This window comes from Leucopleurus acutus (assembly GCF_964270905.1).
Source record: "Leucopleurus acutus genome assembly, chromosome: 6".
Lineage (NCBI taxonomy): Eukaryota > Metazoa > Chordata > Mammalia > Artiodactyla > Delphinidae > Leucopleurus > Leucopleurus acutus.
In genome coordinates this window covers 27,701,908-27,773,996 of record NC_139149.1, presented here as the reverse complement: position 1 = coordinate 27,773,996, position 72,089 = coordinate 27,701,908, and the positions used below count along the sequence as shown (strand labels likewise).

General features: G+C 37.2%; 1 long non-coding RNA gene across 1 annotated transcript; it reads left to right on the top strand.

Moving 5' to 3' along the window:
• The first annotated feature begins 49,646 nt into the window (after positions 1 to 49,646).
• Positions 49,647 to 69,664, top strand: LOC309963493. Its single transcript, XR_014326293.1, has 3 exons — positions 49,647 to 49,711; positions 50,177 to 50,268; positions 69,611 to 69,664. It is a non-coding gene; the product is annotated as an uncharacterized lncRNA (long non-coding RNA).
• The last annotated feature ends 2,425 nt before the right edge of the window (positions 69,665 to 72,089 follow it).

The following is a 72,089-nucleotide window of genomic DNA, read 5'->3' as shown; positions in this document are numbered from 1 at the left end:
TTTCAGTGTTCACCATCCTGTTTGCTTGGCTCTGAGAACACAGCCTAATGATGACTGCTGGCTGGAATATGCCAGACCTATGGGCAGGGTAATCATTTCCAATTTACATGTGGTTATACAAGGACAAAGCTCACGGCTTTGGAGGACAGGGCCTGATTTTGTCATCATTACTGAATGATGATGATGTGTCAGAGAATGTGGATCCCTTAATAGACTACTTCTGCCAAGGGAATTCTGCCCCTCTCCGTCCCCTAACCCTTGATTCGGAATTAGAATACGGGTTTATAATTTTGGTAGAAACCTAATAAAAGGTTTACCATATGAGTGAATTAAAAAAAAACTGTCCTGACTCAGGGACTGGGAACTTGAGGATGTATCCTAACCTGCAGCTTAGTTCCTCTTGGTTTTCTGTTCTCTGAGGGAAAGGCCCCAAGGGGAGTTTTGGGTTCCCTACTGTAGCAGGACCCACGCCGGGCCGATCTTTCCTTGTGGGCCGAACGCAAGAAACGAAACGAAAACAAACAGCACCAACAGCAACAGAAAAGAAGAGAAATGGAATAGAACGTGGGCCAAATTGTTTTCTCGTGATGGAATATTATGATAAAATAAAAGTTAAAGTCACTCTTAGAAATCAAAATTAAGGCAAAAAGGAAAAAAAAACCAACCAACCTTGTAAAGTGCCCTATCTTTTCCTCATAAGAGGTACTAAAGACTAAAGGTAAACTAATCTGTAAGCACCTCTCTTTAGACTTTCTAGGAGAAACAACATTTTAATTTGCTCTCTTAATTTCTTTCTGTGTGATTTATCCTTTCTGGTGTGCAGAGTGATCTATAACCACCGTAAATGGCTCTCAACTCTGTCACTGTCCGTTTTGAGCAACTTTTGCACTGGTAAGTGACAACACTACCAGCTCTTCCTAACTCTTGCCAGGGCCCTTGATCTTTCTGCATGTGAATGACACACACAGCAGCTTACATCTTTAATCCTTTGGGCTCACAGACCGTGTCACAGCAAAACTGAAGACGGTTGAACATCAAATAAGAATTTGTATAAAGAGAAAATTGATTTCTTAGAGCTAGCTACATAAGTACCAGATTTAATCAGATTAGGTGCTGAGATTTTATGAACCTATTAGGGAACTTCATAGGAAGAAGGGGTGAAGAATCAGAGTGAGGAGTCCTTGGGCCCATTAAGCACCTCCCTTCACCATGCCCCATACATGAGTTTTTATTTACATATTTTTAATACATCTCACAACTGTCCTGGAGACCCTGGCCACTCACTTGCATACCCATTAGATGCAGATAACTAGTAACATCTAAGGATATTCTTAGCTTTGAAAGTGTGAATTCTTCATACAGAGGTTAGTAGCAAGGGAAAGTGATAAAATCTAGTTCTCTAAACATTTCAAAAGAGGATAAATTCCAGTGGACCTAAGATGATTAAGGAGGGATACATACAAAATCTTCTTTCACTTTCAGTGGAAAAAAATAAATAAAAGTGGATTTCATTCAGTGAAATAATCGTTGAGATAAGCATTTGGCCATTATCTAATGATAAAAAAAGGTTAAGTGAATTTTAATTTTTTACTTGCTTAGTGTTGTAAAAAAGGTGTAAGTCATTTAAGCTAAATATAAGAAAACCAAAATGGTCTCTCAAGATACTGAATGGCCCAACAATGACATAATATCTCAAATATATTAGCTGAGTTTATTTGCTTATGCAGGTCAACATGGGGAATTGGTGACACTTTCACCATGTCATCTAAAATTTAAATTAGTTCATTAAATCCTTTTTTGTCAGGTGTGAAAACATGTAGATATGCTTTAAGTGGAAAAAAAGTAACCTTCACAAATGATATGTCAAAAATTCTGAAAGAGTTTGGTTTATATTATTGTATTATGTATGTGGGATATTGAAGTCATTTAATTCCTTTAAGTTCACTAAGAAAAAAAATCCCCCAGATTATATTTTCAAGTGTTTAACTTCAGACATGTAAATTCCCTACACATGCAAACCTTTTAGAAAATAAGCAACTGAATTCTGACAAAAATTACCATTTTTAGGGTAACTACAAAATATTAATAGCTGATAAGCATTACAGGCATAAAATGTGGAAAGTGCTAGAACCTGGGAGGGATGGAATTCAGCCACACTGAGACGACATGTAAATTCATGCCCTTCTGACACCAAACCATCTGTACCTCCTAAAGTAGACTGGAAACTTGTAAATGCATTAACCTATCTTAATGAAATGATTAGAAACTAAGAAAAAGAGTTATATGCCCAGATACTTGGAACATGTCCTTGTACTTACAGTCTAATCATACTGAACTATTTGTCCCAAAATACGGGAATAGTGAAATACTCTATAGTTCATTATGAGATCAAATGTGATATATTCATTAGACATCATGTGTTTTGAAGAATTCTTAATAATATGAGAGATATTTCCTTGACATTATATTAAGTGAGAAAAGCAAGACACAATATTTTTTAAATTGATGTGATTTCAAGTGTTAGAAGCACCTACAGGTGTACTAACGTGTTACCAATAGTTTATCTCTAGGAAGTGGGATTCTGAGTGACTTCTGTTTTAATTGTTGTCCTTTTTCACTTACTCCAACTTCTCTACCAAAATTATTCTTGTTCCTTTAATAAAAAGTGCTATTGAAATATTTTCAACTGCATGTAATAATACTTCAGTAGCTCTGTTCCCACTTGTAAACTTCAGGTTGGCTGTTTCTAAAATCCCTTTCTTCTTTGCCCTCGATTCATTATGTACCTGCTCCCAGGGCCATGCTGGAATGTATGCCTCTTCTTTGCCCCCCTTACCCACACAGCTGAGTTAGTTGATGTTCAGTGTCTCAGGAATTTACCCTTCTACCTCCTTTGCCTCCACCTTAGTTCATGTCTTAATCACTTTTTTCTGCTCACAGATCTTTCTGGATCCCGTCTCATCATGCTCCAATACCTCCTCCACTCAACATACACAGTGATCTGTCCAAAATGCACAACTACCTAAAAGCTCCAACACTTTCATCATCGGACGGGACTCCTTAGCATGACACACAAAGCCATTTATAACCCAGCCTCTGTCTGTCTGGCCAGCCTCAGCTCCTGCCTCTTATCTCCCATGGCCTTGCACTTCACAGTAGAGCCATTCTGTACCACTGGTGATCTTCCTCTCACTGTAGCTCTTTTTCTGCTCTGTCTCTTTGCAAGTTCTGTTTCCTCTGCCTAATCCCTTCTTCATCTCCATTTCCCACTTCTCCATCTTTTCTGCCTCACCCAATCCTGTGCTTATCCTCAGCCTGTGTGAAGCCTTTTCCAGCTACCCCCAGAGAGGAGTATGTTTTTTCCATAATACTTCTCAATCTCTCTATGTAAGTGTATCACTACAAAGAGGAAAATATATTTCATCTATGTATTTACAGGTCTTTTGCTTCTAATAAGATGTAAGATCCCAGGGGGCAGTGACCATGTGATCCATCATTACATTCCTAGAATGTAAATTCATTGTAAACTCTAGTAATCAGCATAGAGTATTACATATGTCAATATCTATGATTTTTGTGGACCTTAAAAATAATTCCAGCTAATTTGACATGGACATATTGTGTGCCATTTGGTTAAAATGTGAACCCTTAAGTATAACAACTTTTTTTCCTTCCAAAAGATTCTTTTTTTACAGAATTTTCCCCCGAATCAAATATTTGTTTGACTAAAGATGTTAATTTCAACTGCTGGACTTAGTTAATTCAATGAAAGAAAAAAAATCAATGAACTAGTTGTTTCTAATGAATGGCTCATCAGTCCATGTCAGATACATGTACTTGCAGATTTCTACAAGCCAACCAAACCTACCTTGCAAGCCCAGTCCTGAATAGCTCAGCCCTCTTACTTCTGCCTTACTTATTTTCCTACAACTACAGTAAAAATATCCAGTCCCGATGTTGCGCACACTCAAGAAGTAGCATAAACCAAGTGCAACAGCCTCATCCCTGAAATCTCAGCTCACCTTTTCTACCACTCAGTTGTACCACTCTTTGACTCCCTAACTGTGCCAGGACTGGGAGGACTTTCAGCACTTCCCTGTTTTATTTGACTTTCCTGGACTCAAGTTTTGCCAATTTTTTTTTCTCTTTTTCTTAGGCATCTCCTCAGTCATCTGGGCTCTGGTCTTGGTCCCATTTTGCAAGCCTACTCTGTCTACACATGCTTGCCTACATAAGAGAGGGATGCAGAATGGTGTAGAACAGGGATAGAACTCTGGTCTTACCTCTTAAGTATTCCCTGACCGATTGGTAGTGGATCCCTATAATATGCTGAGAAGGATTCTGAAACCCTGTACAGTGGAAAGGAGATCTGTGACTGATTAGTCATGTCTGAAATGGGCACAGGGAGAAAGAAGACAGGGAGTGGCTCTCCTTGGTATAATGGCACTAGAGCCAGAAGGTATGAGTCTGTGTTTACAACTAAGACAAGTATGACCTAGGGCAAGTTACTTAACTCTATGAAATATAGTTTCCTCATCAATAAAATGAGGACAAAGAGGCCACTCTACAGGCTTGTTATTAAGATTAAATTACATACACGGCATAAAGTGTTTTTCATAGAACATGTAGTAGGTGCTCAATAGCTGAAAGATGAAGATAATGATGCTGGCAGACTCTCTTCAGAATTAGATTGTGACCTTTGCTCTCTTCCCAGAATTGTCTACTCAGTCAAATTAAATAAAACTTTCCATGGAGTTTCAAAGTGGTGACAGTGTAAAAGGTGCTAATTTTCCCTGCTAGGTAACAACCCTCACTGGATGTCTCTCTATGCCTGTCAGAGCCATCACACCCTCTGAAAAATATGCCATGGCTGTGTTTGGGTCTCATGGACGTTTTCCAGAATGTAAGCACCGTCTTCCATTTTGAACCCTCCCATTCTCTCCTGTTTTCTCCCCAGTTATCTTGCACTTGGACTTTTGCTCCATTCCTAGTGCCCTTTGGGGATGCCTCCTTCTTTTGATGCTCTGACTTGCCTTTGGTGTGGATTTCTCTCCAGGAAGTTGCTTCTCAGATTACCGACGTCACTTTCACGCACTGATGCCCAGTAGTTCTCCTGTCTCCTGTATGCTTACCCCCAAATTCTGTTTTTCTGAACTACAGTATAAATTTCAAGAGGTAACTAGACAATGATGACCCAGATCTTAGATTAAAAAATAAATCCACAGAACAAAACTTAATTTCCCAGCTCAAAGTATCATCTTCCACTTGGCACAGAGATATATCCTCAGAAGTAAAGATTGCAGTTGGTGCAGGGGATGTAGCAGTGGGGAGTCAAGGCAAGACACAGATGAGCCAGAGGCTACTTTATAACACAGAGAGAAGGATAAGATATTTCTGTGAGCTTGACCCCTATCTGAGAAGTTTTTTCCCAGTATCTGGAGATTGTGCTAAATGAGTATCACCTGGGTCTTTATCTTCCTTCGCTTCTAAATCTATTTCTCACCCTTCTCATTCGAAAATGAAAGCCCTGAGGGCCTGTCATGATAACAGATGTTTCATTCCTTTACATTTTAAAATTAACATAGCACTTGAGTCATAGCCTCTGAGGGCTTTGGGAAAGAAACATGAGCTTGGTACACATGAAAACAATGAAACTGGATGAAAGGTTTTTTTTAAAAACAAACAAACAAATTTGTTTAGTGCTGTAAAAACCCAACAGTTAGCACCCCCAGCCAGACTGTGTCTGAGAAAAGTAGAAAAATAGTGTTTTGTGGGAGAAAATGGCCACTCTCCATAGTCTTATATCCATAAAATAATCATAATAATTTGGGAAAAAGAGCAACTGAACTGAGTGTCAGAAGACCTGGATTCTAAGTGAAATCTGCTTATGTCTGAGATGAGCCTTATTTGGCCATCACCACGTCTCCTGAAGTGTAGGCACAGAGGCTAACCTTTTTGAAATTCCCTAAGAAAAATAAAGGCACAGTGTTTGGGAAATGGTATATTGTATAGCTCCCAACTTGGAGAGTCATGATTCCTGATAGCATACTAAAGGCACTGAGAAAACCTGGAATAGAGAGACCTGACTGATTTGTTTAACTCAGTGTCATTTCCAAAACATTTTTGACAATCTGATATTTGTATTTAGTAGCGATTGGTTGATTGATTGATTGATTGATTGCCAGGCCATGTCACTTGTTTCCACAGGGTATTCCAAGAGTCCCCATGATCTGTGGCAGTGTCTGGGGGCCGGGTGGAGAGGGGAAGAATCTGAAGCAAGCCCAGGCCAAAAGGCTGCTTTAATCTGTCTTTCAAGTTAGGTTTCTGGGTAGCGTTTTATTTAGAATTAAAGGAAAGTTTCAAAAAATAAGTCGAACAGACTAGACCAAGCATTGCATTCCCTGCCTTTCTTGCCTTTATGGAAAACTGCTCCTTCCTCTTCCTGGCCTTTAAGATACAGCTCAAATGTAACCTACTTGGAGAAGCCTTCCTTAGTTCTCTCAGGATCAATTTTCTGTGTTCTCAGAGCTCTTTATTACTGTTCCTGAAATAGCTCTTGTCACATAATAAGTTATATGGCTCTGTCTCCCCCAGTAGGAAAAAAAACATGCTTTCTTTATCTTGCTATCCCCAGAGCCTAGCACCGTCCTGGTTACACAGTAGGTGCTCAACAAATATTTGCATGAAGAATGCATGACTCATCCAATATGTAAAGTTGAGAGGATTTCCCTTAAATCTAACATACGACCTTACATGTTCTGAAAGTGAAGCTCAGTCACTGTTTTTCAGCTTACTGCCTTAGTCTGCTCAGACTGCTGTAAGAAAATACCATAGACTGGGTGGCGTAAACAACAGACATTTGTTTCTCACAAATCTGGAAGCTAGAAAGTCCAAGATCAAGGAGCCTGCCAAATCTGTTCCCCATGCGGGTTCTTTTTCTGTCTTGCAGACAGCTGCCTTCTCCCTGTGTCCTCTCATCGCCGAGAGAGGGAGTGAGCTCTTGTCTCTCTTCCACTTTTAAGAATACTAATCCCATCTTGAGGGTCCCAACCTCATGACCTCATCTAAATCTAATCACCTCCCTAAAGCCCCACCTCCAGATACCATCACATTAGAGGTTAGGGCTTCAACATTGAATGAGGGTGCGGAGGGACAAAAACATTCAGTCCATAACATTATGGTTGTTTGCATGGAGAATAAATGAGTCATTCAATAATAAAGTTTAGAGTAATTTCCCCACATCTAGCACACTTCCCTACACTTTCTGAAACTGAAGCTCAGTTACTACTTTTTGGCTTACTCCTCCAGTCTCTCAAGATATCCCTGCAATTTATTCGTTTCACCCTGGCATTTCACTATCAGGAAGAGCTGGTGTCATCAGCAAATTTGGAGATGTCACTGTGCACTCCATCTCCCAGATTACATCTAAAAATGTTCTCCGAGACGAGTCCTTAAAGGATTTCTCAGTTTGCACTTCCTCTATCTAGACCTGCTTATTCTCTTTCATTTTTTCATGGATGGAAACTCAGTCCACAGGGATACGTGATGACGTTATTTTCAAATCTGACTTAATTTTTAAAAACGACTGTTGGAGCTGGTCAAAGGCTTTTAAAAAATTTATTTATTTTTTTGGCTGTGTTGGGCCTTAGCTGCAGCATGCAGGCTTAGTAGTTGCGGCATGCAGGCCCTAGAGCATGCGGGCTTCAGTAGCTGCGGTGCACGGGCTCAGTAGTTGTGGCTCGCAGGCTCTAGGGCGCAGGCTTAGTAGTTGTGGCGCATGGGCTTAGTGGCTCTGTGGCATGTGGGATCTTCCTGGACCAGGGATTGAACCCATGTCCCCTGCATTGACAGGCAGATTCTTAACCACTGTGCCACCAGGGAAGTCCCTCAAAGTCTTTTTGAAGGTCAAGTAATTTGCATTCTTTCTGCTCCAAAACATGGAGAGTACTAGAGGAATTTAGAACTTGAATGTTTTGTATTCACCTAGTGCTTCTGTATAGAGTCACAAACACCAGGGTACTTTGGGAGGCAATGAAGTGGTCAGTAATCTCATGACTAATCTCTGGAGGTGTTATCTGACTGTTTGATCACATGCCAGACTAACTGTTCTCCACTTGAATATGTGTTGAAAATGGTAATGTCAAATTGTATATAGTTCTTTGGAAGCCTGCAGGATCTTAGTTCCCCCACCAGAGATTGAACCCATGCCCCGTGCTGTGGAAGTACAGAGTCTTAACCACTGGACCACCAGGGAAGCCCCTCTTTGGATACTTTCTAATAAGTACTTTAATCTCTTGGTTTAATAATAACTTTCAATTACAATTTTCCTGTGCAACCTAAGGTATCAACTAGAATTCGAGTTTAGTATGTTTTTCAACTATCTCCAAACACACACACACTCAAAGCATATAATGATAATTTGATCTTTAGTCATCATATTTGTTTTCTATTAAGAAAAAAATTAACCCTGTTTCACATTCATCTCACCAGAGTTTATACCTGTAATTTGATTTTTAAAATATCGGTACAAAGCAATTTTATTATTCAAGTAACCTATGACTGGTATAGATTGTCAACTATCAAACTACAGAATGAGAGTTTTTTTTTAATTAATTAATTTATTTTGGCTGCGTTGGGTCTTCGTTGCTGCACGTGGGCTTTCTCTAGTTGCAGTAAGCAGGGGCTACTCTTCGTTGCAGTGCGTGGGCTTCTCATTATGGTGGCTTCTCGTTGCGGAGATGGGCTCTAGGCGTGCGGGCTTCAGTAGTTGTGGCATACAGGCTCAGTAGCTGTGGCTCACGGGCTCTAGAGCGCAGGCTCAGTAGTTGTGGCACACGGGCTTAGTTGCTCCACGGCATGTGGGATCTTCCCAGACCAGGGCTCAAACCCTTGTCCCTGGCATTGACAGGCAGATTCTTAACCACTGCGCCACCAGGGAAGTCCCCAGAATGAGTTTGATAATACTTCTCATCTGGAACTATAGACTATAGTTTCCTGCCTAAGATTTTTGATTTTTTTTAATTGCCATTATGCAATGAGTAAAGATTCCAGACTTTTCAAAACTTAATAATTCTCAAATTGCATTGATTATCTCTGGGTTATCTTTCTTTTTCCATTTATCCTTTTTTTTTAATTTTATTTTATTCTTTATATAGCAGGTTCTTATCAGTTATCTATTTTATATATATTAGTGTATATATAATGTCAATCACAGTCTCTCAGTTCATCCCACCACCACCCCACCCCCTGCTTTCCCCCCTTGGTGTCCATATGTTTGTTCTTTACATCTGTGTCTCTATTTCTGCCTTGCAAACTGGTTCATCTGTACTATTTTTCTAGATTCCATATATATGCGTTAATATATTTGTTTTTCTCTTTCTGACTTACTTCACTCTGTATGACAGTCTCTAGGTCCATCCACATCTCTACAAATGACCCAATTTCGTTCCTTTTTATGGCTGAGTAATATTCCATTGTATGTATATGTACCACATCTTCCTTATCTATTCATCTGTCGATGGGCATTTAGGTTGCTTCCATGACCTGGCTATTGTAAATAGTGCTGCAGTGAACATTGGGGTGCATGTGTCTTTTTGAATTATGGTTTTCTCTGGGTATATGCCCAGTAGTGGGATTGCTGGGTCATATGGTAATTCTATTTTTAGTTTTTTAAGGAACCTCCATACTGTTCTCCGTAGTCGTTCATTTATCTTTTATTTCAGTTATTTATTCTAGTGTTCACTATTGTTGACTTACTGGTGAATTTGAATTTACTTTTGATAACCTCAATTTAAATTTACTTTTTCCCCTCTCTCTATAACAAGTTCATTGTTTATTTGGGGAAACGTACATAATATTGCACACATATCTATTTCTCCTTACATGTTTTCGAAACTACCATGAAGACAAGTTACTGGTAAAATTTTAATATGCTTTTCAGGGACACAGCTTGCTAACGACAAGAGAAAACATTTCAAATAATTTTCAGGAGTATCAATTTAAATTATTTTTGCACTGTCAACTCGATTAATTCAATAGTTCTATATTTTGAGAACCTTAGTCTGTGTCTGCACAATTTCTACTTCCCTATAAAAATTAGCACACTATATACATCACACTGGAGTCTCTATTACAGAAATATTTCTAGGGGAAGTCGTAAAAACTCCTGTCCCTAGTGCACTTATTCCAGAAAATGTCAATATAAAATTTTTGAGCAATAACAAAATGTAAACACACCTTAGAGTTTTTTGATAGAAGAATTGGTTATGTGTACATATTCATTTCATACTCTGTAATAATTCACAAATGCCTGGCTTTTATAATACAAAACTGGAGATAATGCATAACCACCTTTACAATAATCATAAGCCCTGAGCTTCTCCACAATGAAACCATGTGGATCATCTTGATTTCTCATGAATTTGAGTTTCATATCTGAAAAAACGATTGCATGGGGAATGTGTAATTTATAAATTGCAAGACCTCCTAATTAAACTGTTTCAGCCTTGATTATAGTCCTTACTCTACAAATAACTAGAAATGTGGATAAGTCCTTTAACTTTCCTGTCCTCAGTTTCTCTATCTAGAGCAGTAATCTTTGCGTATTGGGGTACGTGAAAACTTTCCAAGAGTCATGTGAATGTGGATGGTTTTAAGCAAAGCAATGTCTCATCCTCAGTTTCCATATGCATCTGTTCCTAAGGTTAACAGGCCCAGGAAAGTGACTGCTTTCAAAGCATCATGCAAGTTCTCTTTCCATCTTCCCTCTCACACTGCTGTTTTCCAGTTTTTCTGAGAGAAGAATCAGATTTCACCAACCCCCAATCTTGGTATGCTGCATTGCCCTGAAAGTAGAAAACCTCCCGAGGAACCAAATTTCAATATAAAATCCCAGTTTTAGGAAAGCAAACCCAGAGGGAGGTTTCCCATCTCCCATCCTTCCTCATTTAAAGTATTTCCTTCAGAGGCAACATAGCTTTAGAAATATTAGTCCGTGTTGGTGTATTTTGAAGTCAGGTATATGTAGAGTGGGAGAGAGGGAAGGGTTTGGGGAATGATGATACTATTCTTTTAACAACCTTACCTTTTCCTCACCCAACTATTGTCAAGTAATGCATCACACCTGAAGGTGGATCTAGGGGAACAAAGCACAGATGCGCGGATAAAGGTACTAAGGGCAGCAGCACCTTGTTTCATCCAAGCAAGACTCCATGGCTCATTCATCATCTGTCTGTCTGTCTGTCTATCTATCTATCTATATCTTTAGAATTCAAGATATAGAAATAGCATAATAAAAAACATCAATCTTCTATGAAATGAGAAATGAGTCCTCTATACATTTTTAGCATTCTTAATAATGAGAATGGCTTGGTGAACAATTTCCCCCCATGTATCAGTCTATGATTTCATTTGGCATCATTTCAAAGAGAAGAGGTGAAAAGTTTGTTTACCTACACTAGATCAACATTACATCTTTGAATGAAAGGGACAATGTCGAAGTAAATGATTGATATTTTCCAGGACAGATATTCAGCCTTGGAGGAGAAATATGTTAGTTTTCCCAAAATAATCATTGAACATTACAAATACATGTTTGTATTTTATCTTGGGATGAGTGTCCTGCCTTCTGTCACTCATCATCCACTTTTCTGCTCATGTATTCATCCCCACCTTGCAGTTATTTGGTTTATATTAAATTAATGGGGTCATATTATGGATTGAATGCTAAATAATGCATTTAACAATTGTCATTAATACATTATCAATGAGCTTGTGCTTACTAGTGGCCCAGTCACATTCTTTTCTTTTTTTAAATTGAAGTATAGTTAATTTACAATGTTGTGCTAATTTCTGCTGTACAGCAAAGTGATTCAGTTATACATGTATATACATTTTAAAAATATTCTTTTCCATTATGGTTTATCTCAGGATATTGAATATAGTTCCCTGTGCTACACAGTAAAACCTTGTTGTTATCCATTACATATGTAATAGATTGCATCTGCTAACCCCAAACTCCCAGGCCATCCCTCCCCCACGGCAACCACAAGTCTGTCCTCTGTGTGAGTCTATTTCTGTTTCGTAGATAGGTTCATTTGTGTCATACTTTAGATTCCACATATAAGTAATATCATATGGTATTTGTCTTTCTCTTTCTGACTGACTTCACTTAGTATGATCATCTCTAGTTCCATCCATGTTGCTGCAAATGGCATTATATCATTCTTTTTTTATGGCTGAGTAGTATTCCATTGTATATACATACCACATCTTCTTTATCCATTCAACTGTCAATGGACATTTAGGTTGTTTCCATATTTTGGCTGTTGTCAATAGTGCTGCTATGAATATAGGGTTGCATGTATCTTTTCTAATTATAGTTTTGTCTGGACATATGCCCAGGAGTGGGATTGCTAGATCATATGGTAATTCTGTTTTTAGTTTTTTGAGGAACTGTTTTCCATAGTGGCTGCACCAACTTGCATTCTCACAAAGAGTGTAAGAGGCCTCCCTTTTCTCCACACCCTCTCCAGCATTTGTTATTTGTAGACATTTTTAATGATGGCCATTCTGACCATTGTGAGGTGATACCTCATTGTAGTTTTGATTTGCATTTCTCTAATAATTAGCAATGTTGAGCATCTTTTCATGTGCCTGTTGGCCATCTGTGTGTCTTCTTTAGAGAAATGTCTCTTTAGATCTTCTGTGCATTTTTTGATTGGGTTCTTTTTTTTAATTGGGTGAGCTGTTTGTATATTTTGGAAATTAAGCCCTTGCTGGTCACATCAGTTGCAAATATTTTCTCCCATTCTGTAGGTTGTCTTTTCATTTTGTTTATGGTTTCCTTTGCTGTGCAAAAGCATGTAAGTTTGATTAGGTCCCATGTATTTATTTTTGTTTTTATTTCTTTTGCCTTGGGAGACTGACCTAAGAAAACATTGGTACGATTTATGTCAGAGAATGTTTTGCCTATGATCTCTTCTAGGAGTTTTAAGGTATCATGTCTTATGTTTAAGTCTTTAAGCCATTTTGAGTTTACTTTTGTGTATGGTGAGAGAGTGTGTTCTAACTTCATTGATTTACCTGGAGCTGTCCAGCTTTCCCAGCACCACTTGCTGAAGAGACTTTTTCCCATCATATATCTTGCCTCCTTTGTCGAAAATTAATTGATCATAGGTGTGTGGGTTTATTTCTGGGCTCTCTATTCTGTTCCAGTGATCTATACATCTGTCTTTATGCCAATACCAGGATGTTTTGATTACTGTAGCCTTGTAGTATTGTCTGAAGTCTGGCAGGTTATGCTTTGTGCTTTGTTCTTTTTCCTCAGGATTACTTCGGCAATTCTGGGTCTTTTATGGTTCCATATAAATTTTAGTATTATTTGTTCTAGTTCTATGAAAAATGTCATGGGGAATTTGACGGGGATCGCAGTAAATCTGTAGATTGCTTTGGGTAGTATGGCCATTTTAACAATATTAGTTCTTTACATTCTTTTCTTTTGACTTATAATTTCTCCAAAGAAAATTAACTGTAGTCTTTAAAACAGTATCTTCTGTCTAGTTTAAGAACAAAACACTCTCAAAATGCAATTGGGGACATAATATCTTGAACTTTAAGTTTAATTAAGATTGCTCAGATGTTAATATATTGTTTTAATTCTACCAAATATATAAATGATAAGTTTTACATCACTCAACCAATGAAATAAGATCACTTATCTATTTTTAATATTTCTTAAGTGTCCTCTTTTCTGTCAATCTTTTACACTTTTTTAAAAGCACTAAAAATGTAACTGAAAACCAGTTAATCATAAAACATAAGTCTTCACAGTCGATGGGGGAAAAAAAGCCTCCTAAATGAACAATATCCAATCTTTTATACTGTTTATATAAATAAGTTTGATCATTACCTAAAATGAAATGATTCATCACCTATAAAGTAAAAACTGGGAATAGAATTTATACTGAACTCTATTCAACTCCAGCAATAAAGAATATTTATTGATGAATACATTAACTAATTGAAAGAATCCCACACATTACATTGATATGCACTTCTAAAAATGTTTACTTTTTATATTAAATAACTATTTATAAAATTATAAATATACTTGTTGTTATTTTGATTAGCAGTGTACCTACCTATTACAGTTGTTATGGTACTTCAATCCAGAATTTTAAATGTTGAAATCCCCAAAACCCAGGGAATTTTTTTAATGGTAATAATTTTTAATTCATTTAATTTCAGAGAATCATACAGGTTAACCAGTAAAAAACTTTCAAGCATAAAATATATTGAATTATAGTAAAATTATCTGAGAGAAGTGGGTTAAAAATACACGTTCAAGGGAAAAAGGAACAACCTAACATTTCTGCTCTCAAAGAAGAACTTGTCTGTTTTGATGGATGATTTGCATATCTAGTTGTTATCATATTTAGACACTTTTAAAGTAAAAGTCTTAAAGTAAAAGCTTTGTTTTAAAATTTCATTATACACAATAGGCCAAAATTATATTATTTAAATTCAAGAGAGAAAATTTTAAATGTTACCTTAAAAATGTACAAGGGAAGTACATATTGTCCAAAATTCTTTTAGGGGACAGAAAACATGCACACTATTGACAGAGAAGATGGGCATAATAACATTTGACCTGTTTTCTTCAAATGGCTTCACCAGTGACCTAATGTATGAAATGCGAAATACTATGATGACTATGATATCCATATTATTTTAAGTTTTTGAATTTTAATTGGTGGTGTCATATTTTATATGATATTGAGCAACACTTACTGCAGAGGTAATCAATTAAGGGATTGTAGATGGCAATGACCAAAACTTGACACAACTCTCTTTTACATTTGAGTAGTTTTATGCCAGATCTTACTAGACCAAACTGCTTTCATTTTAGGAAACATTTCATTCACATTTTTTCTCAGGGAAACTTGGGTTTAATTACCCCTTGTTTCTTTTTCTGCTAGACTGCGTACCAAGTTTATGTATCTTGAGCTTAAGGTATATATTAAAAATTAAGGTATTAGACTGTATGAAATTTAAAGTCCTTTTTAGACTTAGTGTTTTATGATTCAAGAAATGTAAACTTTAATGTTAAATAAATGAGAATGAAGAAAGCTTTATTTTGAATGAAAATACAGTTTCTCCAAGTCCCAGCTTAGTTATTCACTCCCAACAGATTTAATTACGTGAACATTTATTTCTTGTGCACCAAAAAATATGCCACATGACAGCAGGTAGCATATCAGGTACCAAGTACTACCTAGATATATGAGTAAAATATTATAAAATGTTTACACACCAGTGGATTTTTATTTACACCCATTCTTTTAAATCATTCACTTCACAGTTGGAGTTTAATTTTTATTCTTTATCAATACAGCCAGCCATATGTTCATTGTTTTCATTTTACTGAATTATCACTGACTGACTATAATTCTACCATTAACATCCTTTCAAAGAATCCAAGATCTTAATCACTGCTATGTTAAGCTCTCATTAATTTTAATTTCGGTTTTTAAATTACAGTACAATCTACATGATCACTTTTCTCAGATATGTGTGACTGGTATTGGGTTTCATTCCCCTTCTTCAACAAACTACAGAACAAAATGGTACAGCAGTATCCCTGCAAACATGTATTTTTCGTTAGTCATTCTGCAATTCTCAATCTAGTCAATGTCAGAGTATTTAATATGACCCATTTTTCATAGAGAATGGTAGTCCCATTTACGGTACTGAGATTGATAGCATACCGTGCTATCAATCCCCAAAGCTCTGATGCAGGCCATGGACCTCTACCAGAAGATTCCTTTCTGGGCTATCAATCTCACTGCTCCCCACTGTCTCTGAGCCCTAAATCAGACTGCTTGATACCTCTCCGGTTTTGTATTCCTGCATCAGCAGACTGCCTAAGCACAGCCATCACTCACTAGCACTGTTAACTGCACTTGCTACAAACACCAGACCACTTCCCTCAGCCTAAGGCCAAGTGCAAAATCCCTGCTACATGACATCACTTATGAATTCCTCCACTAGAAGAAACCATTTTGTCTCCTGGATTTTGAACACTTGGAAATATAATGTGATCGTTATTTTATTATTTATTTTGGTAATAGGAATTTTGAACATGACAGGTAGTCAGTGCTGAAGCAAGGATACTTTGAAAAGCAAAGTGTAAAAAGACTCCATCAGTAAATCTGCACTTTCTCAAAATACTTCATGGAAGTATTTTGGCCTAGAACAGCTAAGATTTTGTTCAGTAAAATTTATAAAGCCAATTTCATCATTCTTTTTACATGTGTCTACTCAAAGCCAGTGAAATCCTACTGAGGGTCTGCTGTAGGTGAAACAATTTTATAGACAGTGGCTAAACCAGTCAAGGGGGCTCTCCCTGCTGAGATGCCTGAAAGCATATTTAATCCCATCCATTTTCCCGTCTTCACAAATCAGTTTTTGCATCAGTTCAACTGAGAGTCATTTCTGCCAAAGCAAGTCACATGGCCATGCCTCACTTCAAAGTGCAGTCCCTCCATGTTCATGGAAGGAGAAGAGAACTGGAAGACAAAGATGACCAGACAGGCAGTAGTGAGAATTACCTCTAATAAATGCCAAGCAACTAGTACTACTCCTGCATATAGACACTGTTCAATAAATGATAACTTTTTATTAGAGTACGGTTTTTTTCCAGTCAGTTGGCTTCAGTATTTGAAATTAACCCAATTGCTAGTCTTTGAAAAAATTATGTTCCCATAATAATTAGGATCTACTAGTAGACAGGTAGAAGGATTCTCTATGACTGAAGGAAGGAAATACATATTTCTTGCACATTAGACAGTGCTCTGTCTCCCAGTAAAAGTGATTATCACAGTCTGTTCCTTCCACATCAGGACTATATTTCAACAATCTGAGAAGCATCAGACTCTTACTTTACTGGTCCAGTTGTTTGAGGTATCTAATTATAGCTCATATCATTGTCAGATGCACATACATAAAATCTACACCATATTACTTCTACGCTAAAGAAAGCCAGTCTTTTTCATTTTATGAAAGAAGATATATCTAAAGAGGTATAGCACAAGCTGATTCATGCTACAAGGAATCGTTCTTGCATTTATCCCAATGACTCTTATGTGTGTGTATGAGATCTAGTTAGATTTCATATGTCCTTATTTTATGGAAAATAATGGTCCTCAAACCCCTAGCACCTTGAAAACTACCCAAATTTTTAAAAGGAAAAGAGTTATTCTCTACTTTTCCTTATCATATCCTCTTTGTTTCAAATAAAAGAATGGCACTCTTTTTCTTTCTGAACTTTTCCTCTTTCCCACTTATCTGTCCTGGGTACTACTTATTTAGAACTTGTTTTCTCTGTATGAAAACTAAGTACTTAACCCATAACAAGAATCATAATTCTACCTAGTTATTATATATTTGCCTTTATTGGGGCTGTTGTAGAAAACTTCTCCTCATTACATGCATGTGGGCTGTATGTACTCAACTAGAGTTAGGAATCCAAGTTTCTGCTTTAGGTGTGTCACCAAAATGGTTATAACCTTGACAGCTCATAACTCCTGGACCTCCATTTTCCATTCAGAGAAAAAAAGGATGAGCAAACCCCATGCTATCATCATAACTTTATACATGTGCTCTCTCTGTGAATTGCTCCCTAACTTCTCCCCATCCCCTAGCCACATATTTATGGCTCATTTCTATTATTTGAAGCTCTATTTCTGGTATTACTTCCTAAAAGAAGTTTCCCTACTCTCAATCCAGAAAGGATTATATGATACTTCCCGGGCCTCACAAAATAACTACATGGCTCCATCGTTGTACTTAAAACATTATTAGTTTTATATGCATGTATTTATATATTCCTCTTACTCCACTAACATATATACTCCTAGAGAGACAAGTCAGTATCTAATTCACCTTTGAGGTGCTTGGAAACAGGCACTAAATAAATATATGTGAGATAGATGCATGGATGGATGGATGGATGGATGGATGGATGGATGGATGGAAGGAAGGAAGAATGAATGAATGAATGAATAAATAAATAAATAAATAAAGTCGATGATACTCCCAAATTCCTTCTAGCTCAAAATTCATATTAGTCCAAAAAATATATTGGGTTGGGCAAAAAGTTTGCTTGGTTAATGAATATGTTGTTCAATAAAGTTCTTGGTGAAAATGAAAAATGTGTCTTATTTTTACTTAAAACCGAACGAACTTTTTGGCCAACCCCATAAATGCACGACAGAGATATTTGCGAAATTGGCAGCATGTTGAATCACTGCGGCTAGGAAGCTACTTCTGCTCCTTCAGCCTCTGCTTTTTATGTTCTCATGATGGCCTTTCTCTTCATTCTCTGTAGTAAATTTATAATTTACAATGAAATTAATTGAAGTGTTGGTTAAATGTCTGGTTTCTCTTTCATGCTCCCTAGCATTTGATCAAGGGATCTCTGCTCATTTCATCTTCGGAGAGGGACTTTCTGGTCACCAGTCAGACAACAACTGCTAGTACTTCTCTGTCGGAAGGCAGGACCGTTGGTAGGTAGGACAAAGGCTGAGAGTTGGGACTGATGAAGAGCATTGATCCAGTGGCCATGAGAGGATTGCATGAGAACTCTAAATATTTTATGATTGCTCTCATAGCTAGACACAAGGGAAAAGAGTGTGGTAGACACAGAGTGCCTAACCCCTGCTCAAGAATAAATTCATCCTCCTGTCCGTAAATGTCTCCTCTAGGCAAACAGGCTGATTGATCATTAGCAATATAAATCTCATACTTTGTTTTCTTACCTCTCATGCTGATTTCTTTGCCTTTTCACTCATTTCATTTCCACCTTTCTCCATGGCAGAAATCCAGAGATCTCCCCCATCCGTCATCCAAGACGCCTCCCTTTTCTGAACTCGGCATATATATTCTTCCATTTGGTACTCAAACTTGAGCTGTTTTAGGAAAGCATGTAATTTTTAATATTTAAAATTTTTAATTCATGTTTTTTCTTGAACTTCGTGTGTGTTTATGCCTAGCCTCTTCAACTACAGTGTAACCTCTTGGAGGGAAGTGACTATATCTTATACCTCTTTGAATAACCCTAGCAAGGCACTCAATAACTATTTAATAATTGACTGTAGATCAATTATTTCAGCCACTAGGACAAGAAAATCCATCTTGTTTTCTCAGTGATCCAAGTTTATAAAGTGTGTATGTTATATCTATAGCATATTTTAAAGCCTTTTGAAAAATTTTCACATTTATGAGCTAATTTTTTTTCCAGAACCTTTCTCTGAGTTATATAGTACAGAGAAAAGGAGTACTTTTTAGATGAAGAATTTACACCCTAAGAATTAAGATTCTAGCAGTAATAAGAGCATCAAGGCTAGACTTAGTTCTCCTAACTACTAGTATTTCATTGCTTTTTCTGGCAAAACACATCAAATTCAGGTTCCAAAAATATAGTTCCTTGCACACACCTCTACTACTGATAAAAGGGGACTGTTAGCCAGGGACATAGAAGAGTTCTAGAACTTCATAACCTTCTTTGTGCCAAATTATTAGAAATTTACCTCCAAAGAAAGAAAGAAATGCTAATTCTGAAAGTATTCTCGTAAATCTTCAGTAGCATTATAGAAAGGCTTAGCGTACTTGTTGTTTGCTGAGAAGTAGGAGGAAAATAATCATATAAGCTCCAGAGTACATAGCCTCATATTTGGCTCTGGAATATATAGAACAGATTAGAAAACACGAATTCAATTTTATCTCTACCTCTGTAAGATTAAAGCAAAAAACAAATCCAAACCCCAAAGATTTTTTTTTTTTAATACAGCAAAGGCTTCTTAACTGCCTGAACCATATAGATTGGATTTGCTTAGTGAAAATATGTATTCATCTATCAGATATGCAGTCATTCTTTTATCCTGATAGAAATGATTATTCATGCAAAATACATTGATTCTACTTTAATTGTCTACCAGCTGTGACTATAAAGCAACTATGTGAGACTTACAATTGAATCTTTACCACAGGTGAAAATGAGGATATAAACCTCTAAAATACAGTTCATTTGGGTCATCGCTTAAGAGCTCATATCCTGTCCAGTACTTCAGAGTAAATTATATTATGTTTATGATGCTATTAATCACATCATATCTTCTATACATCCAAAAGAAAAATATCATTTCTCTTTATATTTTTTACTCAATTGAATAACTCAATTGCTCAGTTATTCTCTATATTGAAGAAAAATGACAGAAAGAAGCTAATTGCTTACCTACATGGTACTTTATTTCTGAAGCCAAAACATTAACATATGCAACAACAATAAAAGTGGAGAAGAGTAAATTATATAAAATAAAACTATGCTTTGATTTATGGGCTGTAAAACAAACAAAGCCTGACTTTAAAACTGTTAATATGTATAAATTAAAGTACAGAAGGTCCTAATATGTATAAATTAAAGTACAGAAAGGTCACAAAAATAAGGAATGTATTTCTTTAAAGAAAAAAATGAAACAAAGAATCTTCATCACATACAAGACAGTTGTATGACATTTATTATGGCAAGGTATTTTTTTAAATGTATTATGAGTTGAAATTTTGAAATGCAGCCAAAGAATTACAGAAAATTGATGCTAAATTAACAGTCAACAATCTCTGTTTTCAAAAATATTTTCTTATTGGTAAAGTTTTTGTTTACTTTGATTATCAAGATCTATATTTTATATATATACATATTTATAGGTTTTTTTTCATTTCCTGGCAAGTGAATGAGTCAAAATTTAGCTCGAAAAGATGAAGCTTACACAGTCTTATTGTACCTTTATATTTAGTGAATGAAGAAGATGTCAAATGTTTTTAAGTAATTCCTGTATATTAACTTGCCTTCTGTTAATTAAATATTAACTTTTTAAAGAATTTAAATTGAACTAAATCTCACTGTACACACTCTATGCTCATGGCATATGCACGCACATAGCTTCACTTTCCCGGTGAAGTCACTCACTTCACAGGCTTTCATTGTGGAAAAATATTGAATTTTGGGTCCGATATTCTGGATTTTGGTTTGGCTATCTACCAAATAAAACCTTATCTTGGGACAAATCAATCAATTGTTCTTTATTTGTGGAATGGGGAAAATTAATAGCTTCCCTTTTTAACCCAGGAATTGTGAGAATCATATGAAATTTTATAACAAACAATGTAAATGTAAGAGGTTATCACTTTAAAAATATAAAATCCATTCATCTATTTACCATTTCAAAATACTTAAAAAAATTTTTTTTATTGGAGTATAGTTGGTTTACAGTGTTGTGTTAGTTTCAGGTGTATAGCAAAGTGAATCAGTTATACATATACATATCTCTACTCTTTTTTAGATTCCTTTCCCATATAGGTCATTATAGAGTATTGAGTAGAGTTCCCTGTGCTATACAATAGGTTCTTATAGTTATCTATTTTATATATAGCAGTGTTAAAATACACTTACTAAAAGCTTACAATGAATTGACAAACCAAAATTCTCCCTGTCTTTAGAAGAGACAAATGTCAGGGTTTCAGGAAATCTCTCCTTTGTCTGGACACAGGCTATGCTGGCAGCATTTATCTCCCAACACACACTTTAGCTAAGGTCACTGTGTTGTTTCTGTGTGATTCCCTCTTTTACAGGAATCATTTATTTTAGTTTTGACAGTTCAACTGTAAGCTTCTAGGGGTGATGACTGTATACTGTTTGCCCCTCAGTAGCTGCTGGAGTGGACACATACCAGGAGCACGTTCTTTCTTGTTTGGTGATTGCAAGTGACTGAGAAACTCGCTTGTGAAATGTGTCCAGATGGATGGAAGTAATATACTCTGTTCCCAGCCTGTCTGTGTGCACATTTGATATGCAAATCAAATAATGAGTGCTGCCTCGGCCACTGGCCACCTGATTGGCTATGGGACAGACAAATGGATCTGATTAACATCCGTAGAGATTCACAAAGGCCTGCTATTAATAAAATGTGGTGTTTCCAGGTGAGTGCCCCTGAACATGTTCTGTGTATCTTGCTGTTCTTATAAAAATGTGTGCTAAAATGTGTTTTTAAATACTATAATGTAATCACATAACAGATTAAAATGAGTCACATTCTTTGGGAAACATTTGATATTTCAGAAATAGATGCATTCTTTAGCATCTAAAAGGTTTCCAATGATTTCATAGAATTAATTCCAGGACAGTGATTTAAAAGGTTAGAGACTATGGGTGGATAGAGGTGAGTTACCAAGTTGACAAGTGGTCACTGCAGTTGAATCCCAGCGATGTGTGTTTAGGCTAAGTGTTGGCAACAGAAGGTAGAGAGGCAGAGGCAGAATGGGGAGAGGAGAATGCGGAAGCTAAAGGAGAGAAGGATAAGAATATAATAGAAAAAAGAAAGAAGTAAATTCAGAAAAGACAAGGAAGAAGAGATCACTGCAAAAGAAAACAGAAAGAAAAATAGTGAAAGAAGCTACCATCTGAGTAACTACTTTTTCCCAGCATTATCCAGGAAAATCTTTTTCCATGGTTCAGATAGGTTTCTTCCACATCTACCTTCTTCTCAAAAGGTTATCCATCTTTTCCTCAAGATGAGAAATCTATCTGTATATGAGTGTACATTCCAAAGTTGCTTTGTTTGACTAAGTTTGATTTTCCTTTGTGCGTTAGAAGCTATAGTGCAGTGAATCACTTCCCTGTACATCAAAAAGCAGTCTCTGTCACCATAAGCACACCCATGGAATTGATTATGCTCCTTCGGGTGGCTATCTGCATGGGTTTTGAACACTGCTACTCCAGGTGGCAGCCCCTCTTTCTTACTCTTGATGAGGGCATAAGAAGAGGAGTGTATCTAGTGAACAGTAGGATTATAGCATGAACACCTGTAATGAATTTCATTTTATTTCTGTTCCTCCAGCATTTTATGACTTCCAATGGGACTGTGAGTACTTCTTTCTGATCATATAAATATTTGGGGAAGGGGGCCTTGGGCTTCCTGGAAGGCACTATACATATACACTTCCACATATAATGAAACTTATACAATAAAAAGGATTGAATTGCTGAAGAGTAATGTGGACCATGGGAAAAATGTACATTCCCAATGTTCTGTGGCAAGGTTATATTTTTAAGATATTAACTCTAAGTAGCTTCCCCCGCTCCTACAGTTGGCTAAAAGGAGAAAGAAAAAACAGAATATTGCTTAATTTTCTCTTTGGTTTCCAAAAGAATGTGCCAGTTAAAGGGATTATGCCCAGGGTCTCTGAATTGAGCTTTAAAGTTGAAGGAGAGCTTGAGGACTGAGGAACATGCAGAGGGAGAGATGAAGGGATTTCATCTGGTGAATAGGAAATGTCCAAGCGAATGTGTACGAAAACAGACATAAGTGGGTGATTTGGCTACTCCCTCTGTGCATGAGGGCCCTGAGAACCAGAGTGAGTGACAACTCAGTAAAGGGGCAGTTCAAGAGATATTGTTCCTGCCAATGGAAGCTGAGTTCCTGTGCACAGCTGTCTTGGTTTCCATGCAAGAGCACCGGCCGTTCTTCCCATAGCAGTCCAGAACAGAACTCTCCTGTTAGCCTCCAGGGAGCTACACAATACAAGTGGTGACCATCACTTGGGACAATCAGTGATCAAGGCTCCTAGGATTCCATTTGACTTCTTGTAGATGACCTTTCCCCAACAGCCAGATACACATCTGAATAAACTCTTACACACACATACAACGTCCCATAATAGCAATGAGCACAAGAAAAGCTGAGCTAAGGCTGAGGACCTTTAATTAGTTTGGTGGGAGAAAGTCCCTTCCATCTGAATTTGGGGATGCGTGGTAAACAGAACCAATTTCCAACTCCCCTATTCTAATCCAGAACAGTGGTTCAACACTTATCCAGGACACTACAACTTTTGGACTAAGTTTTCCTAATTCAACAGATGTATTTAACACTTGGGTAACTCACTGAGTTCAAGTCAGTGGAAGATAGAAGGGACATGGAGAGCCTAGTAATTCATTTAATATCCTTTAAATATAAGTAATGATTTTTGCATACTCATTCATACACTTAACCACTTGGAACACAGACACACATACATATACACACTCACATACATGCACATCCCACTGGCCCAGGCAGTCATGCCTTCCTGGTTACACTGAGAGTCTAGCCCTCTATTCAGTACTGTAGGGTCAAACTAATGCCTGGAAGAAAGGAGACATGGATCCCCATGGACAGATAATTAATTAATCCAATTAGTATTTATTGAGTCTACAATATGCAAGTTCCTGTACTGGCTTTGGGGGCTGACACACTGATGCATTAGAGGCAACCCTTGTTTTTTAAGAAACTTAGAATCCAGTAAGAGCGTAGAGTAAAGCACAGCACTGTACCTGACCTAGTGGCTAATTTGCATATATGAATGGATAAATGAGACATAAACATATACAAAAATGTAATAGGATGAATTATTAAAATGTAAACAAAAGCTGTGATAAGGGAAATTATTTAAAAAATAGGATTCTCTAACCATACACAGGAAAACGAGAGTACCATTTATCCTGTCTTAATCCTCATCACGTGAGGAGAAATAAAGAGCTTTTAAAATTCAAGTCTGTTTAGGGAAGAATTAGGACAAGATAGAGCAGAAAGCTTTGAGAAAGAGGGGTCCAAAGGCGTGGAGAGGGGTATATGTATTGAAAGTTCCCTAAGCCTGAAGAGAGAGATCTGTATTGGAATAGTTTCTGCAACTGGAGAATTGACTAGGTGGGTGATTTCTTCACCATGCACGTAGAGGCTGTTAGTGAGTACAAGGGCCTTAAAACCAGTGGCTAAGATCTCTGCAAATGAGTAGATGGCCAGAGGACTGGAACTTCCTCAGGGGCATCTCTGAATCTGTCCCAAGCAGCATGGGCAGTGGATGATCCACATTAAGGGCTGCACTGGGTAACAGAGAGAGCAGTGGTAAGGCTGCCTCCACTGTGAACTAAAGATCTGGCTACTTCCTGATTTTCTAGCTCTGTAAAAGGCCCCAAATTCTCAGTGGCATGGTGGGTTTCCTGAGTTAAGGAGCACCTTGCCAATCCAGTATGCTACAGAAGAGGTTCCTCCTTTGGTCTTCAGGTAGACTGCATGAAGTTCCTTTCTGTCCCATTGAAGTGGGGAGGGATACCCCAAACTCGACTAAATTTGAACATCCCCCCAAGCAGATAGCTGGGGGTTCAGAAGAGACTTATATGATGTAGAAATTTTTTTAATGTGATAGATCTTAGTATTAATGTTGAGTTTATAACTAAGTTCTACCACAAACTAAAAGATAAGGCATGTGTGATAAAGGCCATAAGCTTAATTCAAAATGTTAGGATAATTTAGTCTCAATGAAAATACAAAGTAGGGCAGATGGTTAAATTGGGAATTGGGGATTAACAGATGCACACTACTGTGTATAAAATTGATAAACAAGGACCTACTATATAGTTAGCATAGGGAACTATAGTCAACGTCTTATAATAACCTATAATGGAAAAGAATCTGAAAAAGAATATGTATATGTGTGTGTGTGTGTGTGTGTGTGTGTGTGTGTGTATATATATATATATATAACTGAATCACTTTGCTGTACACCTGAAACATTGTAAATGAACTATACTTCAATTTAAGAAAATACAAAATAAAAGATTCTTTACATCCTCCACAGACTAAATATCTGATAAAGGTTAAACTAAGTCGATATATAGGGTAATTTCTACAAAAACTAACAATTACTATTCACTGTTCTATCTGAAGCCATTCAAGTCTCTTCTCTATGAAGAAGAAAACTAGCAAAAAAGAAGGTGGAATCTTACAATAGTAAGTCCCCAAGCTACAATTTAGCACCAATTTAGCAATTCCGTTAGAGAGCATCCAGCTCATTAAAAACAGCACGCTAACCTGTCTATAAATTGCTTCACTATAATCAAATATTGGCACAATAACTAGACAGGAAATATCGTGCCTGTCTGAAGTATAGGCAATTAATTGTAAAATAGCCAGTTTTTCTAACATGTCATGCATTTTACCATACACTAATGTTCCTTAAGTTGAATTGAAAAAAATCGTTTTTGACTTTTTAACTTGTATTTTCTTTTTTTTCAAATACATTCAAAAGTTAGCTATCTCCACAAATGTGGATTCAATCCATATAAAAACTGAACTTTTTCGATTATGCAAACAAATTTGGAATTATAGGAGGACAACCTTTGAGGTATTAGCCAGAGCCCTAGATGGCTGTTCCCTTCTATAATCCCAAGCCAGGGAGGAGCCTTTCTGCAGACAGTCCAGAGCCTGACATAGGAATCTATTCTCAGTATCTCTGATTGGGTGAGATATTCCTTAACTCAGGACATGGCCCCTTTCACTGCTGAGCATACGTTGCATTATGTTAGAAAGCTCTTTTTAATTGGATTGAAACCTAGATGAATATAATTTTTGCCCCTTCATCCTAGTTTTGCCTTTCAGTCAAACAAAACTACTGCCTCTTCTACCCCAGAGCATCATGAGCATTTGAAGACTGCCCCATACCTTTGATTGATCCTATCGCCTCAGGTCCTTCAGCCACTTCCCAGGAGGACATGGTTTCTAGCTCCCTTCACTCTTGAAGCATGAATAACTTTAGAGATATGCTTATGGGTTAAAATGTAAAATTTCATGTTTTTATGTCATTAAATGAAAAACCAAGGTTATGGAAGCATTTTGGCTGTTTCCAAATTGAACTGTTGACTTGAATATTTGGGGAAAAATCTCCTCTTTTTAGATAAAAGGGCATCCATTTACTTGAAAGAAGATTCTTAAAATGTGCTAGTAGTCAGTAATGGGCTCTTGTATGTGCTGAAAGTGTTTGTGAGCAGGCTTATTTTCTAAAATTGAGAATTATCTATGACAACAGAAATTTTCACTGTAAACATCTAACAAATCAGCTGATTTACCTGGAATGTTAAATTCATTCAACAGGTATTTATTGACTGTGAACAGGTCATTATGCTAGACATTGTGACAGTGAACAAGCACAGCCTCAGGCCTTGACCTTACAGAAAGGAACCACTGATTGAGTAGTCACACACAGTATCAACTGTGGTAGGTGTTATGAAGAAAATCCACTAAAAGCCGTGAGACAACAGAGGAGGGACATCTAGTCCAACTTGGGGGCTCAAGGAAGCTCTGAGTCAACTCAGTCTGCTGTAACAAAATGCCCATAGTCTGGGTGGCTTAAAGAGCAGACATTTATTTCTCACAGTTCTGGAGGCCGGGAAGTCCAAAATCAAGGAGGCAGCACATCTGGTTCCTGGTGAGAGCTCTCTTCCTGGCTTGCAGATGGCCACCTTCTGGCTTTGTCCCCACAAGGCTGAGAGAGGAAGTTCAGGTGTCTTTTCTTCTTCTTATAAAAACACAAATCCCATCATGGGGGCTTCACCTTTATGTCCTCATCTAAACCAAACTACCTCCCAAAGGCCCCACCTCTGACTACCGACATGTTGAAGGTTAGAGCTTCAAATATGAATTTTAGGGACACACAAACATTCAGTCCGTAACAGAAGGCTTCCCCATGGAAGTGACATTGGAGTTCCACTTATGAAAAATAAGTGGAAATTAACCAGGCAAAGACGTGGGAGAGAAAATTGTGGCAAGGAGGCAACCATGGGTTGAGGCTCTTAAGCAAAAGGGAGCAAGGAATGACTAAGAAGCTTAATTGTCCCATTGCGGCTGGGACACTGCAGCAGAGGCTCTAGGAGAGTGTTGTCAGGTGAATCTGGAGAGCTTGGCCTAGGACAAACCATGCAGGACCTTGTGGGCCACGGTAGACATTGTCTTCCTTATCCTGGGATTAATGGAAGGTCTTTAATGACTTTTTATCAGAGTAGTTTTATTGTTAAAAAGCTCAGTCTAGAAGCGGAGTGAAGAATGAACCTGGTGGGGTGCCAGGGGGGCACAAGAGTCATCCAAGTGAGACCTGATAGTGGGTGTGTGAGAGTGGTATCTACAGAGATGGAAAGAAGGTGACAGATTTGAGAGACATGTAGGGAGGAAAATTAAAGGAACTTGAAGGATGGGATGCAGGGGCTGAAGGAGGGCAACGTGTCAAGGGTGATCTCTTGAATTCTACTTTGTGCATCTGATTGGCCAGCAATACAATTGAATGTGACTGGTACACACAGGAAGAAGCGAGTGTGGGAAGAAAGAAAAGGAGTTTTATTCAGGATATGTTGAGTTAAAATGTCATCTAAAGGTGCTAGTAGACCTGGGTTCAAGAGTGTCGAGCAATAGATGGTAATCAGAACAAAAACTCCCCCTTTACTGTTCCTTGTGGGTGGCAACACCTAGGGATAGCACAAGGTGTGTGTGCTTGGGGTACCACCACCAGCCACTGCACAAACACATGCATCACTACCAATAAAACTAGAAAATAGCCAGGCTCTAATGATATTTGGAATCTTTACATATGTCTCAGTCCCAAGCAGAGCTACTCCCCACCATAGTCCTTGTTAAACATGGAGATCCCTTCAGCAAACCAGAGAGCTCTGAATTAGAGCAATTAGGTTAAGGTAAAACTACCCTTGGCAAGCTTTTCTTTGCGGGCTGAAATGTGGGTCTAATACTTGCCTTCTCCTTATCATTTGAAAAAAACATTTCCCAGGAATTCCCTTCTAAGAGTTGACTCCAGTCCACTCCTTTGCTACCTCAATTAGGAACCAAGTGCAAAAAGAACACTGAAGTTGAAATGGATTTTTGAGATCATCCTCATTTCCACAGATGAAGACATGGGCTCAAAACAAAGACATATTTAGGCAATGCTTGGAGCAGTTTCCTCCTCCCGTCCTAGGTCTTTTTGTTTCTTTTTTGGATATTTCTAAAGTGAGAACAGAACATACCAATATCTTTATCTGCATCCCAGCTTCTGAGAAGAACAATCTAGGGGACCGAAGGAGAAGACATTGTGTTCCTGGCCTCTCTGTTTTCTGACAGTGCTGCCTGGCAATTATTCAAGGTGTTTTAATACCCACTGAGAGTGTCAGGCTGGTCACTGGGATGGAGTTTCCAAATTAGTGAGGGGGGCTAAGTTGCTAATCCTGTGAAAGAACATCGATTTATTTTCAAATTGTAAAGAAATTCAAAAGATGTCTGGCTCAACTTCCAACCCAATGGATTGCTCTGAGAACACAGCTATCAGGGAGGCCTTTATTAAGACTGTGGGCTCACAGCTTACCAAGGGCTTTGTCGTCCTCACCATCTTAACTGGTGGTAAAGAATGAAATATTATGAATAAAAACAATCTAGCAGCTTGGTTCTGCTTATTCTGCTTATTTTAAATCAAAATCAATGTGACTTTTAAAAGGAAACCCCAGGTAGAGTTTAAAATGCTGAATGCGCCTGAGTTATGCATACATACAAGGTCTACGGCCTCAGGAGCATTGTTAGTATACCATAAATATCAATCCATTCCAGTAGCTGATTTGAGAAGACTGGGGCTGCTGCCCCATGCAACACATTATTAACATGGTGGAAAAGAAGAGCACTGCTCATATGGAGGGATGTTGGTAAGTGTAGGTGTTGGAAGTCGTCCGGTGACAATGCTGTTAATAAAAGCTAAAGTAATGATGACTGAGGACTTTTCTAAGCTGTTGAACAGTTTGGCCACACAGTTCTGTTGAATGCCAGTTATGTGCAAGTTCCCACTTTTGGATTCACAAATAAAAAAGATTGGATTCTGTCCTTCTAGTAAATCATAATCCACCTGGTGTTTACACAGCTAATTAGAACAACACAAAACAAACAAGGAGCAGTGGGAGAGGTCAGAAGCTCAATTCAGATTGGCCTGTTTAATTTTCTTTCCAGGTTCCAGAGAAAATGTTTGTGATGGAGTTGCTATGCTGTTTGGTGTCCTCCAAATTTGTTTGCTGGAGAGCTTACTCAACCACTGTATAATGAACTTTTGGCCTGAAGTTATTGATTATAAAATTTAAGACCTGGAATGGTTATCTAGTCTAAACTGGTTTTTTCAAATTGTGAAAACCAAGGGTAAAAGAGTTTAATGTTATAGGATAATTTATCATGTTATTAATCTTATATATGTGTACATGTATATATTTGTGAATATTTATATACTTATATATAATATGAAATGCATACTTACATATGATTTTGCAGGTATATGTATGTGTACATATATATGTGTGAGTAGATAGGTAGACATATAGCTATAGATATACAATTGTTCACAGATTATTTTCAGAACCATCAGTCAATTGTATTATATTAGAACCAACTACAGCTTGGATTTGCCAATAAGAGCTGCTTAACCTAATTTTGTATCTCTTCTTCCTTGAACCCCATGAGCAAAATGAATTCTCTTGAAAAGTCTGGGAAGAGTAAACAATGATAAAACTTCCATGGTCCTCGAAAAGTAGCATCACCCAGACTAAGCAGTATTTATTACCAAACCATGGCTTCCCCTGGAGCACATATCAAAGTAATTAGCTTAAGAAATTCAGCTTTCTGTAATGCAGGGAATGGACTGGTAGAGCGCCTTCATCTTCTATCTCATTTGAAACAGACTCCAAAGAAATAGTGACAAAGGGAAATTTAATTTGTAACTGAGGAGGGAAGAGATTAGATAGCCCTGGTGGAATGAGCTCTGAGACTTGCTGGAACTTAAATATGAGTCTTTTATAGCAAGGATTTATTAAACTCAACCACCTCTGTGGACTATCTCTTGGCCCAAATCAATCCCCATTCTGATATTTCCCTATGGGCCACACGAATGATAACAGAAAAGGCTTTGGCTCTGTCACTGTAAAAACTGTAGGCTTGTTTCGTATTTCGTTTGTATAGTAGGCTGTCCCAGGGTGGGAGACATGAGGCGGCAGGAAAAGGGAGAGAATCAAATTGATTTCTTAGACAGGGACATGGAGACCACTTCCAGAGGCTTCACAAGGTGAGAACAAAGCACTGACTCGTCCTTATAAAAAACCATAAGGTTGATGGGTCTGAACTAAAGCCAGAGCAGAAAAGGTAAGGAGAAGAAATCATTCTTAGAAAGCAAAAAAATAATTACACCTTAGGCTTTTACTAGAATTCTTGCTTCTTAAAGTCTCAAAGCATTTCCCTTCTCTCCTCTCCTTTTATCATTGCTGAATTTTTCTGTGGTGGAGACAGATGAGATAGCCCTTTATTTTATCAGGTGGGCAAGAAAAGCCATAAGTAGTGATATAAGGTTGCTAAGAAATAGACTGTTATCTGAGTGGTGAGAGTGGTCCAAGGCCTTCCAATTTTGGATTCACGTTCTTGAGAACTTTGAGCTCAACCTCTCGCTCCCCCCCTACCCCCACTCTCACCTCTACTCAGGCGACTTCCTCTGTTCGGAGGCAGCTATTTGAGTTTTCTCCTGTCTTTTTGTCTCCACATCTACCAGGAAACATCTGAAGAAAATTTCACTATATGTACTGACCAATAGGCTTCAGTTAATTGAGTGACTATGCCTGTCATATTCATGCATGCGGTAGAATTTTCTGGTAAATAATACATGGCATGTGTCAAAAGTCATTCTGTGCTAGATGTACCTCACTCCTCCCCACCTTGATCCAGTACTCTCAGAGTTGCATAAACTATGCTCTATTCGTATCTATTAAAAGGATCACTTTACCTTTTCAGAGCTGTGACGTTTCTTGTGCTTTTTGTTAACATTCTTTTCACTCAAGATTCTTCTCTTTTGAATTCAGCTCAGTAAAACAAGTTGTTTACTATGACCCTGCCTATAAAATTTCACATTGCTTCCATCATAGAATCTAAGAGATTTCATTAGGCCTCCCTTTGTTGATCTTTCTTTAGAATTTAGTTCAAAAGAGCCTCAACTTAAGGAAGAGTTATCAAATTCTCTAACTCTTCATGGGACAAAAATAACATGATATATATATATATATATATATATATATATGTATGTATATAAATTCTGATGTGATTACCCATAAATTTCGATATAGTAGGCAATAAAATAAATTTCCTTGGTTCATTTTCCAAATTTACTGTGTTATTTGAGGTAGTTCTTCATATAAACAACTATTTGGTTAGATTTTGTCCTCTTATCTTACAGGTAACACACCTATAAGAAATAAGCTTCATGACCATCACTCTCTTGAAGAGAAATGGTCTATTTTGTCTCATTCTCTGCATACCAAAATCTCTCGGTTGTACTTGTCACCTGTGTCCATGCATTACAGAAAATAGCAATCATAGTAATGGTGAACATGCATTGACTAGTTCCAACGAGCCACTGTTCTTAGAGCTTTACATACATAAACGCACTTAGTTTTGATGACAGCTCCACAAGAGACTATTATTGGCCCCATTTACATTTAAATAAACTAGCAAAAAAAAAAAAAAGTTAACTGATGCCGAGGAAGGCAAATCCAAGCCCTTGCCCTTAGCCTCTAAACTCTATTGTCTTTACCTGTTCTTTCTGTCTTTGACAATATCAGGTACGGGAGTCAAGTAACGAACTTAGTTTTTCAGAAAAAAACACAAAGGTTTTATTGTAAATGTATAAACTTGCCCTAAAATAAAATCGTAGGCAATTTATTCCACTGGTATTCTAAGCATGAATGTGTGCATAAAAATACAAATACTATATAGTGGAAAGGACCCTGTCTATAAAGTTACAAAGTCCTATTCTTAAAGATAGTTCCCAGCCCTAGAACCCTAACCCTAACCCTAATTTTATCCATTGTTCTTTCTGCTCACCTGGCCTTTCCATTCACATCTTGGAAAGCCAGCAATGGCCATAGTCTCTTTACCTTGAACTTGCCCAGTAACTTCTCTAACATGTAACCATTCCATTTTTTTGCTCCATGATCTTGCCTGTGACTCAGTTTGTACATCTTATATCTGCTTCTGATTCTCCTCCTCACTTTGCCAACTTTTTCAGACCTTTTCCTCTGGCCTACGAATATTTCAGTCCTTTTCCTCTGGCCTGTGCACCCATCATTACCCCTCACCTCTGCACGTTTGTAGATCCGAACAGTCTCTCTAGCTTTGAGGAAGAGACTCCATTAGCCTTACTCTTGCAGAGCTGCTGAACTCACATGCTGCTCCAGGTTTCCTGCCATAGAACGTATCCTTGCACTAGGCTGGAGTAGGTAGCCTGTGTTCTTATAATAGCCTGCACAGGCTTCTATAATTTCTCTGTGAAAATCGTGTTTGTCTTCTGCCGGAACACAGAATCTCTGAGTAGAGGAGCTGTGTCTTCTTTGGGTCACCTGTGCTTTGCACAGTGCCTGGCATATTGATGGTGTGTGATGAAAAGTTCTCTGAACTGAAATAAAATTTACCTCTCTGTTGTGCAAGGTGAGTGAGGGAGAGGCTGGGTTGTGGGAAAGAGAAACCCAGGAATAAGGCTTAGGAATAAACCAGACAAACACATTAAAATGCAGGACGGAAAATTGAAGAGGGAGGAATAGGGATGGTGGAAGTCCATTACCAGAGATAAAGGAATATTTAGAAACAGTAATGACACAGTTTAAGTTCAGGAGAAACTAAATGTTTAGCGATGCAGCTCAACTAAAGGATTAAGCAAGCTGTAAAACTACTCAAAGATGTTTTGATGTTGACAACAATGTGTAATTAATCAGCCATCATCTCCTAAGCACCTAGGATGGTCATAGCATTATATTATCCACAGAAAAAATATGGATGAAAAAAAATTGGCCTCTAGGAGATTAAAACCCTCCTTGGCAAATGAAATCAATGTATAAGAAATCATTAGAAAATCATAAAATGTAGTATCCAATTAACTACTAAATTATCTAGTGTGAATTAATTGCTTCAGTTACTTATTCAGTTATATCGAGAGAATCCTATGTGCATTTTCTTGTGTCAGATACTCACTTAGGAAAGGAGATTTGGTGAACTCAGTGTGATGTTGTAAAGCATTTCTATTTTGTTAGTGTTAATGTCTGTTTAGCCCTATTAGAGGGGAGCTGTAACACCTACAACTGCCAAGAAAGAGCCAGACATAAGGTCCAGATGGGTTTTGTTGGATACACACTACAGAATGCATCTCAATTACCATGAGCATCTGAAGAGTTAGGAATTGTAGAATCCTGGGATTTTTTGCTCTTTACATCAAAGTGTTCCTAAACAATTTTATTGATCATGAATATTTGTAATCCAGCATAAACTGACAATTCAGTCCTATAGCAATATCTTCAATCCATCAACTCTCTTAGAAACCCCTGGTTTCAAACTGCTGAATCCAAGATATTTGTTATCGGGATCATTTGAGATCTGGGGCATCCATCTCAATTCAAGAGATTTATCCAGTTCATTTCTGAACTGATTTTCCCCAATGTTTCATTTGGGAAAAGTACATAAGAATTGTTGTGCTGTGATGACTCTAAACGTATGATCTAACCCAGCTCCAGGGCTGTGCTAAGTCACTGCTCGGCAGGGCACTGCAACTGAGTGGAATGCCAATGGGATGAAACACTGGTTACAAGAAATAAATTTTAGAGGCTCTACGTTTCTAAATCAGGAGGAGCCACTTTTACTGCTCTGAATGTTCCTCCAGATGACAATCTATGGGATTCCAGAAATGAAATGACAAACGACTTCACTTTGGAATTCTGTAGATTGAATCATGATTTACAGAATGGTCCATCTTTTTGAAGAGAAGAAAGTAAATCCAGCTTTGTAGTTTATAGCCACAAACTTTTCCCCCAAAGTAATGTAATTGTTGTTCTGAAGAAATCAGGGAGCCAAGGAATGGATTAAACAGAGTCTAGCTATTTAGCTTCCTCTGAAGTCCACCTACTACCCTCATTCAGGAATAGATTTGGTTCAAACCTTCCCAATTCTCCTCTCTTAACCCCTGTCCAAGAGGTCAGATAAAAGAAATTTCTTGAGTCCTGTGAGCAGAAAATTGTAAAGCCAACAGTGTTTGCAGGTTAAGCTCAACTATTCATTAGAGTTTGTTCAATAAAAAATTACAACAGTGTAATTATCAAGACCTCATAATTTCTGCCGTGATAGTTTTCAAAATGTCTCAACTTAATTCAACCTGGGAGCTTTGCTACAATCCAAGGTCAGCTAACAGAATGTGAAACCGAGAGTAAAGCACAGTCAGGGCAAATAAAATGATCAATCAAAAAAGTTTGAGCCTTGCAGACAGCTCTGAGATCGCATGCAAAGCTTATTTCTGTATCACACAGTTCTGAGCTCTCTATCAAAGGGGAAAATGACAGTAAGAAACCTTACATTCCAAATTTATGTGCAGACGGAACACAAGTTTGCTTTTTTTCCTGTTATTTTTGTCATTTTTAATTAAGGTATGACTTACGCAATGAAGGCACAGATCTAAAGTATATAGATTGTAAGTTTCAGTTTTTTACATTTTGACAGTTTTTACTGTCATAATATAACAATTATGACACAATTTACTGTCACATATAACAATACCACCCAAATCAAGATATAGGACATTTACATTACATTATTCTAGAAAGCTCTATTATGCTCTTTTGATTTAATCCTCCCCCAGCCCCCGGCATTGTGTATGTGTGTGTATCCTTTATATATTCTGGATATAAGTCCTTTGTCACATACATGTATTGCAATTATTTTCTCCCAGTTTGTGGCTTAGGTATTTATTTTTGTAATGGTGGCTTTCAAAAAAATGTTTAATTTTGATAATGTCCAAATTTGGGGACTTCAGGTTTTCTTTTCTGTTGCATGCTTCTTATGTCCAATTTAAGAAATCTTCACCTATCACAAGGCCATGAAGACTGTTCCTGTGTTCTCCTCCAGAGGTTTTAGAGTATCTTTATGTTTGCTTCTACGACCCACTCCAAGTAAATTTTGTGTATCATGTGAGGTAAGGGTCGAGGTTTATTATTTTTTTTTTCCATATCAATACCAAGTTGTTCAAGACCATTTACTGAAAAGCCTCTCCTTTGCACATTGAGTTATCTTTATGCTTTTGTCAAACGTCAGTTGATTATGTATGTGTCGGTATACCTGTGAACTCTCTAGTTCCATTATTTGTTGGCCTTTACCACAAAACCACCCTAGCTTGATCAGCTTAGGTTTATAATGAGTCTCAAAATCAGCTAATGTAAGGTCTCCAACTTTGTTACTCTTTTTCGAGTTGTTTTGTCTATTCCAGGTCCTTTGTATTTCCATATGAATTTCATAATTAATTTGTGTGTTTCTATAAATAGCCTGCTGAGTTTTGACTAGGACCACATTTGAATCTATGGATCAATTTGGGGAGAATGGACACCTTAAAAATAGTGAATTTTCCGGTTCACAAGTGGCCGAATCTCTTCATTTATTTAAGTCTATTACACTTTCCTAGGCAATATTTGGTAGTTTTCTGTGTAGAGTTCTTGCAGTCACACATTAGATTCATTCTTTGACATTTGAAATATTTTTATCCTAGTAAAAAAGTTTTAAATTTTCCTTTATTTACTTATTTATTTTTTAAATTGAAGTATAGTTCATTTACAGTGTTGTGTTAATTTCTGCTGTACAGCAAAGTGATTCAATTATACATATATATATATATATGTTTTTTAAATATTCTTTTCCATTATGGTTTATCATAGGATATTGAATATAGTTCCCTGTGCTATACAGTAGGACCTTGTTGTGTATCCATTCTATATATAAAATCTTACATCTGCTAACCCCAGCCTCCCACTCCATCCCTCCCCCAACCCCCTCCCCCTTGGCAACCACCACTCTGTTCTCTATGTCCATGAGTCTGTTTCTGTTTCGTAGCTAGGTTCATTTGTGTCACATTTTAGATTCCACATATAAGTGATATCATATATGGTATGTTTCTTTCCGACTTACTTCACTTAGTATGATAATCTCTAGTTGCATCTTTGTTGCTGCAAATGGCATTATTTCATTCTTTTTTTATGGCTGAGTAGTATTCCATTGTATATAGGTACCACATCTTCTTTATCCATTCATCTGTCGATGGGCATTTAGGTTGCTGCCATGTCTTGGCTGTTGTGAATAGTGCTGCTATGAACATGGTGCACATATCTTTTTGAATTATAGTTTTGTCCAGATATAGGCACAGGGGTGGGATTGCTAGATCATATGGTAATTCTATTTTTAGCTTTCTGAGGAACCTCCATACTGTTTTCCACAGTGGCTGCACCAGCTTACGTTCTCACCAACAGTGTGGGAGAGTTCTGTTTTCTCCACACCCTCTCCAGTATTTATTGTTTGTAGATTTTTTGATGATGGCCATTCTGACTGGTGTGAAGTGGTACCTCATTGTAGTTTTGATTTGCATTTCTCAGCATCCAATGATGTTGAGCATCTTTTCATGTGCCTATTGGCCAACTGTATGTCTTCTTTGGGGAAATACCTGTTTAGATCTTCTGCCCATTTTTTGATTGGGTTTGTTTTCTTGTTATTGAGTTGTATGAGCTATTTGTATATTTTGGAAATTAAGCCCTTATTGATCACATCATTTGCAAATATTTTCTCCCATTCTATAGGTTGTCTTTTTGTTTTGGTTATGGTGTCCTTTGCTGTGCAAAAGCTTGTGAGTCTGATCAGGTCCCATTTGTTTATCTTTATTTCTATTGCCTTGGGAGACTGACCTAAGAAGACATTGGTACTGTTTATGTCAGAGACTGTTTTGCCTATCATCTCTTCTAGGAGTTTTATGGTGTCATGTCTTACGTTTAAGTCTTTAAGCCATTTTGAGTTTATTTTTGTGTATGGTGAGAGGGTGTGTTCTAACTTCATTGATTTATATGTGGCTGTCCAACTTTCCCAGCACCACTTGCTGAAGAGACTATCTTTTTCCTATTGTATATTTTTTCCTATTGTATATTCTTGCCTCCTTTGTTGAAGATTAATGGGGGAAAATCCCTGGTGGTCCAGTGGTTAGGACTCCACACTCTCATGGCTGAGGGAGTGTGTTCAATCCTGGGTTGGGAACTAAGATCCCACAAGCCATGTGGAGAGGCCAAAAAATATATATATATATCATATATAATGGTGGGGGAAAAAAAGATTAATTGACCATAGGTGTGTGGGTTTATTTCTGGGCTGTCTCCTCTGTTCCACTGATCCATATGTCTGTTTTTGTGCCAGTATCATGCCATTTTGATTATTGTAGCTTTGTAGTATTATCTGAAGTGTGGGAGGGTTATACCTCCTGCTTTGTTCTTTTTCCTCAGGATTGCTTTGGCAATCCTGGCTCTTTTATGGTTCCATATAAATTTTAGGATTATTTGTTCTAGTTCTGTGAAAAATGTCATGGGTAGGGATTGCATTAAATCTATAGATGGCTTTGGGTAGTATTGCCATTTAACAATTCAAATTTCATTTTCAGTGCTTAATTGCTAGTTAATATTCTGTGTATTCTGTATGTCATGTGACCTTGCTGAATATAGTTACTAGTGTTAGTATATTTTTGTAAATTCTTTAAGATTTTCTATGTAAAAAAGTACTGTCTATAAATGAAGATTATTTTTTTCTTTTCAACTTTTATGCCACTTTTTTCTTGCTTTATTGAACTGGCTTGGACTTTCAACACAACAATAAGAGTAGCATCCCCTAATTTAATTTTTAATTTTGATAACTAAAGCCAGAGCAATCTTGAGTAATTCATAATACTTCCAACAATATAAAATAGTGCCTGTTTCCTTAAATACTCCCTAGAACTGAACGTTATCATTACTTAAGGCTTTTATCAATCTTATGAATGAGAAATGATACTTATTATGCTTTAAATTCACATTAATATGGTATAAAATAAGGATTTAAAAACATGATTTTACTAATATATCATAAATATAGAAAATTCGGTAGCTTTTCTCTTTATTACTAGTACTCAGAAATGGAAAAATGGGCAGCTCAATAATAATTGCTAGCCCTTTCATTGTTTAGAAATACATTTAATAGAGCCTATATAAGGGAAATTATTAAATATAAACAAATACAAAATAAGGTAATATTAAGTGGAATGCAGTTCCACTGCGAATCTTAATGCGTTTTGTTTGGAGAGCTAGATTAAATTATTTTAAAGTTAAGATGATGGAATAAGCCTCTGAGAACAAGAAAAGCAATGAATAAAAAAGAATACTTAGGGCTTCCCTGGTGGCGCAGTGGTTGAGAGTCTGCCTGCCGATGCAGGAGACACGGGTTCGTGCCCCGGTCCAGGAACATCCCGCATGCCGTGGAGCGGCTGGGCCCGTGAGCCATGGCCGCTGAGCCTGCGCGTCCGGAGCCTGTGCTCCTCAACGGGAGAGGCCACAGCAGTGAGAGGCCCGCGTACTGCAAAAAAAAAAAAAAAAAGAATACTTAAAAGAGGAGCTTGTTTATTTTCACTTTTATTGCCATCTATTTTGTTCCTTGCTGTTTCTCTTTTAATGAATTTTTCTACATCAGTATTTGTTCTTTCTGACTGCAATCCCCCTTAATAATCTCGTGTTGTTTGTTTTTTTAAACTGGACCCCCATCCATAGTAAGATGATCTATAGATTGAAATTCGTGGGAGGAATTTTCTTCTGTTCCTTTGGATATTTTCTTCTAGGCTAGGATTTTGTTTATTTCATGTTGTGTTCCTTCCTTTCTGTCATTTTTCTCCTGGAGTATTTTGCATATTTGATATGCCTTCCCGCCAGCTGTCTTTGAAGTCGAGTTGTTTTTCCAGAATAGCTAACTTTGGATGTTGGAGCAGGGTGGGGAGGGTTAAACAGACTATCATGACATTCTTTCGTTCTATCATGTCCATTGCAGGAATATCTGTAAAGACAAATTTTATTACTTCCTCACTTAATGTTGAAAATTTTCAGAAAGTACAACTTCTCAGCAGACACAAATAATTGCTAATTTCCCTCAGATAGTAAAGCCCAACTTGATTCATCAAAAACAAGCAAGGCCATAGTTTGATTGGTAGAGGGGAAATGACAGGTTTTGAATCAAGACTTGGGATTAAATTCTCTTGATGCCATATGACCCTGGACACGTTAATTAACCTCTCTGAGCCTCAATTTTCTGAACCATAAAATGGGGATAAGAAAACTACTTCAAAACTTTTTCAAAGATTAAATGGGATAAAATGCCTGGAACATATTCAATAAAAATGAATTCTCAGGCTTCCCTGGTGGCGCAGTGGTTGGAGAGTCTGCCTGCCGATGCAGGGGACATGGGTTCGTGCCCCGGGCCAGGAAGATCCCACATGCCGCGGAGTGGCTGGGCCCGTGAGCCATGGCTGCTGAGCCTGCGTGTCCAGAGCCTGTGCTCCGCAATGGGAGAGGCCACAACAGTGAGAGGCCCGTGTACCGCAAAAAAAAAAAAAAAAAAAAAAATTCCCTCTCCCTTCACAAACCGCCATTAGTTCAATAATTTAATCAACTGACATTTATTGAGCCCAGTACTTCATACCAGGAACTCTGCTTGACACTGAAGATGTAGTAACAGAAAAGAGGAACATAACCCCGGTCTCATGGAGCTTGTGGTCTAGGAGGAAAGAATGACAGTTAAGGAGTGATTAAGTAAGAAGATTGCTATAAAGGAAACAAATTGGTGGCATGATGGCATGTTATGAAACAAATACAAAAAACTTTAAGTAGAATGCAGAGGTCTTTTTTTGTTTTAAAATGTCTTATGTGAAGAGGAAGCATTGTATAACCAAATGGAATCATCCACCGATTAATATGTTCCGTATCGTGTATCAAATTAATGTTGAATATTTTCTTTTCTGACTGCCAAAGCTCTATGAAAACATTTACCTTTGGTTTTCCCCTATGGCACATTTGAAGCTGTGTGCACACTACCAAAATACAGGGAAATGTTTTTTTTCATTTTTTTCTTCTCTATTGTTGTTTTTCTAGACATACCCTTTTTAGAGCTAAAATCTACTACTGCTCTTTAAGTACTAATAATATGCCAGACACTTTTTAAATTAATTAATTAAGTTAGTTTTATTGATGTAACATTGGTTTATAACATTGTAAAAGTTTCATGTGTGCAAAATTGTATTTCAGCTTCTGTGAACAGTACCGTGTGTTCATCACCAAAAGTTTAGTTTTTATCTGTCATCGTACAGTTGACCCCGTTTGCCCTCCTCCTAACCTCTTTCCTTCTGGTAACCACTACTCTGTTCTCTGTATCTATGTGTTTGTTTTTGTTTGGTTTGTTCATTTACTTTTTTTTTTAATATTCCACATATGAGTAAAATCATATAGTACTTGTCTTTCTTCATGTGACTTGTTTCACTTAACATAATACCCTCAAGGTCCATCCATGTCATCACAAATGGCAAGATTCCATCTTTTTATGGCTGAGTAGTATTCCATTGTCTCTATATATAAAACACATCTTCTTTATCTACTCATCCATCAGTGGACACTTAGGTTGTTTCTATATCTTGGCTATTGCAAACAATGCTGTGATGAAAGGAGTACATATATCTTTTCAAATTAGTGTTTTCATATTCTTCAGATAAATACCCAGAAGTGGAATAGCTGGATAATATGGTAGCTCTATTCTTAATTTTTTTAAGGAATCACCATACTATTTTCCATAGAGGCTGCACCAATTTATATTCCCATCAACGATGTAAAAGGGTTCCCTTTTCCAATGCGTGTTATTTCTTGCCATTTTGATAATAGCTATTCTAAAGGGTATGCATTAATACCTTACCAATTGTTAGGGAAAGGCAAAGAAAAACCACAATGAGATATCACCTCACACCTGTTATTATGCCGGGCATTTTAAATACATCTTCTGTGATCCTAACAGCAACTCTCTATGATAGAAATGATCTCTATTGTATGAGTATACTGAAGCTCAGAGAGTTAAATACCTTGCTATCATTCAGCTGTCACAGTGTCACTAAACTGGTAAGCTGACTATCACACGGGATGGTCCCTATTGAGCCAGACATAAAACTTTTGGTTGCTGGCTTGTGAGACTGTCTAGGAGTTGGTACCATGAAGAATGGGGTAGTCTTGGGCGTCAGACAACATGGATTTACCATATGGTGATTGACCTCTGTAAGCCATACCTTTTGTCTTGTTATTCCAACTCAAGGGCAGACATTTTTCTAGGTCAAGACTAGCATCTAATAATATTTTATATCTTGATATAATTTTGAGTGCCGTAAAACACAGATCCTTACGTACAATAGACAACCAATAAATTTTTGCTGTCTGATTGATAGAGACAAGAAATGTGTACTCAACTCTACAGTACTTATTTTATATATACCATTATGCTTATATCTGAAGAAAACAGAATTTGCTTATTTTCTTAATGTTGATTGAAATGAGTGATCTGGTTGTTTTTTTTTTTTTTTTTTAATTTTACATTGGGAGTTTTGCAGAAACAGTTACCCTCAAGAGTATGGAAAGTTTTTACGTCGTGTTGATGTTTTCTCTGAACAAGTTTTGCCTTTTGGCTTTCAAGTTGGCCCTAATGGAAATAATTGTAACCAAGTAAGACATGATGATTTTAGATAACCCAGTTTCCTTCTTTACATGATGACTGGTTATTTAAACAGGGGTTGGTGATACAAATGCTTTTAAGAGCAATAAATTTATAGCAGTAGATTTGTCTCAATAAGTTGAAGCCAGTATCAGTCATACCCAATTTTGGCCGTATCTCATCAATAGGAATGATAAAGGAAGTTTGATGGTAAAATCGGTGGACAGAGACTTTTATGGTAAAATCAGTGAATAGAGACTTTTTAAAATAAAATAAACAAAGTCACTGACAATACCCAATCAAGTTATCACATTAGCCCGTAACCATTTGCTATGTTATTCTTCATTAAAGGAATGAGTGATACAAGTCCCTATCATATATGATGATGTTCCAGACTTAGCAGTCCCTTTGTAGCCTCTCATGGACCCCAGGATCCTAGCTTTTTTTCTAACAGGACTTACAAGGCTCTTTGTGACAAAATGTAATTGGTAGTGCTCCAGCTGTAAAGCCCAGTAAATATTGGTTTAAATCCTAGTTCATCTTCCCCGGCCGTGTGCTCTCAGGCAAATTCTGTTGACGTAGATAAGAATCTGAATGCACTTCCCTGTATTTAAGTTAGGAATACTAGTACCTATTTCATAGAACTGTTCTGAGGATTCAAGAGATTATGTATGAAGAGCCTAACAGCTCCCAGCACATGATAGGTCTGAAAAACTGTAGCTTTCCTTTTCTTTTTCCTCCCTCTCATTGATATAACATTAAGTGAGAATGTTCGTTCTTGCTTCTGCTTTCTAAAGATTGTGATGTGATTATGGCTTGGATTTGCCTAGAACTGTGCTTACATTCTGAAAAGGACCTGGTACATTCAAATATAACTGTGACTTTTCAGAGAAAGGTTAAAATATAAATAATGAGGACCTTCGAGAGATGCAGCAAGACTGATAACTGATACAAAAATTTTTATTATTTTTTGATTCTTTAAAGCACAAAGCTCATTTTTAATGCATTCTGTAAAATCACCCCGTATTACACATGCATCTGCTGGTATGTGAAAACATTCCTCCAACCTACCCCTTAGTTTCTGGAACCATCAAAAAAATAAAATAGAATTTAAAAAAACACAAAGAATAAAAATAGTCAAAGACTTATTTCCTTCCTATTTCATTCAAGAGAGAATTATCAAGTCCTTTCTCAATACCATGCACTGCTCAGGGATGTAGGGATACATCAGTGACCTCATGGAGCTCACATTCTAATTGGGGGAAGTAAACATAAGTAACAAGTCAGTCTTAGTGTAGAATACATCAAAAGGTGACATGTTATATGAAAAGTATACAAAGCAACGTAGGAAAGATTGGAAGTGTAGGGACAAGGAGAAGGTGTAATTTTAGGGTGGTCAGTGAGCAAACACTTGAGGACACGAGGAGGGAGCCATGAAGATTTGGGGGAGCAGGGCTGACTTGTCCAGAGGGCACAGCAGACACAGGGCCAAGGACCCAGTAGATCTGGGGAGGCCTACAAAAATATTTTATCTTTTTTTAAAGTCAGAAGAAAAAATAAACTCTGAGAGCTGAAAGAAAATGTTTAAATTTTTAACACAGACTGGATTATGTCCATCTTTATATCAAAAAACCTGTAAAATATACTTTTTAAAATATGTTAAATATGTATTAGTTTTGCATATGTGTGTAATATGTATATATGTTATATATTTATGCACATGTATATGTGTGTGTATATATATATATATTTGTTGTTGTTGTAGTTCGTTTGTTTGTTTTTTGTTAGAGTGAGGGACCCACAGAACAAAGTACCTAAGGCATAATGCAACCCTGTTTGGGAATAGGGCATCTAATCAACTGTCCCATTAACATCAGGATGCAATACATTAATGAAATATAGTTGGCTGTATCAACTAGGAAACAGTTTGGGGAAGAATTTGTAGGGCTTTTAGAGACTTATAAAACCACATATCCTTTGTCATTTAAATTGTGACATTGTACCTCAAATTCTCAGATACCTAATTAGATCACAACAGATGAGCTGTAGGAGTTAAAAGTAGAAACATCTTTTTTCCCCCAGTAGTCTGTCCATTTATCATTTCTTGTAGAATTTCCCAATATCTCTGATGACAGTCACATGGATAAAAAGCCCTCCATATATTTTATACGGTTAGTACAGGGAGGCTTAAAAAATAACAACACAACAAAGTGATAAGAATAAAAGAGAATTGATGGTAATTTATTTTCATCGGGCAAATCATGGAATGGTGGTGGGGAGTTAAATTTAACTTATTCAGAAGACCCCCAAAGAGCAAGAAAAAGTATATTTCAGTCTCTGTGGAGGAAAGGAAGGTAAAAAGTAGAATGAGAAATTTAAACACTTGGATGGCAAAAGTAATCTGATGAAAAATAAGGAACTGGGTTAACACACGAAATATGACCAACTAAACTCAAGGATTAAGGGGAGTTTTAAAAAGTTAGACATCTCTGTTATATTTGTGTAGATCAAGGGGAAATTATATAATTCCATTCAGGTTCAACTATTTTTATTTCATGCTCACATAAAAGAATCTCTGTATTTCTTAGACCAAATACAGATAGATGGTCTCCAATTTATGACGGTTCAACTTAAGATTTTTCTGCTTTATGATGGTACAAAAGCAATATGCATTCAGTAGAAATCATACTGCAGATTTTGAATTTTAATATTTTCTGGGCCAGGGGTATGTGGTGTGATACTCTGACCTGATGCTGAGGCTGCAGCTGTCAGTCAGCCGCAAGATCAGGAGGGTGAACAACCCATACGCTTATGACCATTCTGTTTCCAGACAGCCTTCCTGTTTCTCACTTTCAGTACAGTATTCAATAAATTTCATAACATATTCAACACTTTGTTACAAAATAGGCTTTGTGTTAGTTGATTTTGCCCAACTGTAGGCTAATATAAGTGTTCCAAGCAAGTTTCAGATAGGTGAGGCTAAACTATCATGTTTGGTAGGGTAGGTGTATTAAATGCATTTTTAAAAAAATTTATTTATCTTATTTATTTTTATTTTTGGCTACATTGGGTCTTCGTTGCTGTGTGTGGGCTTTCTCTAGTTGTGGTGAGCAGTGGCTACTCTTTGTTGCGCTGCGTGGGCTTCTCATTGTGGTGGCTTCTCTTGTTTCGGAGCATGGGAGCTAGCGCACGGGCTTCAGTAGTTGTGGCACGTGGGCTCAGTAGTTGTGGCTCGCGGGTTCTAGAGCGCAGGCTCAGTAGTTGTGGCACATGGGCTTAGTTGCTCCACGGCATGTGGGATCTTCCTGGACCAGGGCTCAAACCCGTGTCCCCTGCATTGGCAGGTGGATTCTTAACCACTGCGCCACCAGGGAAGTCCCTTAAATGCCTTTTTTGATTTACGATATTTTCAACTTAACGATTGGTTTATCAGGATATAATCCCATTGTAAATTGAGGAAGATTTGTAATTACATTCCAATTTTATTTCTTTTTTAAGATTTTTTTTTTTTTTTTTTTTTTTGAGGTACGCGGGCCTCTCACTGCTGTGGCCTCTCCTGCCGCAGAGCACAGGCTCCGGACACGCAGGCCCAGCGGCCACGGCCCACGGGCCCTGCCTCTCCGTGGCACGCGGGACCCCCCCAGACCGGGGCACGAACCCGCGTCCCCTGCATCGGCAGGTGGACTCTCGACCACTGCGCCACCAGGGAAGCCCTAAGATTTTTTTTTTGATGTGGACTATTTTTAAAGTCTTTATTGAATTTGTTACAATATTGCTTCTGTTTTATGTTTTGGTTTTTTGGCCGAAAGGCATGTGAGATCTTAGCTCCCTGACCAGGGACCGAACCCGCAGCCCCTGTGTTGGAAGGCAAAGTCTTAACCACTGGACCACCAGGGAAGTCCCTGCATTCCAGTTTTAGAACTCAAATTTTGCAGAAAACATTTCTTAACAGTTTTATATAGGTGTAGTGATTCAATCTATGGGGGGTGGCTATAGGTGGTGTTGAAGTGATGGTGGGGGTAATGGTGGTGGTGTGTGTTTATGTGTGTATACACACCAGAAAAAGAGGAGATTAGCATTGACTGACTGACTGATTCATGCGCTAAGAAAGAAGGGAGAAACAGATGACTCCTGGAAGTACAAGCACAAAGAACAGAAATGAGCAGGCTTCCTTCCACATAATTTCTGTTCTTGTATATCCTTATTACTCTGTCATCTACTAATCTCTCTCTAGGTTCCCAGATTCTTTCCTATTATAGGTTTATAGGTATGTATGTATCATAGGGATACAAGAGCAAGGTTATAATCCTTATCACTTAAATAAATCAGAGAAGAAAAAATAGGACAAGTGAGGGCATAGAGAAAATACAGGAGTGGAGAGAAATGGTACATATTCTATTCAACTCTTTTGAGGATTCAAGAGATTATATATCTGTATGTATATAACTATATATAACTGAAGATGAATTAAGTTAGTGATTACTTGACATGTTTTTCTTCTTTCATTCTTATTCCAACATCCGAAAAACTTTCAAGTGAAAGAGTAAGCCAAAATGTATAGATTTAGTGGTGGCTGACCATAGCTAAATCGAACACAAGGAAGCTATTCAGAAATTATTTCTTTCTGGTACCCCCTCCTCTATTCTCCCATGTACATTGTCCAAACCTCTGTTAGACTATCATCATGACAATTATAATCTTGTCACCATTGTGCTATTAATATTCTCATTTTCCCTTTTAATTGAATGCATTTAAAATCTCCATCGTATTACCTCTGTAGGGTGCTTGCTTCTAAAAACAGAGCTGGAAAAGTAAAGGTGCATAGTAAATGTTTGGTTAATTGACTTAAATTTCTAGAAAGTAATTTATACCCTGAATATGCTATCCTTCAGAGCATAAGAAATTTATTCTACTGTTATAAGGTGCAGCATATATAATTTTATTAAGTAATAACAGTGAGATACACAGTATTTAATACATTTCTTAAACAATTTATGATTTACCATTTCTTGGGAGATGTGTTATTAATAGATTTGTCACACTCAGAAGATCAGGAGAAAAAGTTGGGTGAAGAGACTTGAAGGAGAAAAGAGAAGTTACAGGACTAAAATTGTGGCTATTATTGGCATATGGACTCTCACCTCTTCACTGAACTCAAAGGACACTCCATTCTCCTGGAGAGTTATATGTAACTCTGGATGGTCAGATAATTACCTGTTAAATAGTGAATGAAAATTGTCAGGGGGTGACTGAAAATGCAAGTCATTTACATTCCTCAGGAGAATTTGCAAAGTAGTTCTGCAGCTCAAAGTAGTTTAAAGGAAAGTGGGTTGAAGGGTCATTGAAGAGAGATGCAACTGATAAAGGTTGATTGGAATTTCTTGTCATATTAGCCAGCTAATGATGTATTTAAATTATCCTGAAGGCTTTTTCATTATACTTTACTGTTCAGAATTTAACTCTTTTCGTTTGAAAGTCCTAGATAAAATTTTCAGACTCAAAGATGAATAATTCAAATGCTTAGACCTACATACAAGATGAAAAGAGAAGGGTGCTATATTGGCCACAAACTGAGGAAGTCAGTAAGATAAGCCCTTTCTTACAGAAAACTGCTTCAGTAGTTATCATTGGGAAAGAGCATAGCATTTGGGTTGAGGGGAATAAGGGGGCTTTATCACTTTACATTGAATTTTTGGAAGGATTTTAGAAGAAATATAGATTATCTTGTAATAAAACATTTTTGAATAGTTTGTTGATGTTTATTATTGCTTAGTAATTTGGGGCTTAGAGTTATAAGTCATAAAATTTATAGGATATATCCTCTAAAAAATTAATCCTGAGACTGTCCTGCAAGACATGAAATAAAATTCAGGTAAGTATTTTTATTCAACGTTCCACAGATCTTCTAACATGTATTTCCCATTTCTTATTAATATAGACAATTATTTAAGATTAAGAACATGTTACCAATTCATTTAAAATCATATTTTAGAGCAACTTTTAAATAACCTCTGTTACTTTCCTCACCAATCCTTAACTATTACTTTGTTATAGCATCCTACTTATAATTTAAAAAAATGCATCCTGGTAGACTGTGTCCTACATTGGGACCAGCTACTTGGCACTTAATGAGCCACCATAAATAATACCTCCTAGAAATTATGTGTGTGACTGCCAACTTTTGCAAGATGCTGATTCCATGCTTCCCCTTGGGTTTTATCTTCTTTCACTTAAAGATGTTCTTTCCTTCCAGGTAGATTAGAAGAGATAGAAAGCATGTGTGTGTTTGGAAGTAGAGTATATGGTCTCCGGACCCACAGCATTTCCTGGAAACGTATTAGAACTGTCAGTCTTCAGGCCCTACCCCAGACCTGCTGAAAACCTTGGGGGCGGCCCCAGCAATCTGTGTTATCAAGCTTTTCAGGGGATTTTGATGCACACTGGAGTTTGAGAACCACTGAATTATATTCCATGCTTAGCTTTTCTTTTTCTTTTCCTTTTCTTAAAGAAGATGGCCCTTCTCCACTCATCTTAATTTTTTTTCTTCTTTTTCTTTTTTATTTTAGTTAATTTTGGGGTGGCTGCATTGGGTCTTTGTTGCTGCGTGTGGGCTTCCTCTAGTTGCGGCGAGCGGGGACTACTCTTCATTGTAGTGCGCAGGCTTCTCACTGCGTTGGCTTCTCTTGTTCTGGAGCACGGGCTGTAGGCACACAGGCTTCAGTAGTCGTGGAGCACGGGCTTAGTTGCTCCGCGGCATGTGGGATCTTCCCGGACCAGGGCTCGAACCCGTGTCCCCTGCATTGGCAGGTGGATTCTTAACCACTGCGCCACCAGGGAAATCCTTCTTCTTTTAACAGTTATTAAAAGTCCCAGAGCTACACATAAAACCATTCTCCTCAAATTGATTGTTCATTCAGCCTTAGCCCCTAAGTGCCTCTGTTCTAGAGCCTCAAGAGTCATTTTCTTGAATAGCCTACATCCCTAATGAGGAGAACATTTTGCAAAGTATAGAAATAAAAGATTTCAAAGGACATTTAAGCAGGCCTCATTACAGTATGCATAGTTAACAATACATATCTCATTTTCTGTTTGGAACAGAAAGTTAAACTTGAGAGGCTTCAAAAAAGGAGAAGAAATGAAAGGAAGGAGAAGGAGAAAGAGTAGGTAGAGAAGAAGAGGAAGAAGAGGAAGAGGTATTAAAAGAGAAACACTTCCATCTTACTTGAAAAGATTGAAGGAATCAGAATGTTTACTCTAGATTTTAAAAATTAAAATGGTTCGATTGCTTTTTCTCTAAATCTGGAGAAATTGAATAAAATAAATTTAAATCTAGATTTCAAAAGCATGATCAAATGAGATTTTTTTTTACAAATATTCTTATAGAAATAACTTTTTACTAGTACAGCTTACAGAGTCAGTTTGTAATTGTTACAAATTTTTGAGAAGTAGCTGGAGAGAATCACTTTAATTTTCAAGTAACACACAGCCAGCAAACACCCCTGGAACTATAACTTGGGAGGAAGGAATGCTACCTCTTTAAGAGCACAATGGAAAGTTAGCACCTGCTGAGTGGGAAAAGTTAATCACTGAACTTTTTTAATTCATTTTTTTCTTTCTCTGTAGAAAGAGCCTAAGTAGCTTTCTGCTTCTTCCTTCAGCTTACTGCTTGGAAAGGAAAATGTAGACTCCAAAAAAACCTGCAAACTTTGGGGAATGATTTCAGCACTGGATCCTGAAAGGGCAGCCACAGGTAAGATTCCTCATCTGAGTTCTCGGGCTTTAGTGTAGGTAAGAATCCAGCTTTGGACAGTATCAAAATTCTGATTCCAGGTCCCACCTCCCATTAGAGTTGCAAGGTATACCAATTCAGCAAGTCTGGGGCATGGCCCAGTAATTTGCATTTTTAACAAATATACTGAGACGGTTCTGATAAGGTGGTAAAAAGTCTACACTTTGAGAAAAACTGGCCATCATCTGATGTTTCCATAGGTCACAGAAATAAGATGTAAGTGTAATTAGATGTAGTAGATGGTGGGTTCGAAATGCTTAAGCCAGGATTTTCAAAAAAATATTTTTCTTGGAACATTAATTCTGGAATGTCCTGGGATTGGTGCTCTAAAAGCAAAGCATTCCATGGTCACATATGTTAAGAAAATGCTGCATTTTAAATCTTCCCTTTGGAAATTTGATTCACGAAGTCCATTAGAACACTAAAATCCCCTGAGACATTTCTCAATTTACAAACAAGGTTTAGATCTTACTTAATAGTTAAACAAACTTTTTTACAAGGGATTTTTTTTTTTTCTCTATAAAATTTAGTGACATTTCTCCAGAAGAGTTTTTCAATCACACTTGTTTGGAACAGACTGCGTCAAACTGTAAAATTCTATTCTGTTCTGTTGGAAATAGAAAAAATATTTTTTGGTGTTGGATAGTGTCAAAGATAAGCAAAGCTGGACACTAGTTATAGTGGTAAGGACAGATTTTAATCAGTAACATAGTTTTGCAATAGGAAAAAGGATCCAGCAGGAACAAAATTCAACTTTGATTTGTACAGAGGTGACTGAGCATTTTTTTTTAAGATTATTTATTTATTTATTTTATTTTATTATTTTTGGCTCCATCGTGGTCTTAGTTGCCACCTGCGGGATCTTCGTTGAGGCATGCGGGCTTCTCTCTAGTTGTGGCGCACAAGCTCAGTAGTTGTGGTGTGTGGGCATAGTTGCCCTGCGGCATCTTAGTTCCCCAACCAGGGATCGAACACGCGTCCCCTTTATTGTAAGGCAGATTCTTTACTACTGGACCACCAGGGAAGTCCTGTGACCGAGCATTTTAAAGGGGAGATGAGGGAGTAAGGGGGTTGGCATTCAGTCAGTGAAGTTTAGAAGTGAAAAATTACAAAATGCTGGGAGGGGTTGGTCCATGAGAAGCCCATCTGGGTTTGCTACCTGGTGCTTATTGAAGTTGGGCTCCCACCCACCACAGAGACTGGGAGACAGGAACCCTATCTTCAGGTGTTGTCTGGAACAAAAAGTAAATTAGTTTAGTAGCCTTGAGTTTTCTCAGGTAGGCATTTCAAGGAGGGCTGGGGATCATCCTAGGGATACAGTCACGAGCTGTTAGAAATTAAGTTAGTATTTGTTCAAGTGTTTGTGTTTATTTACATGTTTGTTCAAGGCCAAGTTTGAGGCCTAGTGGAGGAGTGGGCTCAGAGGAGCCTGGCTAGATCAAGGAATAAGTCTTTGTCAGAAGTAAGTGGGAAGAAAGTAGAACAATTTTAGGCTCAAAGCCAAATCAGGAAGTTTTCTAACCGCCCCATCAAAAACAGAGTCGGATAAGTTCTCCCCACGGCATCATCTTGGAGTACCACATAATGCAAAACAGTGGGCACTCTGATGAAAGAACAAAGCTGCATAGTCAGGAAAACATTAACAAAAGCTAATTATAGATTAAGAACAGTAACAGCAATAACTGGTATTTTGAGCAAACACAACTCATAGTGTGTAATCAGAATACTTTTATTGACTGTAATGTTCCATTGACAGTTTATGCAGTTGGGTAAGATTTAACCTGTGCAACTGGAAGACTCTGGAAAGCCTCATGCCTTTTCTGATCACTCTTTAATAGTAGAAGTATTAGACACAGTCACAATTCATTAATTCGCAAATGATATATCTGAGAAGTGGTTAATATCCAAAGTATCAAAGAACTCATACAGCTCAATATCAAAAAATGCAGCAACCCCATTAAAAAATGGGCACAGGACCTGAATAGACACCTCCCCCCTACACACCAAGAAGACATACAGATGGCCAACAGGTACATGAAAAGATGCTTAACATCACTAATCATCAGGGAAATGCAAATCAAAATCACAATGAATGGCATCAAAAAGACAGTAAATAGCAAGTATTGGCAAGGATGTGGAGAAAAGGTAACCCTCCTGCACTGTTGATGGGAATCTAAATTGATACAGCCACGATGGAAAACAGTATGGCAGTTCCCCCCGAAATTAAAAATAGAACTATGACATGATCCATCAATTCCATTACTATGTATTTATCCAAAGAAAATGAAGACACTAGTTCAAAAAAATATAGGCATCCCTATGTTCACTGCAGCATTATTTATAATCGCCAACACATGGAAGCAATGTAAGTGTCCATCAGTGGATGAATGGATAAAGAAGAGGTGGTACACACACACACACGCACACACACACACACACACACACACACACACAGAAACACATATACAGGAATATTATTCAGCCATAAAAAGAGTAAAATGTTGCCATTTGAGACCATATGGATGGACCTCGAGGGCATTACGCTAAGTGAAACAAGTCAGAGAAAAACCAATACCATATGACCTCTCTTAAATTAAAAAACAAAACAAAACAAAATAAATACCAAGCTACCATATACAGAGAACAGTTTGGTGGTTGCCCCCAGGTGAGGTTGGGGGTGAGAGATATGGGGGAAGGGGGTCAAAAGATAAAAAGAAGAAGTTAAAAACAACAGTTCTCGCTTGGGCAGCACATATACTGAAATTGGAGCAGCACGGAGCAGGTTAGCATGGGCCCCACACAAGCATGGCGTGCAGATTTGTGAAGTATTACACGTTGAAAAGAAAGGAACAGTGGTTTCCAGGAATTGGAGGAAAAGAGAAATGGGGAGTTATTATTTAATGGGTGTAGAGTTTCAGTTTTGCAAGATGGAAGGAGCTCTGGAGATGGATGGTGGTGGTGATGGTTGCACAGCAATATGAATGTATTTATATCGCTGACCTGTACATTTAAAAATGGTTAAAATGATGAATTTTGTTACATATATTTTACCACAATAAAAAAATAACACCAACAATTTAAAAACGAAACAAAGAGCGAAGTATTTACATATTTGTTTTAGCCTCTTTGTCTTGTGGGTGCTTCTCTCGGTTTGTTGGGGGGCACCTGAGTGACCCCTCTCTGACTGGGGCTTTCAGTCACTTGGCAGTGCTTTCTTTCCCTTTGGTCTTGGTCCTCCTTGGCCGAGCCCCTCTAAGACTTGCTCTGTTGGATTCCCATTGACCTCCCAAGTGAATCCCTTGGATAAAAATCAAAACCACTCTGGTCTTAGTTTCTCCCCCATTTGGCCCACATCAAGTTCACAGAAATACTCTCTTGTCCTTTAGCTTGTTAAGTTCTGGGGGTGGAGACAGATCTCGAAACAACTACTGCTTTGCTGCCAAAGCAGCTTTCTGGTTTCTCTGGACCCCTAGATTTCCTGGGCACTTGTCAACCAGTCCACTCTGTCTGCCATTCTTCTAACAAGTTTTCCATTTGGCCCTGCAGAAGCTCTGCTTTTAAACTTGAAATACGGTAGGTGGCACCTCCCTTCCCTTTGGGTGGGTAGGTGGCAGAACTTAAAGCACAGGGCGTGCTCTCTCCCAAGTGGAATTGCCAGATAAAATACAGGATGCCCAGTTACATTTGAGTTTCAGATAAACAACAAATACTGTTTTAGTACAGGTATGTCCCATGAAGTATTTCAGACATAGTTCTATGAAAAAGTTATTTGTTTTTTATCTGAAATTCAAAGGTAACTGAGTAACCTGTATTTTCACTTGCTAATTCTGACCACCCTACACCCGAGAAACCTCTTCTCAAATCTTTCCCTTCCATATCACTCTCCAGTGTTAGTATCCTCTAAGAGTGGGTGATAGGTTTTAAAAGATGTGAAACTCATTCTCTGGATTTCTTGACTCGCTTTCGTTGAGTACCTTACTGGAGAATTCTCAGTCTATCGCGTGCTGGTGCATCAGCTGGAAGATAATTTAACAACTTCTCACATTATTAGCAGCAGGCATTTTGCAGAGCTTTGGAGATGGCAAACCTTTGTAGAAATACTCTGGATATTCTAAGTAAACTGAGCAGTCACACAGAGAGACTATTTTAAATAGTCATAGGGCTCTGACACAAAGAATTAGTGTCCAAGTAACAGCAGCCTAGCATAAGGACAGCATGGTACTCAAAGAAGTAAATCAGCAGATGTTAAAAAAAAAAAAAAAAAAAAAAAGATGAGGATTATAGAGCACACAGGAGCAGAGAGCTCTGTAAGCTAAAAGTTGCTACCATTTCCTTAAGGATAGGAAAATTAAAATTAGTATAAGAACATTGAACATCTACAGTTTTTTCATATTAAGGTAATTTAATTTTATTTTCATTATGAATTATCAGTCATTTCTAATAGATCCTTTTTGTTGTTTCATAAAAAAACAAGTTAAAAAGCTCCTGCAGGTACTATTACGGATCTATATCTGGACCTGAACAGAGCAATCTACACCTTACGGACTGTAGTGTTATATGGGCTCGTTTCAGTTGGTGAAATTGTTTAAGGACCTCTGATACCAAATTGAGGTAATATGCTTAGTATGAACTCGCAGAAAGGATCTGACTCCAAGAAAGAATTCTAGTTTTGTTAGAAAATAAGACTCTTTGGGGGATTATGAAAAGATGGTGACCTATACACATGGGTCATTTAATACATTTACCAGTTATTTGGGGATGGTTTTCTAGAGGTACGATTGCTGGGTGAAAGGGTAAATGCATGTGAAATTTTACTAAATGTTGTCAAATTCTACTCCATAGCTGTTGAAATGTATGAGTGCCTGTTTTCCTATTCTCACAACACAGCATATGGTAAGACTTTGGATTTTAGTCGGTCTTACAATTTGTTCGAGTCTACTTTTGTATATTTATGCTTAAATTATTTATTTTACCTTTTTCCATTTTAATGGAATTTTCTCTTCCTTTGTATCTTCAAACTTTTATTTACATATATGAAGTTTCCAATTTTTCAATGTTAGTTTAATATATTGCCATCTTACTAAATTCACTTATTATTTGCAGTGGTTTTCCTTTGACTCTTAGGACTTTTCCAGATATTCAGTCATAATAGAGAATTTTTACTCTTCTATTGCAATTCAAATTTCCAAATATTTTATTTTGTCTAATTACATTAGCTAATATCTTCACTGCATTATTACATAGTAGTGCAGATAACGGGTAAATTTGACTTGTTATTTAGTGGGACTGTCTTTACTATTTCCCTATTAGTTGGCTTTCAAAATGAGGTACATATTAAGAAAGGATCCATCATTTACTATTTACTATATGTTTTTGTCAAAGATGGGTGTTACAGTTTGTCAAATGCCAGGTATCAAAATCAGACAGTGTATTACTAATACTGAACTACTCTTGCATGCCGAAAAATATTTCCACTTAGTCATGGTATATTCTTTCTATTTAAATATAATTTTTATTGAAAAGTGAACAATTTATTAGGCACAGCTGATTGAGTTTTCACAAAGTAAACATCCATGTAACAGTATACCTATCAAGAAACAAAAATTACAAAACACCAGAAACTTCCTGCCACCTTCTAGTCACTACGGATCCACAACAGAATAACCATCATCATTCCTTCCAACACCATGGATTTGTTTATTATGCCCTTACTCCCTGGAGGCCCCCAGATTCAAGCCATCAACGGCTCAGCAATGTTGCTTTCATCTAAGCTGCACTGGCAACAATAGTAGCCACTAGCCACACAGAGCTATTTAAATTTAATTTAATTAGAACGAAAAACCAAATAAACTCAGAGAATAAGACTAATTAAAGCAAAATCAGGAATAAATAGTTAAGAAAAAGACAATAATAATAACATCAATTAACAAACGGGTTGTTTGTGAAGAGTAATGAATTAGATGAATTATTGGCTAACCAATTCAAAGCAAAAAAGAAAGAAAAAAACAACACAAATACCTCACCATAGAAATAATGGGAAAATATCCACAAATACAGAGGAAAATAAAGGAATCACAGATTACTATTTTGTTCTTTTTTTTTTTTTTTTTTTTTTACAAGTAAGCTTGAATGTGTGGATCAAATAGAGGCGCTGTCTAGTAGAGTTTAAATTACCAAAAACGATCTTATGTGGAAATAGAAAATGTAAAACCTTAAAATTTTGCTCAAGCTTGATTAAAATATTAATTGAAACCGTAGGACAGAAGTCACAATTTTATTCAGTAAAAAAACCTTAGGAAGGAAAAGAAATAGCTAACCTAGTTGCTTCATAGAATATGAGGTCTAGGATAGTCTTTATTTTTTATTATAAATATAATAAACATATAAAATCAACAGTAATCACAGAGAAAAATGAGTGTGTGTTTGAAAAAGAAAAGGGAACATTCCACTTAAGTTATATTTCTACATAGTCCGTATCTTGGCAATAAAAGATTGAGTTCCTGTGTAGCTTAGTTTATTATAAGAGCAAGGCCTTGATATTCTGCTCTTTAACTCAAAGTAATTTATTGCCATGACTTTAGTATGTGATCCTTAACTGAGGGGCTGTCATTACTGTAATCCTTTTCCTTCCTGTTAGAATAAATTGTATTTTTTTTGAAAATGATGATTGTAGGAAATTTAATGTTATCACCTGTAATGTAGGGTTGAATGGAGTCCCCCTGAAAGATGTGTTCTCATTGTGACACCCAGAACCTGTCTATGTGACCTTAGTTGGAAAAAGGGTCTTTACAGGTGCAGTGAAATTGAAGATTCTGAGGCGAGATCATCCTGGCTTATCTGCCGTAAATTCAATGACAAGTGTCCTTACAAGAAACTGTAGGAACAGGGAAGGTTTTTCTCCTACAGCTTTCAGAGGGAGCACAGCCTTGTCAATACCTTAACTTTGGACTTCTGAGCTCCAGGACTGTGAGAGAATTATTGGTTTTTTTTCTTTTCAAGCCACTAATTTTGTAGTGATTTGTCACGGCAGCCCTTGGGAACTAATACATCACCCCTGTTGTAATGTTCATACTAATACTGTAATGACTACCTTGATATCTGTCAGTTCATTTTATTTGTAACTCTCCACGATAGGTGTGGTATAAATTTACTTCCTTAAGAGAAAGGTTTAAAATATTTTGTCTTGGATTTCCTAGTAGAGGTCTATTTGAGAAAAAGAAATTAGTCATTCTAACAGATTCATTTTACACCCAAATGCAAAGCCTGTGTTTAAAATTTTATTTTATTTATTTATTTCCAGTTTTATTGAGCTATAACTGACATACAGCACATGTATAAGTTTAAGGTGCACAGCATAATGACTTGAATTACATACACCATGAAATGAGTACATCGTCTCATGTAGGCACAACAAAGCTTGTATTTTTGACAAGTGAGATAAATTTGAAAACATTAGCACAGCAGCAGCCATGGAAGAAACGTGCCCACTCCCTGTGCCTCTTGCCATAATGTTGGGTTCAGAAAAGTTTACATTTAAAATGTTTAGACCTTCAGGGGATACTAATTCCACAACTGAATTATGTGATAGTAAAATTTGGTAGAGATAGAAGAAATATTTTTAATTATTATGATAAAAATAATCTAACATTAAAGTAATAATAGTAGAAAGGACAATGATATAAATGCTTATGAAATTTATAATTTTATAAATGCTTATGAAAATTTTAGAGACGATAAAAGTAGGACATGTCTAAAAAGAGTCCTTGTCCAAATTGTTTTAATAGTAGAACGTTTCAATACAAGCAAATACAAGAAAGCACTATTACTAGTTCAAAGGATAAAATAAAATACTGAGTACCTCAGTTGAAGCCAAAACTGTGTTTATCAAATGTTAACATCCTACCATAATTTTAAACTTTCAAAGTAGAAGTAAACGGTAATAGTAGCATCATGCCTTATAATACGGTAGTGGAGTCATTCCCACTAAAGTCATCACAATAATCTAGAAATTCTATCCAAAGTGATTAGATGACACAAAGAAATGAGAAGTGTAAATGCTTGTGAGAAAATAAGAATATTTTAAGATTATACAGTTTATATACAGATTATACAGTTCATTACATATAACATCAAGATAATCACTAATTTCCAAAAATGCCAATAGGTTTCCTACATATAAAATATATATATAAAAATATATATATAATAAAGAAAAGTATACATTATTAAAGCAAAAAAGTAGTTGAAATGCATTGACAAAAGTTCAGCATTTAATGTACAGAAATTATATATTGAAGAAATACTCAAATTATAGTGAGGGATATCAATATATACTTTAATAAATGGGAAAAGATTTCCATTTATGGCAATATGGTAGATCAGATTGATTATCTTGTTTAAAACATTTTTTCTAAAAGTTTGCTTTTAAATGAATAACCTGGTTTTTAAAAAATGATCAGAAGACAGACTTCAAAAAAGACTGAAAATAGAATTTGGTAGTGTTGAACGTAGCTTTTGCTCCAAGGGAAGCTGTTAAATAGTAGTTACCCTGAGCTTCTGTTTTGATGGTCAAACAAGATACTGAAGAAGGCATTTGGTGCCTAAGACGTATGAAAGGTGGGGAATGCAATAGGCCTCTGTATAAAGCTGAAAATCTAAATGGATCTCTCGGGATCAAGAAATCAACTTACCTCACAGAAAGAGACGGCAAGACAACGTGCCTGAGTTGACGTTGGTACTAATGGAAAAAGAACAACATCTTCCCTGAGATGTTTTATTTGCTCACATCATTTTATGGCTTAAATTCACACTACCTGTTTCATCTGAGAGGCGTCAAGTGGAAAATTAAAAGCGGTTGAAGTCATTAGGGCCCCAAGCTAACTGGCAGAAGCAAATGAAAATCTTTTTTGAAAAAAAAGAAAAAAGAAACCAAAGGTGTCCAATAATTCTCTCAGATAAAATTCTAAACAGTATACATTCACAGTCTATGGCCATAAAATAGTGAGTCCTCAGGGGGATGTATCAATAGATTAAAGTCACAGTAACATACTCCGCACCCACTAAAATGGCTAAAATTTAAGAGATTGACAATACCAAGTACTGATGAAAATGTAGAGTAACAAGAACTCTCATGGATTACTTGGATACAATAGTATAATTGCTTTGGTGAAATGCTTAACAATTTATTATAAAGTTAATATACACTTACTCTACAGCTGAGTAATTATTTGCCAAGACAGTTACCTAAGTGAAACATAAATATATGTCCACCAAAAAGAGACATATGTGAATGTTCATTTCAACTTGATTCATATTAGCCAAAACATGCAAAGAACCCAAATGTCTATCATCTGCTGAATGGATAAGCCATTTGTTTTACATTCATAGAATGAAATAATGCTTGACAATCAAAAGGAATAAACTATTGATACAAGTAAGAACATGGGCTAAATAAATATTGAGGTACCCAGGCAATTAGTGCTAGGCAGTGGATATATTGGAGAGATTAAAAACAAGCAACAAGTTATGAGTTCACTTGGAAAGGAAATCAAAGCATATTTTACACTAAAAATAATTATACAAATAAACAATTTGCTAAACAGTGTATTTTCCATCTCATTTCTGATTTCAAAGAATAACTTCAAATATGTGCAACTATAAATAGAAAGATGGATGGATAGATTGATAAATGGCTAGATAGATATGTTTAAAAATTGACAAAAGTCTGGAAAGATAAGTATCAAACAGGAGATGTCTACTCTGGTTATGGGATTGTATAGAATTGATGAAGGAGTATATAAAAAGAGAACTTGCACTGTTAAATGTATAAGTAAGAAGAAAGTCTTCCAGTTCTGGATAATTGGTTTCCTTTGGTGTGAAATCTGAGTTGAGAGGCTGGCAGATATTCACACTGAAGTCAGGAAACAGGCTGCCTACGCAGGGAGCTCTACTCAGTATTCTGTAATAACCCATATGGGTAAAGAATGTGAAAAAGAATGACTGTATCCATGTGTATGACTGAATCACTTTGCTGTACACCTGAAACTAACACAACATTGTAAATCAACTATAATCCAATAAAAATTTTTAAGTGCTTGAAATAAATATGACAAAATTAATAGTTGATGATTCTGAGTTGTGACAATATAGGTTTTCTATGTGTAATGTTTTAAATATCTAAAATAAAGCATAACAAAGAAGAAAAAAAGAAACAGGCTGCCTGTACCATAGGCAATATGATCAACATTATAGAGACTCAGAAGGGCCTGCAGTCAGCAGGAGCCAAGGGGTGCCCAGTTATCAGAAGAACCGAGGACATCGGCAGAAAATGCTATCAGAATACCTGAGATAGAACTGGGTCAATCAGTCATACCCCCAGAGATGCTGGATATTAAACTTTCAAACAATTCTAGTGTATAAAAATCATCACATCAGGACCAAGTGGGTTTATCTCAGGAGCGCAAAGTTAGTTTAACATTCAAAAAAAATAAGTGTTATGTGGCCATGTTAACAACAACAAAAAAAGGAGAATTATAGATGCAGAAAATGAATTTGATAAAACCTAACATGCAAACATTATAGAAACCTGAGGAAACTAGGAATATAAGAGAATTACCTCGGGCTTCCCTGGTGGTGAAGTGGTTGAGAGTCTGCCTGCTAATGCAGGGGACACGGGTTCGAGCCCTGGTCTGGGAAGATCCCACATGCCGCGGAGCAACTAGGCCCGTGAGCCACAACTACTGAACCTGCGCGTCTGGAGCCTGTGCTCCGCAACAAGAGAGGCCACGATAGTGAGACGCCCGCGCACCACGATGAAGAGTGGCCTCTGCTTGCCGCAGCTAGAGAAAGCCCACGCACAGAAACGAAGACCCAACACAGCCAAAAATAAATAAATAAATAAAATTAAAAAAAAAAAAAAGAATTACCTCAATCTGATAAAGGGTATCTACCCCCAAAACCTACAGCTAACACGGAAGACTAGGGTGAAAGACTGAAGACTTTGACTTTTTTTTTGTTAAATGTTTTAAATTTTTATTGGAGGTCTAAAAAGAAGCCTAGCAACCTTCTTGTTTTTTAATCCACTATAATTCCTATTTGTCATTTATTTCAGGAAAAACATCAGAGAATGAAAGATCATATTTCATCTAATCTAAGACACAATCATTTTGTGTCATACCATTATTTATTGTGCAATTGATAAAAAATTGCCAACTAATTGTCAGATGCCAACAATTAGGAGAAACATTTTAATTTTTGAAATCTTAAAATGTGATATAAAATTTCATCTCAGAGTTAATGAAGTGAGATACTTAGCAGAGAACATGTAAGATGCAATAAACATATTATGGAAATATAATACAAAAAGAATGAAAAAATACTTACTAGAACAGAAAATTTTTGAGGACTTTGCCCTTAAGACCAGGAGTAAGACAAGATGTCTATCCTTGCCACTTCCATTCAACATTGTACTGGAGGCTCTAGCCAGGGCAGTATGGCAAGGGGGAGAAAATAAAAGGTATTTAGATTGGGAAGGAATAGGTAAAACTATATTTATTTGCATATGACGTTATCATATAAATTCTAATGAACCTACACACGAAAAAACTATTAGAAATAATGAATTATGTAAGGTCACAGGAACAATGCCCATGTAGGAAAATTAATGCATTTTCTTATACTACAAAGAACAATTGAAACTAGAAATTCCCCTTGTTAGATCTTGAGCAAATATTGAACTTTTCTGAGTCAAGTTTCCTGACCTATGAAATGAAGGAGTCGGAGAAGCTGGGATGATCTCGAAGGCTCCTTTTCACTTGATTCTCTAGTGTTTCACTACTCTGTAACTTCGTGAGATCAGAGATTCTGCTTTGATCATCATGTTATTTCACAGAGCCCAGAACTGTAGGTATAAATACATTGTCTGTTGAATAATAAAAGAATGACATGCTGGAATAGGCCACCAAGGAACAGGAATGAGACTCCACTTGTGCAGATATTTTATGAAATAAGTAAAGAGCTGCTGTCTGAAGAGCCTTGTAATTCGAAAGTCAGAGACTAAACTCTGTGGTCTCTTTTAAGGTTTCCTTTGGCTCTAGGAGTATATAATTCTTCCCATCTGAGAATATCCATCTTGATAATGAACTGCCAGTCAGAAAGCTGTTACTTACACTACCTTGAACGTCGCACTGCGCTAGGCACTGTGCGGGAAGAACAGTAGACCATTCCCTGCCAGAGAGCAAGAGTCAGAGGCAGAAACCAGAATGGAAATTATGTTCCATCTCCAATAGAAGCTCAAGTGTTTGTAAAATTACCCTCTAGCTTCTCTCTCTTCCCTAAAATTATGGGGAGCCAAGACCTTTGGCTGTAATAACTTCAAATCACAGAATACTTAACGTAGTTTAATATGTAATTGACTTTGAATGTATCTGAGCTCTGCATGCTTCATTATTCTTTTGGCAACCAGGCTGTTAAAAAGTTTGCGTGTGTAAACCTACAGAATGATCCCTGTTGGAATGTGTATTTTACCAAGGTTAGTTCTGCTTCATATCACCCCTGGGAGGCAGGTCAAAATTAAACTTTATCTTGGAAGCAAACACACACACACAGACACACACACCCAGTGAACTAAAACCAAGAATCTAAATAGTAGGCGACTGAGATTATTTCCCCTGAGCCAACATAGACTGAACTCAGAGCCAGGCAGCTCCAAAGAATCAGGTGTCAGGTGACCTCCGAATGAGTCAGTAAATGTGTGAGTGCTAAGAACACATGCAGAGTTGGTGACCAGGACTCATTTCAGAGAGAGAACAAGGAACCAGGGGGAGTAACAAACATGAAATTTCAGACAAAAACTAATGGCCCCTAGATTCCAAATGTACTCACATAGTCAAAAGCACTTTTTAGGGTAAAAAGATATTAAAATGGAGATATTTTAAAAGATGAAGAGTATGATCGTAAAGCAGCCTAATTCTTTTTCCTCCCACTGTCCATTTAAACCCCTCTGAATGTGAATGAAAAAAAGGGGAAAATATATATATAGAGAGAAGGAAGAGTTGGAGGAGGAGGGGAAGGTGGGGAGGTGGATTTATTTTAAAGCACTGACTCACATGATTGTGCCGGCTGGCAAGTCCAAGATCGAGAACAAGCCAGCAGGCTGGAATTCAGGTAAGACTCCTGAGTCTGAAATCCTTCAGACAGGCCAGACAGGCTCAAAATACAGGCAGTATTTCTGTGTTGGAACATTGGAGCCAAATTCCTTCTTCAGATAACCTGTCTTTGCTCTTAAGGCCTTTAACTGATTGGATGAGGCCCACACACATGATGAAGGAGAGTCTGCTTTACTCAGAGTCCACTGATTTCAAGGTTAGTCCCATCAAAAAATACCTTCACAGCAACATCCAGACTGGTGTTTGGCCAAACAACTGGGCACCAGAGCCTAGCCAAGTTGACACATAAAATTAACTGTCACAGTAGGTAATTCTGCCCCAGCCCCTTGGATGAAAATAAGAGTAGTAATTATGATTCTCTGCTTCCTCCTAGGAAATGAACAGTTCTCAAGTCATTTCAAGCCACAAAACGGTCTCAATTCAAGATTTCAAATAGTCTAAACATCCAGGTCCATATAAGGTTAATGCTTCATCCCTCCATCAGCTCGGGTCTGCTTTGGGCAGGCTGCCTGTATTAGTGGTGGGAGAGGGAGTGTCTGCTTCCACAGATCCTAGCCTAGTACCTCGATTTTTCCTCCCTCATGCACTAGGCAGACTCTAGTTCTTCCAGGGTTGATATCAAAATGAACAAGAGTCATTGATGCTGTCATGAGCTGTTTGGTCTTAGCACTCTCTGGGCTTCAGAGAAATTTAAAGGTGACCTTTCTCTCAAGGGATGTTTTTGTCTGCTTTTATAGACACATCTCACCCCCATCTTGGGATGTCTCACTTGTCTTCCCTTGATGCAAGTACATAAATGTCTTTCCTCTGACTTAACACTGGTATCCCTTTCTCAGCTCCTGGGAACAAGCTGGTCCATTATCTTTATGTTGGTCACCCCATTCTTGCAGGCAGTCATGTTCTTTCTTTCCCAGGAGTCTCAGGTATGGATCTTGGTAAATACACAGGCATCAAGACCCTGATAAACTGGGATCCTGCACAAAATGCTGTACTAACTGTGCTCTCTTTGTAGAGCAGCTCATCAGGGATAGCTTCAGTCCACCAGATTTCAGAGACCTAAGTTGGCTGTCAGTCTCCTTCACCCTCTAAGCTTTCAGGGACAGAAACTGAGGTCCTGGAATTGACCCATGAGGTCCCCTTCTCTTGTACAGTTGACCCTTGGACAATATGGGTTTGAACTGCTTGGGTCCACTTATACATGGAGTTTCTCCAATAAGTATGTACTGTGGTACTACATGATCCATTGTTGGTTGAACCCCTGGATGCAGCACCACGAGTACAGTGGGAGGATTGTCAAGTCGTAGGTGGACTTTCGACTGCTCCAAGGATCTAAGTCCCTAATCCTCACATTGTTCAAGAGTCAACAGGGTTGAATTTAGGGAAAACTCTCCCACCACTCCCTAAGGAAGGTGAGTTTCCTCTAAGGCTCCCCAACTACTGCCAGACCTGGGCTTTAAGCTTTCTCCCACTTGTCCCCCAAAGCTATCAAACTCAATTTAGGAGATATGTAAATATAGGTCAGAGGCAAGTTTGGTGTTCCCTTATATCTCTTCTATGCATATAAAAATATTTTATGCAGCGTTTTTAGTTAGTTTTTGAAGGAGGAATTCTTCAAATAACCTAGCCTAACATCATTTCTAGAAGCTAAATTTGAAATTTTCCAATTCTCCAATATAACACGCCACCTTGGAATAGAACTGCTTACTTATCAAAATATAATTAAAGTAGTAACAACTGATGAAAATGATTATTTTAACTAAAAACCTTCTTAATCTTGTTCTACAGAATGACAATAGATGTGAAAGAAAAAAGGAGCGTGGTTTGTGGTCAAATAAATTTTGCAGATGCTGTAATAAACACTTTCTGGACAGGTTTCCTCTGAACTTTAATATGCATACTTATGTAAAGGAGAGGTGTATGTGTTGCTGTCCTTTCCGAACCTATTTTAACACAAAATTTCTTTTATACTGTAGCATCTCCAAGGACTAGTGTTCCACAGCCTGCACTTCAGAAAAATAAAAAAATCCTAAAAACTAACAGCTGCAGATTTGGGAAGATATGGTCATATATGTGTATGATAATTTATTTTTCCCAATGTTTATGCACCTAACTTTGCCTATTTTCAGCTTTTATGAAACCACTTTGTATCTTTTGCATATTGCAAAATGCTACTTGTTAAAAGATCAAAAAAAGACAATAACTATTATATTATTGGCTGTAAACTGATTTTTCTGTTTTCAGGTTGATATTTAAGGACTCTTAAGAAATCTTGAGTAGATATGATTTCAAGATAAACATTGGCACACAGGATCTCTTAATGATTTTCTGATGAGTCCCTATGGATTCTTTCAGGACCCCTATTTTTGTATTCAGTTCTCTCAAAGGTGGTAGTAACATACAAATATTTGCCCTGGCTGTGGGGGCTGGGGGGGGGGGAATTGTGAGGTAATTCTGAGTTTAGAGAAGATAAATGTGAAGGAATACAAAAAATCAATGAGTTTTCGTAAGTTGAATTCTATGTGAACTTTGTGAATCATTTGGATTGAAAGTGTGGCCCCCCCTTCACTCTAGAATTAGCCCCAAGACATATTACTAGCACTGCTTGACACTTTGTTAAATATTCGCCATAAATTCCTACTTTCATAGACAGTTTTAGTTTTAATTAGTTTACACTGGTGTAGCGTTCCTTACAGAAGGAACGTCATTGTGGCTGGGATTATGGATGGATTTCTTGAGTAATGATGAAGGTTACTAACAAAAGACCACGCAAACTCACATCATCTCCTCCCATACTCCTAATATAGAACAGCAAAGAAGTTTAACTTCCCCATCTTATTTGCAGTTATTTTCTTAAATTGTATTATATTAAAAGAAAAAGCTATAAGTTATTCATATATCTCTTACCTAATCCTGGATTACATTTCAAAATGATGATAATCAACAGGCTATAGAAAATGGTACGATATTTATAGCAACACGGTAACCAACTTAATTAAGTAATATCAAAGACAAATTGAAATCTCTATGTTCTTTCTCTTGATTCAGACAATTTTCTTCATGATATGATAACTCAGATGGAATTACATGGCTTGATTACTTTTTAAAGTGATTATTGAGTTCTCCAGATACTTATTGGTTCCTCAGGATCAGTTATCCACATTTATTAAGTGCTATATCTAATTGGCAAATCTATTCCACTTACACTTTTTAAATTGCTCCATTGTTGGTCAAATTGTGTTTGATGGTACCAGACTCCATTATACAAAGTAATTTAGTTATAAATACGATTTTAGGTTTCCCTAATGTTGTTTCTCTGATTATACATGACAACTTGGATAGACTAGAGCCATTGTAAAGACTGGAGCTGCCATATCATTTTCCATATTATGGAATCAGTCTATATCCTTTATAAATTTGGATCCCAGCAGCAGGTTTAAACTTGATTTGCTGCATCATCGTTTATATTATAGGCAAACTCAAGTGAGTAGCAGTACAATAATATCCATAGTTCAATAGATGAAGACAACCCATAAAATCCAGATTGTTTGATGATAGAATCTAAGAGTTAAAAGAGACATCGATGATGTAGTACAACTTCTAACTAAGGCAGAAATATCCTCTGCTATGTACCAGATAGGGGATAGTTATTTTTTTATTTATACAAGTTCAACAATTAAAAAAAAGAAAATCACTTGCTAACAGGGAATCCCATTACAGTTCAAAGCATCAGAGAAGTATCACATCCTTGTGGTTAAGCCTATAGCCTATAGAGCCAGATTGTGTGTTCAAATACCATTTCTACTATCTCCTTACTGGGAAGCTAAGTACATTTCATCACATCCCTGTACTTCAGATCTGTGATGTGGAAAATAGATTTCTATAAAGATTACATTCATTGAGACATACAAAGACACAGAGTTAATAATGTATAAACATACCTAGAAGAACTATTGGCATGAAAACAATAATATTTTTTAGAAAATGTTTCCACATATTAAACTAAAACTGTCTCCCAGTACCTTCCACTCATCAGTTCTAGCTCTGACTCTAAAAGTGCACAATGGGAAACATTCCCTCTTCTACATTTCCAGTCTTGGTCTTCCAGACTTCTTTTCTTCAGGCAGAGAGTTACCAAGTCTCTAATATACATGAATACTGTCTTCAAGCCAGTGGAGGCCTAGGCTAAGATGCATGTGTTTCTTGATTTCTTTGCTGATTCACGGCACTCTACAATGATTTTTAAATTTTTTTTTTCAGTACACTGGCCTCTCACTGCTGTGGCCTCACCCGTTGCGGAGCACAGGCTCCGGACGCACAGGCTCAGCAGCCATGGCTCATGGGCCCAGCCGCTCCGCGGCATGTGGGATCTTCCCAGACGGGGGCACGAACCCGTGTCCCCTGCATCGGCAGGTGGACTGTCAACCACTGCACCACCAGGGAAGCCCTAATTTTGTTTTCTGAAATTGAGATGTAATTGACATATAACACTATATTAGTTTCGGGTATAAAACATAATGATTTGATATTTGTATGTATTGCAAAATGATCACCACGAAAGGTATAGTTAACAGCCATCACCATACATAGTTACAATGTTTTTTTCTTGGGATGAGCACTTTTAAGATCTACTCTCTCAGCAATGTTTTTTGTAATTAATTCTTTTTTATTGGAGTGTAGTTGATTTACAATGTTGTGTTTCTGCTGCACAGCAAAGTGAGTCAGTTAATATATATGCACTCTGTTTTCAGATTCTATTCCTGTATAGGTCATTACAGAGTATTGAATAGAGTTCCCTGTGCTATATAGTAGGTTCTTATTCTCAGCAACTTTTAAATACATAATACAGTATTATTAACTATAGTCACCATGCTGTACATTACATCCTCATGTCTTATTTATTTTATAAATTGGAGTTTTTACCTTTTGACCTCCTTCACCCACTGTGCCCACCCCTTGCTGCTGCCGCCTGCTTTGGGCAACCACAGAATCTGTTCTTATGTCTGTAAGCTCACTTTGTTTTTGTTTAGATTCCACGTGCATGTAAGATCGTACAGTGTTTTTCTCTGTCTGACTTATTTCACTTACGGTGCCCTTAAGGTCCACTCATTTGTTGCAGATAGCAAGATTTCCTTCTTTTTTATAATGCTGGATAATACTCATATATATATTATGCGTTCTTTATTCATCCACTGACGAACGCTTAGGATGCCACCATGTCTTTACCTTTGTAAAGAATGCAGCAATGAAATGGGGGCACAATGACTGCTTTTAAAGAACCTCAGCGTGCCTCATATCCCTTCACAAACTTCACATTCATTTTAGCAAAAACGTGACCACTAAATTTAGAACGAGGAAAGTGTGTCACACGCCAAATAGAGGCACACACAATGTGTGCTTTGTTGCTGTGGCTGCTGGGACTAGAGACAGAGCACATCCTTCCGGAGCACCACTTCCCTCTGTGGGGCGTCCTAAGGCTGTGGAAGAGCAACTGGATCAAAATACACAGTAAATATTTAGTCATCGTTTCGCGTTCAGAAGACAGAATCTTTTCCATTTCCTCATGTACTTTTTTTTTTTTTTTTTTTTTTTTTTTTTTTGCGGTACGCGGGCCTCTCGCTGTTGTGGCCTCTCCCGTTGCGGAGCACAGGCTCCGGACGTGCAGGCTTAGCGGCCATGGCTCACGGGCCCAGCCGCTCCACGGCATGTGGGATCTTCCCGGACCGGGACACTAACCTGTGTCCCCTGCAGCGGCAGGCGGACTCTCAACCACTGCGCCACCAGGGAAACCCTTCTCCATGTTTTTCTTTGCCTTTAGAAGTCTTTTTCCAAAATTCATCTCTAGTTTCCTTAGTAACTCAGTCTTTACAGAAACTCTTGTGATGTTTGATACTGGATATCACTCGCCATCTAATTCATGGGGCTTCCTCATCCTACAACTATTAGATTTCTGATTTCAAAGGGCAAGTGGCTAGCAATATGCATGATGGCCTCTTCAGTTCTCATTAAAATATGATTGTAAATATATGAAGCAAAAAATATGGAAACAGCAGAAGATGAAAACTCAGAATAAAGAAACGAAAATCGGAAAATAACCTAATGTCAAAATCAAAGAAAAATTGTAATTATTTATATTGCAGATGGAGCCAGCTGGGAAGATGCTCCATATTCCATTCTTCTATTCCAAGACCTGGACGATTAAGGAAATAAGCAGTTTTTCTATGATGTCAGGTATGATGTTTACCTTATTTGAGTGGTGGAATTGTGAGTGATTTTGACATATTTGCCAATATTTATTTCTTTCTAATTTTTAAAATCTAAATAGCTTTAAGAAGAGAGCATCTATCTATCAGCAAAGATAATCTCAAATGTGAAGTGGTTGTTTTGGGGATTGGAAGTTTGGGTGATGATTTTGTCCTTTCATTTTATTATATTTCCAAATATTTTTTTACTATATTTATATGTTATATATAATTATAGAATAGAATATAGTTTTTAAAAGACAATACAATAGAGGACTCTGAGAACATTGGTTTTATTGCCTCTTATTTCAAGTCAGATTTGCAACAAAATATTTTCTTTCCTACTTGATATTTTTTATCACCAAAGTGAGAAAGATTATCTTTTTTATGAGAAAGACTTGTTTATATGTATATATAAGAAATTCAAATGGTTGTCTGGATTCTTACCCAAAACGGAGGGTGTGTTTGAGTGGTCTGCCTTAAAATATAGTCTAGGTAGCACTCAGAACTTACAATGGTTATTCCAGAGCTAGATTGTGTAGAAGCTAAAACTGAGGATGACTTTTTAATAATAATCATTTTAACAATGTGGAGAGAATTATTGAGATAATCTGTGTCATTAATATAATATCTTTGGATGCATAAGGGGCTGTGGCATATCTTAAAAGATATAGGAGTCATCCTCAGAAGCAACTAAAACTGAGGTATGATAAGAGACTCTTGTAACTGCTTTAGACTTTATTGTTTTATTATTGTTATTATGATTAAGGCACAATTTACATACATTGAATGTACAAATTTTAAGTGTACAGTTCTATCACTTTTAACAGATCCATATAACCTGTATAATCTGCATCTATATGAAGGTATAGAACATTTCTATCACTACAGAAAGTTCTGTTAGGCTTCTTACCAGACCATTTGGTTTCTTTCCAGTTTAGGGCTTTTGTGAATAAGGATACTATGAATGTTCTTGTCCATTATAGTAGATACACTCATTTCTGTTGGGCATATGTACAGGGGTGAGGTTGCTAGGTTATGGGGTATGTGTATGTTGAGATTTAGTAAGTACCTTAAAACATTTTTCTGTGTGACTGGACCAATTTACACTCATCCCGCTAAGTAAGAAATTCACAGTTGCTCCATATACTTACTAACACTTAGTATTGTTCATATTTTAATTTTACTCATCCTGGTATGTAATGACAACTCTTTTTGGTTTTGATTTGCATTTTTCTGGTGAGTAACGGTGAGAGCCTTTTTTCATATATTTATTGGGTGTTTTGATGTCTTCTATTATGAAGAGCCTGCCTATCACAGTGTATCGTAAATGTCTATTTGCTTGTCTATAATTATGTTCTCACAACTGGTCTGTGAGTTCCCTAAAGGTAAGGAATGTTTTTAATAGACCTTTCTTTTCCTGATACTTAGCACACTGCACTAGCCCACTGAAGATTCTAAAAAATATTAGTTTGACCAAAAAAGGGATAATTATTAAGTAGCTCCTTGTATGTGTCAGGTGCTCTTTGTGTATTACCTCAGTTAATCCCCACAGCAAATCCACTTACCGATGAGGAACTTGAAGCTCAGCGAGCTTTAAATATTTGCAATGGCCATAGAGCTGGTGAGTGGCTTGCATTGCTATAGACTAAAACCAAGACTTTCTCATTTGAAAAGTGTTTCCATTGTTCCTTCTAATCCACTACAATGGCTTCAAATTAGAAAGCAGTCTTTCATTGTATTCATTTTGCACCCATGTTTACTGCTCATGATGGCAGAGGATGGTGTGCTAATATCCAAGTTTCTCTTCTTTTCTCTGGGCACACAGCTAAATTACCTTTCCCAGGCCCCTTGAAGTTGGGTAGGGTCTGTGACCAAGTTACAGCAATAGAATGTGATCTAATATTGTGTATACCACTTCCAGGTTTCACCTATAAAAATCTCCCACACGCAATCGCCCACTTGCTGCCTACATCTTGAAGATGGTGGCAACATGAGCTATAAGGAGGCTGGGTCCCTGAGTGACTGTGTGGAACAGAAACTCCTCCCCTCCCCCAACCACACTGGTCTGTCATGAGTGAACTTGAAGCTGTCATCATGATAGACCACAGAGATGTCAAAGTTTGTTATAGAAGCCCAGTCACCTAAGTCTCTCTCTAGATATTGGTGATGTGGAGATGATGGACTTTGAGAACTTCAGTTTGGTAAATAAAGAATTCTAACACATGGCAAATGTTGTAATAAAGGTACAAACTAAGTTCTATGGCAAATGATGGAGACAGATCAGTTCTGCCTTGTAAACTTAAAGAATATCTCACTGAGGGAATAATATTTTTTTACCTTGTCCTTGGAAGATCAGGTCAAAGTGATGGGCATT